The sequence below is a fragment of the Rattus norvegicus genome, chromosome 1 (genome assembly GCF_036323735.1).
Source record: "Rattus norvegicus strain BN/NHsdMcwi chromosome 1, GRCr8, whole genome shotgun sequence".
In the NCBI taxonomy this organism is placed as follows: Eukaryota; Metazoa; Chordata; class Mammalia; order Rodentia; family Muridae; genus Rattus; species Rattus norvegicus.
This window is the reverse complement of record NC_086019.1, coordinates 269,299,848-269,371,936: the sequence shown is the minus strand read 5'-3', so window position 1 is coordinate 269,371,936 and position 72,089 is coordinate 269,299,848. Positions and strand designations below refer to the sequence as shown.

The 72,089-nt window shown below is 40.0% G+C and overlaps 1 protein-coding gene across 1 annotated transcript; it reads left to right on the top strand.

Moving 5' to 3' along the window:
* The first annotated feature begins 19,164 nt into the window (after window positions 1-19,164).
* Fam204a (family with sequence similarity 204, member A) lies at window positions 19,165-48,464 on the top strand. The gene is made up of 8 exons (NM_001107448.3): window positions 19,165-19,308; window positions 24,356-24,612; window positions 25,098-25,185; window positions 25,299-25,329; window positions 25,513-25,612; window positions 33,920-34,009; window positions 46,578-46,684; window positions 47,166-48,464. The coding sequence occupies exons 2-8, from the start codon at window positions 24,364-24,366 to the stop codon at window positions 47,215-47,217; spliced, it is 717 nt and encodes a 238-aa protein (NP_001100918.1). The 5' UTR covers window positions 19,165-19,308; window positions 24,356-24,363; the 3' UTR covers window positions 47,218-48,464.
* Window positions 48,465-72,089: the final 23,625 nt, after the last annotated feature.

The window sequence follows — 72,089 nt, the reverse complement described above, 5'->3', positions numbered from 1 at the left end:
CAGGTGACTTTCCTCTTTCTGCTGAAGGCATGGTTCTTATTAGACGAAAGCCTTTCAGTCTACACAATTAGTGTTTCATAGCACACTAGGGAACATTTATTAATTTCCATCTTACTTGTCTTTTGAAGGTTATAGGGTTATGGGTTCTGAGTTGGAGTTATTGAAACTTTAAAAGGTGTAAATAGGTAAATATGGCTCTCGCAAAAGTGAGACATTTTCCCCTTTAAGTGTGTGATTAATATTACTAATAAAAATGTCATCAGCCTTCCCCACTGTGGTGACGCAGCTAGGAACACATTTTGCGTGTGTGTGTGTGTGTGTGTGTGTGTGTGTGTGTGTGTGGCTTTCTTTCTATCTCTAATGAACCCTTTTGAGAGGCTGTTTAATAAAAGAAAACCACCTTTTCTAAGAAGTTCTTGGTGCCTTGTTGATCTTCTACAATGATTCTTCATGAAAACCAGAATCATATTCCTAGGTAGTTGGTAAAGACTTGTCTTGCATTTTAAAATTTGTCATTTGTTTGGTTGTTTAGATGAGAGTTTGAGATGCGGGTTTTTGTTTCTTTTGTTTCATCCCATTGAACAAAAAATGCCGCTTCTGTTAAAGGTTTAATTTGGGGAACATAGAAAAGCATATTTTGTGAACAAATCACATTTTCTATCTTAATTTAATTTGTTTATACACTAGTATGTAACTTAAGTAGCTATATCCTTACAATATTAGTCATAGTACATGGGATTGGACATATAGTAAGATATTTAACTTTGATCATAGAAGGCAGTCGCTTTTAAACACCTTTGTTGAGATAATATAGTTTATCCGTTTAGAGTACAGGACTCAGTGCAATCAGCCTGGCAACCTAATTTGAAAATATTTCCATTACCCTGAAGACATTTTGTGTTCATAAGCAGTCACTCTCAAATCTCTTCCTACTACACCAGCCCTGGACCTCACTAATCTGCTTTTTACGCAGTGTTTAAATTTTTTCATTTACTTATTTTTGGTGTTCTGAGATAGGTCTTAGTACGTAGCTTAGGCTGGCTGAGAGCTCAGCTGCCTTGCTTTAGCTAAGTGCTTAGATTACAGGCTTGTGTCAGCATGCATGGCATTTTAATACAAATTTCAATTGTTTTAAAGTTTGGGTGATTGTAGCCCTTGTTAGAATGTGTACATTCAATACCATAGTCAGGTTATAGCCGTTTTTCAAAATCTTGTCAGGATTTTTACCTTTAAACGAAGCATCTCGTTGAAAACACCCCAAGTCATTGATCAACTGGCAGGACTGTTCTTGTCTGTCCAGTTCCTCTACTTGCCTATTTATACAGATAAAGCTCAGCAGTTACAGTAGCAAGAGGCCAAGGGTTTGAACATTCAGTATGAAACACACTCAAAACCAAAGAGCAGAGTATCTCAGGCAACTGGATCACTCCTTCTTATCCAGACTTTCTCACCTCTCTCTCTCTCTCTCTCTCTCTCTCTCTCTCTGTGTGTGTGTGTGTGTGTGTGTGTGTGTGTGTGTGTGTGTGTGTGTGTGTGAGAGAGAGAGGGGGGGTGAGAAAGAGACAAAGACAGAAAGACACACAGAGAGAGGCAGAGACAGATACCAACATCATCATACTGTGAGCTTACATAAGTGGTGCATGTTCACTATAAGTATATTCTTCTGTATACAGTAAACCTACTATGTGTTTGTATTCCATGCACATTGGATTCTTTTCCTACAAAACACCGAGAGTCACAAGACATTTTCCGGAGAGTCTAGAGGTTAGACTCTAAACATGGAAAGCAGAAGTCTATAGACTAGTGTTCTAGGTAAATGTTTAATTGTACTACTTTTATTTAAAAAAAAGCTAGGGATCATTTATTCATCCAGTCATTCATTCAGTAAATGTTATTGATTAATGACAGCATAAAGGTCTAGTTCAAAGCCCAAGGAAAAACTCAGAGCTTTATTATAGCTGCCTTGGAAAGTGTTTCCCGACTCCAGTACATGAAAGAGTAGGCTGTCTTCTTACAAGAAAGGAGCTTAAAGAGTCGTGAATCTTTTTCTTAAATGCAGACTACATTTTGCAGAAAAATTCAACATAATTGGAATATACCTATCTTTTTTTTTCTTTTTAGATGAATTAGGCCTTAACTGACAGGTAGCCCATTTTGTTCTAAAATTCAACAAACACTCAGAAAATCTTATTCCACACAATCTTCTGACTATGTCACTTGCCATTTATAGTTGATGGCCTTAAGCAAGAAAAAAAATGGAAGGTTAGAAAAAATATTAATGCAAGTCGCTAACAAAGCGGAATTCTGTAAATCTATAGCAGCTTATAGCAATCACAAAAGCATGCAAGTCTTTCATCTATTCAAAAATATGCAGTGCACAGAATGTCTGCTAAGGTGCATGACAAGTCAGAGTTAAATATATATTAATAAATGAATTAGCTTCATAAATAATAGCCATAATGACATTTTAGGAGACAATAAGTCTGAGGATTGTCAGAAAACGGTTGATGTATGAGCTTCACGTCTCAGTGATTCTTCAAAATGAATAGGCTTTGCAAGATAGTTCAGACCCGCGACCAGCCTATTTCCTTGAATAATTTACTTGTTGTCAATTTGTACAGCCACATTACACATGCAAATTGTGCTGCCTGTGCAAACACCACTTGGAGATGATAAAAACAAATTTACGAAGGCTATAGAAGGAGGATTTATTTCACTTTCTCACCCCGGTCAAGCAATACATGTATCTGACGATTGTGTGTACCCAATTTTGTTGTAATTATATCAGCAAATTATTCCTTATAATCTTATTATTTTTAGCAGTCTCCTTGTGCTTGGGATAATTAGCTTTCTTCACTCAGTGTAAAAACAATTCAACTTGCCAGCCGGGTAGGGCATAGCTCCATTATCTGTTTTGGGTTTAAATTTATTCCCTATATTCTTGGACACTTTGTGTAAATTAAAAATTTCATAGTCCCTAATACTGTACACGCTGTTCATTCAGTGATGAATTAAGGCCCCTAAACCTCTCCGTTTGCTATTAGATATCTCATCCACTTTATATGTTAATCTGTGCTAATGAATTCCACAACCCCTAGCCACAGCAAGATGACTAAAATTATTACCACTTACAGAGATATGCCTTTTTCATTTAAAGTTCAATTCAAATTGCTCCCATAAACAGTCTGCCACACAAAGATACCTCCTATAAAAGAGAGTTACTTACCTATAAGTAGAGTTCTCTGAAGGTAGTATTATCTTCTGATGCACACTCCCGGGTCACGTGCCCTCAGGTCTGTGGCATGGTGGGGAAGAGGATTCAGAGCGATGGGTAGGTCTTTCTTTCCTTGGGGCTCTTCATTAGCACTGTGGCCTGTATTCCTGAGGGTTACTGGTGCCACACCCCTTCACCCAGCCAATCCTGTTCTGAGCATGACAGGCCCTGTGTTGATGACTAAAAAAAAAAAAAAGAAAGAAAGAAAGAAAAAAAGAGTTGAAGGACTAGTTGTCTTGAGTAATTGCATAGGAGCAAGAGACACACTTACAACCTTAAAGAAGTTACCTACAAAATTCTGTGCCTCATCACTAAAAAACTAGGCCCAGGGGCTTTTAACATGCAAAATGACATTTAACCTCTAATATTACCTCTACACGAATAACATCTCATTGTGAAAGTAATGCATTCCCCTCGTGGAAGAATTAGAATATATCAACATAAAATAGATTTTAAAAAAATACACACTCACTCCCACAGTACAGTGACAGCCATAACTGCTGTCTGGTATCTTTTTTTTTAATGGACTTTTCTGCTTAACTTTCTTTAGATGACAAGAGACTGTCATTGTGATTTATACCAGTAATTCCAGCATTTGGGAGGCTGAGGCAGGAGGATCACTGAGAACTCAAGACCACCCTAGGCTTAAGCTGATATATATATATATATATATATATATATATATATATATATATATATGTGTGTGTGTGTGTGTGTGTGTGTGTGTGTGTGTGTGTGTGTACGTGTATATGTGTGTATATGTGTATATGAATATGTGTATGATGTTTATGTATATGATATGTATGTATGTATGTGATGTATATGTATGTGTATGTGTATGTATATGGCAAGTCAATAATCTTGTCACATCCTTCTTTCACTCTCTCTAAGGAAGGCACACCGGGAGTCTGTCCCATTTGCTCCTAACCCTGTGACTTTGCCCACTTCCAAAATGGCAGCCGCACCTTGGCTTCCTTCGCTCTTCTTTCCTCAACAGAACATCCAGGACCATTTTCTGTTAAGTTGACCTCAGCGTTCTCTCTGTGACTACCACCTTCCCAAACAAGCTTTCCTAAATGAGGCAGCAAGGCACCAACCACGAGGTACAATGTGACACAAAAGTCTTTGTTCCAGGCTGGGTCAGATCTTATGTAGGCAGAGGGGCTGTTGGTATAGAGGGCATGTCATGTATGCCGTTGGTTTTTCTGTGGTTCTTAGACTGTGCGCTGTCATTATGGCTTTGCAGATGAGAAAGTCGAGGGTCAAGGGGATGATGTAATGTGCCCAAAGGAAAGAATTATGTGCATGGGGATTTGCAAGTGCTGATGGGAACACTTACTTTAATTCTTGCCCTTAATTGCCACTGAGACTTTGTCAGGGGCCGGGGGTGGGTGATATTTAGTGTGTTTTCAGTATTTCCCAAGCTAAATCGTTGGAAACCTTTTTTAGTTAGAAATCCAAAGCTTCTTACATTGTTTTATTTAGAAAACCTTTAATTATTTATTAGCCTGAAAAGGTGATTTACATAAAGCAAATATTTTACTGCAGGAGAGTTTATAATAGTCTACCTTTTATAGTATCCTCCTCTTAGAAGTCAAAACAACTTGTTGGGAATGAGTTTCTCTTATTTTAAATTTCTGTTCATGGCTAAGAATATGACCCTCCAGGTTAACTTCAGTAATGATTACACCTGTGAGAAGCACGACCAGAACCACCCCAGAATCGTCTCCTCGTGCCTCAGGGTCACTCATGATGTTACATACCCACATAGCTAAGGCAGAAACACACATGACAGGTTACAGCCTGAGAGCAACTTCCAATTAGAGGAACAGTTTCATACGTCATCTCCAACTATGAAACCGTCATGCAGGTGATAGATGGAGCAGCTGCAATTAACCTGAGTTAATGTTTGGCAAAGCCAGATGGACAACTCTTAACGCATAATCTCCCTTACAGTGCCGTGTGCTTTTAAGGGGTGATTAGATGTACTTCACTGTATCGCCGTAGCATCCTCTCCGGAACACGGTGTGTCTGTCTCATTGTTATTTCTGCTTATGAATCCAAAGTGCTTGATTCTCTTTCACAAAACTAAGCTCAGAAGAATGTCAAGTCGGCATGACAGGTTTCCCAAACATTAGTTGTCCTCAGGTCTGTCTCCTCGTCTCTCTTTCCAGCCAACCCTGCCTGTTCTTAAGTGCCCTGTAGTCTGTGTCCCTCCATTATTTCACAGAACCACTTCCCTGAAACACGTTGGCCATTCAAACACATTGTCATACAGTTGGCTAATAAATCTTACTGTACTTTAATTCTCAGCAGTATTTTTATTTTGACAGGGATTAAATCCTAGAGCCAATGTTTGTGAGCCAGGAAAAAGTATTTAAGTAACTATCAAATGGCGTGACTTAGCTCAGAGTTCCCAAGCAATAGGGACATTGTAGAACTGTTGAATGGCATGAGGAAGGCTGGGTTGCTTTCTTGGTCTATGTTGTAACTTATATATCTGCCTGGTCTAGTCATATAGAAAGTGGGGATAAACAGAAAGCTTGCTTGTATGGTTGCTATGGGGATTAAATCTCCTCTCTCTCTCTCTCTCTCTCTCTCTCTCTCTCTCTCTCTCTGTGTGTGTGTGTGTGTGTGTGTGTGTGTGTGTGTGTATGTAAACCCACTTAGAATAGTACTGACATTTCAGGAACTCATTTCATTTTGTACTTTTGTTCCTCTGTAGTTCCTCCTCATTCCTTGAAGGAGACGGTATGGTATGGAGAAACTTGCATGGGCTTAGGAATCAGGTATTCTGGGCACAGATCTGGACCACATGATGGTGAGCTCATAATCTTTCTGAACTTTAATTTCCTCTAGGGTAAGAAAGAGATGGTTGGAATATGTCCTGTTTTTATCGTGAAAATTAAGAAGATTGTGTCTACTTAGTAATGTGCTATGTACCCAGTGGGCACATATTAATGAATTATGGTTATCAATTCCAGTAAAGGCAAAATACAGATATTTAGGTTCAAAGGTACAATTTTCTAAATATAAAATTGTCTCTGGCAGTTACATAATCAAATATAGGTGTCAGCTTGTTGACATTTAAATAGTTAAGTTTCTAAATTTTTGAGGTAGAATGTTGATTTTTTTTATCAATACTTTCATGTGATCCAAGGCAAATAGATAAATAAAAACTACTATAGTATTATTTGGAAAAGTATTTTAGTAATGTTCTAAGAAAATTCTAGTGAACAGGCTATCACAATAAAGAAATATTGAGTACTTAAAAATACAATGTCTGTGCTGAAAGACTCTAGTAAAAAAAAAGTAAAAAGAAAGTATACAAATTCTATGATCAAGCAAAATTATATAATTTCATCTTTCTCTCAGCAACTTTAAATTCTCACTACTCCTTAAAGGTTCTTTATGATATAAACTGTACGTTAGATGGTTGCTTTTCTATCAGGAATAATGAACCCTAGAGGAAAGTAATCCTATAGTACTGGAAGGACAATCTAATCATCGTTACAGTGTTACTTTTGGAGAATAGGCGGTCTGTTTCCTTTACTGGTTCTTCCTCTCACCACTATAACCATGTTTCACTTCCTTCCCTTCTCCCTTGAACGGTTTTAATTCCTTTACATTCATGGTTTTAAAACTGTTTCCCAAGCCTGTGGCTGAAACACAAAACAGGGGTTTTTTGCTTTGGAATTCAGTGCTAAATCATCATTGTCACTAATTAACAGATTGCCTTAACTTCAGTCCACATGCTTCTATTAATGTCTGTTTCAAGGGTTTCCACAATTGGATGTCTAATCATATTTCCCATTTTTTGATGATAAAACACAGGTTCAGGAAATTTTAGAGAGTTAAACATAATGTAGTTGGCTTGGTAGTTCTAATTTTAAAGTCTTTGTAAACAGAGCCTATTAAGTCCCCAAATCTCCCTAAATAAATTTGCCTATCATTCACATCTGTTTTGTTCTTCCTATCCTCAAGATCAGATATTTCCTATTTTTATCAAGAAGCTCTCCTGGAAACTCAATCTCATTCCTTTGTCCCCTACTAAATATGATAATGACACTGTTCTAGTGTTTATACAGTGCTTGGTATAACCTGCTTCACATTAAGGTAATTTATCTCTTCCACTAGATTTTGGATTCTTGGGCAGCTTATCTGTCTTAGCTTAACCATCTCCCCTTTGTGCCCAAAACAATGTGCTCAGTGCTTTGTATCTAATCAATCAATATTAATCAATATTAAAGTCAATATTGCATAAATGAATAAAAAGTTGGGGGGAGGGTGGTAATGGGGGGAGGATGGGGAGGGGAAACCCATATAGAAGGGGAGGGGGAGGGGCTAGGGGGATGTTAGCCCAGAAACTGGGAAGGGGAATAACAATCGAAATGTAAATAAGAAATACTCAAGTTTATAAAGATAAAAAAAAGTGACTGATAACCTGAAAAGTTTGCACATAAAACAATTTTTCTCCACAAGAATATATTCTGTAGATATAAGGAAAGCATATGCTAATGTTACAGCTGAGGGGGAAGGTTTCCACAGTAGAAGTCTTACAGCTCTGAAAGGGAAGGTATTGTGGCAGCCAGGAGCCATGTAATACCACACACCTCACAACAAATGTCAGATTTCTCAGGAGAGACACAAGAGGGTTGTTGCCTCTGCTTGGGTGAGAAGCAGCAAAGAATTGTGCTGGAGGCAGTTTTTTCATGTAGGGTTTTCTTTGGGGGTGGGGTGGGGTAGAGCTTTCTGGGGTTACAGGCTCAGTGATTGGTGGGACTTTGTGATCTTGGGCTTTTTTTCCCTGTAGGGTGAGCCCTGGCAACTTTTCCACCTTGAGAGGCCTACACTAGATTTAACCACTATTCATCACTCAGACTTTCTCGAGCTCCCAGTGTCTAGCTCTATGGTCAGTGCACAAGGTTATACCTAATGTAGAATCCACCTGTTCTCGATTTTAATAGTTGATGCAAGTACCAGTGGTAGTGTGGTAGAGTACTAAGCCTTAAGTGGGACTTATGTGAGGCTGAGGGAGCATCCCAGAAGAGGGAACAGCAAGAAAATGAGAGCTGGAGAATGAGGTGGTATGCCACAGAAAGGTGTGTCCTCAGTGTGGTGTGGATCGTGCAGTCATGAACTCAATGCAGCTTTGGTTATGTGCACAAGATCTGCACGAGACAAGGCCCTTTTAAGTTCCGTCATGGAGAAGAGAAGGCACATAAGGCCTCATGTCTCCCTGAGGTATATGATTGACAGTTGATGGTTACTAGGGGAAAGGGTGCCCTTTTTGTCAGTGGTGGACACACTGAAAGTTAGCCCATGCTCTAACTTCCCACATCTGCTCATGCAGTCAAACCTAACTAGCGACACACACGTGATGTGAAAGTTGTAATGAAGCCTCTTGTGAGGAAAGGTTTCAGAGGAAGAGGGAATGGGATAAAGCACATAATGAAAATTAGTAAGATTCATTACATACACAAACAAAACTGTCAAATAATATACATGTATGTGGTGTACCTTAGTAATTCACTATATATCTTAGTAATGTATTATTTTATTATATTATTAAGCATTTCATTAGTAATTCATTTAATATTAATATTATGTATTAATAGTAATAGTAAGTGGTAAATATCTTGTAAAATATATATGCAGGCAAAACACTTATACATATAAACACACATACATGTAAATATTTATATATAAAAATATATATAATATACATATTATATATAATATATAAAGAGTTCCCATGAGAGGGTGCTAGGAAGATGGCTCAGTCAGTAGAGTGCTTGTCAACCAAGCATGAGGACATGAGTTTGGGTACTTAGTAACTGTATAAAAATGGGATATGGCACCGTATGCACTTATAATTCCAGTAATGGGTAGTCAGAGCCAGAAGGATCCCTGGGGCTTACTGAATAGCCAATCTAGGTGAATTGATGCACTCCAGACTCAATGATAAACTGTCTCAGGAAATAAAGTGGAGAGGAATTAAAGAAGACTCATGTTGACCTCTGACACCTACATGCACATGCGCACACATGCACATAGGATTCCATGAGAACTGCAAGAATTGCATCTGTTTGCCTTGGATAACATTTCTACTCCAGTCATAGTCAAATAAGTTGCTTTCTGACCAACATCTGCTCACTCTGGAAGAAGAAAAATAACTATGTGGCAACAAAAAGTATTAGGGGGAAATAAAACTGTAGATAATGGAGAGATAGGACACTTTGATGGAGGAGGACTGTAAGGTGTGAGTTCAGTACTATTTCTGGGTTTTATTCTGAAGGTACGATAAAGTCAGCATGCTAAAGAGGAGTTAGACAGTGAAGTCTGGGCTTACTTGGGAGAGAACTGGCCCAATAGCTATTGCTAGAGTGCACAGGAGAGTTTTGAAAAGAAGAGAATGTGATTGCAAATTTTCTTATAAGTAATGGCCTAGTCTCTGGATTAACCATGTACCAAGCAAGTGAAAGGCAGACTCTCAAGGAATCCAGCTAGGAAAAAAACCCAGCAAAACTTTACAGCTAGGTCTAAAAAACAATACCAAACTCAAAGTCAAACAAAAGAAGAACTTAACTCTGCAACGCCTCCTGTTTCTGAAGGCATAGAACTGGTACATTTGCTTCAGCCAAATTAACTTCCTGGTTGGGATAGCCAACCAAAGTTCTTTGGAGGAACATACTGTAATTCAGAGTCTCTACCACACATCACTCACAATTTCCAAGAGAGAAGTCAAATCATTTGTGGTAATAAATTGCATAGAAAGGCACTCTGGAGATTATTAAAGTGCACCTCTGTGCGTATCTGTGAGGGTGTTTCCAGAGAGGAGCAGCTAAATAAAGAAGGGTGGTGACTGCTGTGGTGCTCTGAGCGAGGAATGTCTCTGTAAATGCATATATTTGAATTCCACCAGTTAGTGATGCTTTGGGGGAAGTTAGGGAATCTTTAAAAGATGCAGTCTTGCTGAAGGGAGCACACAGGGTGGGAGCTTTGAGGACTTATAGCGTCATTCTACTTTCTGTTCTGTCTCTGTCTTCTCTGTCTTCTCTGTCTCTCTGTCTCTCTGTCTGTATCTCCCTTCTCCCCCCCCCCTCCCTCCCTCCTTCCTCCCTCCCTCCTTCCTCCCTCCCTCCCTCCTCCCTCCCTCTTTTTCTCCCTCCCTCCCTCCCTCTTGGATGGGTGAAAATGTAACCAGTCAGCTTCCTGCTTCTGCTGGTATGCCATGCCTTGTTCACCATTATGAGCATCTCTGAAACCATAAACCAAAATAAACTTCCCTCCTAAAGTTGCTCTGGTCATAGTATTTTCTTGCAGCAGTACAAAAGGAAACTCTAACACCTGCCCTGAATACAGGTAATATCATATCATCACTGGGCTGCCCGTAGAAAGAAATAGAAAACTTGTAACAAGGGAGTCTTTCCTGTCGCTGCTTCCTGGCAACTATGGTCTGACCTGCCAGTCACTCCTCACCGTGGTGAACTGAAACATGCTCTGAGATCATAAGCAAAATAAAAATCCTCATTTTAGGGTGTATCTATCTTGTATTGACAGAAAAACTTGATGGTAAGTACCTTTACCTGTTGAGCCATTTTGCTGAAACAAACCCTTTTCAGTATAAAACTCAATGGCTAGTAATTCTGAGACTATCACGATGTTTGAATAAAGTGAGTAATTATTTTTTTTAGGGTGGAAAGGAATGTAAGACAGTGAAAAGATAAGAAACCTCACTTGAGAGAGAAATAATACAAAGGAACTAAATAGGAAGTACCAGTCTCAATGATGTTGCTATCAATTCTCCTCAGACTCATTTACAGACTTGATGTACCAAAATCTCCACAGTTGCTTTGTAGAACTCAAGTTCTCAAATGTGCATAAAAAGAAAACAAAGACGATCAAAACTATTTCGAAACAACAAAAATGGTGGTAAGGCTCACACGACCTTGTCTCAATGTATTATAAAACACCACTGTAATTAAGATTGGTATGGTATTGGAGGAGAAACAGATCAGTAAAAGCGAATTCAAGGTCTAGAATATATATTTACATTTATATCATCAATTTGATTTTCAATAAAGGTACAAAGCCACCTGAATAGGGACATTTAAATAAATTTTCTGGGACAATTGGACATGGGGATGCCAGAAAATGAGCCTTGAGTTCTACTGTATAGAATTATATGTATAGAACTGATCCAAATGGATCACAGACCTAAAAACCAACAGTATAAAAATTTACAAATGAAGCAGAAAAAATTCTTTATAACCTTGAATAAGGGAAAAACATTTTTACACACACACACACACACACACACACACACACACACACACACAGAGAGAGAGAGAGAGAGAGAGAGAGAGAGAGAGAGAGAGAGAGAGTGTGAGAGAGAGAGAGAGAGACCCTAATCCCAGAAAAGAAAAATATCAGGAAATTGAAATTTGTAAATGGACAGTACACTCTTTGAAACCCAGTGTAAAGAAAATCAAAATCCAAGGCCATAGACATCATAAAGCACTAGTGATATTAAAATTAGTGTCATACTTAGATATACCTACATATAAACAGGTTAGACTGTTCTGTCGCTAAACCGTAAAGCAACAGGAGTTCTTCATAAGAAGACATTGCTGATTGCTGACGGAGATGCACAGTGGAATGTCCACTTAGCAAACAGCTTGACCATTCCTTAAATAATTAGGCTTATCATACAATCCCCAAACCACCTATGCAGGGGTATTACCCGTGAGGAATTGAAACCTTTATTCACACCACACAATCTATATAGAGTGTTTCTTAGCATTTTTTCACTGTTATTGCTAAAACCTCAAAATGGTCCAAGTAGCCATCAACTGGTGAATAGATAAATCATATGACCCCCTACTCAGGAATGCAACTTAGCAACAAAATACATACGGAAACTTTGGTGATCCTTGCCCATGTTAAGCTAAATAGAATAAAATAAGCCAGAACAAATAATCTACTACTATTTGCTTTGATTTGTATGAATCTATTCAGGAAATGTCAAAACTAACGTATTTCGTCTGTTTATAGGAGCTGGGAGGTAGGAAGTTTTTCACTAGAGAGGAGCCTTGAGAGAATCACTACCAATGTACTCACTGTGGTAGTGTTTATGTGACTACATACGTTACTTTAAAACTTGGTTTACAATATAAGATGTGTGTGTGTGTGTATGTGTGTGTAAGTGTGTATGTGTGTGTATGTGTGATGTGTGTGTATATGTGTGTATGTGTGTATGTGTGTAAATGTGTGTATATGTGTGTATGTGTGTGTATGTGTGTGCATGTGTGTATGTGTGTATGTGTGTATGTGTGTGTATGTGTGTATGTATGATTATATCCTAGAAAAATGAGGTGAAATCAAGACATTTTCAAATAATAGAAAAATCGAGAAACTCTGGTGCCCACGGACTTGCTCTATATGACAAGTGAAAGAAATGCTTTAGAATAGAGGTAAATTAAAGCAGATGTAGCCATTTGTCTATGGAATGAGTATTGATGATTGCAAATATTATGTGTGTATATATTTGCATATATTTAATATATGTATATGAGCATAAATGAGCATAGATATGCACAAATGGATATAATTTATATTTTTGGAGAGGTAGGCAAAATTTTTCCTTAGATCATATTTTATAGCAGTATTTTCTTATGACAAGAAACTAACACATAAAATAATTTGAAAAGCTTTCTGAGACAGAGTACAGCAAGAGTGAGGTCATATGAGGCAGATCACTCAGGATGCCCTCAATTTAGCAAATATGGTTGCTTCAATAGAGTCAGTGTTCTCGCTGACCTGATTCTCCACCCTTAGAAGACAATACCACATCACAATGCAAACAAAACAATTAACAACCATAAATAAGACATGATTTCCCTTCCCCTGATAACTTTGAATAGTGCAGACTTTGAAAAAGGTTCTGAAGGGGTCTTCTGGTCACACAGATGATTCTTTTCTTTTTTTTCATTTTAAATTTACAGCCTTTTAAAAAGGTATGTTCTCTCACCCCCATGCTTGTAAGATTGTTAGGATTCCATGTAGTGATGTTTTATGAATCACAATAAAGATGATGGAGAACAAGCTATCCAATAGTTCTCAATAGACAGGTTTCCAGATGGTGTGCCTTTACCTAGCTGATCCCTTAATCTGAGGAAGCAATTGGCAGACAATCAGTGTAGACTATGAAGATACAAGGACACTCAGAGAGTACTTCATAGATTTTTTTTTAGTAGCACAAGGAAAATATAATGGCTCAGTCCCCAAGAGTCCTAGCAGGAGACCACTTGCATGGCCATTAGTCATCTCACACAGCTTTATTGTGCTTTAGAACTAACTAGGGAGATGGTACTGCAGGGAGCTGGGGAAGCAATAAGGGAACATGTAACAGTGGCTGAAGCCCTGTGTTGTTTGGCATGGGCATAGCCATGTCAAGAAACAAAGTCTCAGACCCTAGGAAATTAGCAAATTCATACGGGGGTCCCAGTACAAGTATCTATGGAGGGTCTTCCAGTGTGTGCAAGTGCAACGTGTTTACGATTCAATAATGTGTGCAAATCTAGCACCTGTAATTTCCTCCTCTTGCATGTTTACTCCCTGAGACTGTTGCCTACAGAGACTCCCGGGCAAAACTAGCTAAGTCCTCCCTTCTGGGCTTAAGAAATAAGCATGCTGAAGTTGGGTTACTGCAATAATTAGTACCATTTCATGACAGTGCACACAGACCACCTGACCACAGCTTCTCTGTGTCCCTATGTCTGTCACTTCTTAGGTGTCTGCCTTTCCCCTCATCCCCTCATTACCCCTAGTCAGATCAAGACACCGAGCTGTGGAGATCACCAAGTGGTACAGAAGATAGAAGGCAGCTCTGATCTGGTAAACAGCTGCGCTGGTGGAGGGTGTCTGGGTGTCACATTTAGTTAGCGACGTTTTATAGTTTACACAAATAGAAAATGGAAGTGCACAGTTACAACGAAATGCAAAGGAAATAAAAAATGAAGAGAAAATGTTTAAATTGGTGTTCAAAATTCCCCTTAGCCTGTTTTCATGGACTTGTCTAAATGCTAGCCATTCTTCTGGAATGGTCTTTCAGCTATGTGTATAACTCCAAGTCTACCTTTCAAACACAGAAAGCTATTAAACATTCACCAGAATCCTATAAATCCTTCCACTGCATCCACTAGAGCTTGAGCTTTGAGTCTTTGGAAAAGCTCCAAGTCTAACCCCAGAATTTTTTTGAGATAGGGTCTCCACTATTCATTCCAAGTAATCGTGGACGTGCAATATTTCTTCTTCCACCTTCCAGGTTCTAAGGTTGCAGGTGTGAGTCACCATGCCCAGTTCTAAGCTGATTTCTTAGGTTTTCGCTAAATTATGCTATCCCTGGTGCTCACTACTCATTCACTGGATGTTCCTAAGTCATAGTCTCTGTTTCACTTTATTTAATACACTTTCATTTCACCCCTGCCAAGCTTTTAACAAGCCTGCTCATGTACTTCTGTAGCCTCAAACCTTAGATAGAGAGGACATTGGACACACAGTAAAGACCAGAAAGGTGCTAACAGTGTTATGCAAACATCTGTCAACATTCATGAAATCCTTGGGTTTTATGTTATCAGAAAACTACTTATTGACAATGTCTCATGTACTGGGCTTTGGATTACACTTGATATGCATTGCTTCATATAGAGAGATGAAATAGGTAGTAGAGTGGTTTTTTTTTAAGTGAAAGTGTTAAGAAGAAAAGGGAGAGACTAACAGATTTCAATCCATCAAACCAGGGATGACTGGAGGCTGCTGATAGGTTGTGATCACTCACCACTGTATGGTAATAGGAAGGAGATAGAAACTTCTCTTTTTCATGAGATCTCACTGGATATGCCATTACACTGATCATTTCAGATGTCTACACTTTGTTGTTCTGTGCTGGGATTTCTAAGGAACCTCTTCTTATGAGGCAGTATATAACAGTCGGGGAAAGCAGAAACTCAGTGTCCAGCGAGTCCGCTGTGTCATTGGTTAACTTTGTACGCCTTATCTTGGTTCTGCACATCACTGGATTTATGGCTTAGACAGTTTACCTCAACTCTTATCTATAAAAAGGATGCACATAAATCTACATCATAAGGCTGTGTAAGATACTAAAGGCAAAATATACTCGAATACTCTTTAAACTTTCCTCTTCTGTTGTCTTTCCCCATTAGACCTGAAGAATTTAAAGGATTAGACGTGAACAATAAGGAAAAAGTCCTCCTTGGTATAAGGTATTCATTGATACCCTATATTACAGAACATTTCTTTCCTTAGATGTCAGTTCTTGCCAATATCATAGTGTTGATTGTTAACTGTATTCTTGGAAGACTTAATATTTTTTATAAATATTTTTCTCTGAAAATGTAAAAAAAAATCAGATACATTATCATTTCTCGATCATGGTGGATAGAAACATAATTATGAGATTTAGAACTCCCTGGTTTCAATTTCTCTACATAAGTCAGGAGACCATATTTTTGCAATTTTGAAAAAGTACTTTGTATAGAAGGAAGCTAATTATTCTTTCTCAGTTTCAGCAAGAAGTACATTTATTACATGTTCAACAAAGTTGTATTCATTTTATCCAAATGAGAAATAGTTGAGGGACTTCATTATATTTGGAGAACATTTCCATCAATCAGAGATTTAGCAGCTACCAAAAATAATTCCACAATTCATCTTTTATATCATGGGTGTGACTTATAATCTCTGTACTAAAAATATTAAATATGAAGGAAAACTGGTCATAAGCCTTTATGTTCTTTGGCAAAGAAAAACTGCTTTGTGTTTTTGAAGATATGAGAAATTTAAATGAAACTTACATGCTTGAAATTAGTGCCAGATGCAATACAATTCCAGCACAATTCACTAGCTACATGTCATATTTCACTATGATTTACTAAAAAGTATTCAACAAATCTATGTTTCACTGAAATCTCAAAAAACAAGTATTTCATTCACAAAACACATGGCTTGGCAGGTTTCCAGAGCAGACATTTTCTGGAGGGAAGATAAATTTATTGATTAAAATAAATCAAATAGCTGACATTTTTCTTAGAAAACTTGCAAAACACAATATGCAGAAGTTGACAGCCTCACAGCTCAAACCAGAACAAAGATCCGAGATACCACTTTGTGTTTATTATCAAACTTTATTAGGGTCATAAGTGGGTATTTAAGACATTTCATATTAACATTTGGAAAAATATAGTGTAATTATATACATATATAAACGTATATATGCTAAGGCTGTAAATCTTTGGCATTTTTATTCCAGTTCTACCCAATGCACAGTCACATGCAGTGAGTAGTGAGTGCTCATGGGACATGTGTAGCCATAACAGGGGACTAATCATGCTGACATTATTTCTTTCTGCTCCACATTATAGCTTCTTCCCTGCCCTCTCACTATTCCTGCCATGCCTCTGTCTCTAGTACTTGTTAGGGAATAGATGTATTCTTTCCTCCAAATTCAAGCCTTAATTCACCACACAGGTACATCTGGAGATGGGCTCTGTAAGGGAATAAGTTAAGTAAAATCAAGAGGATAGGTCTCTGACCTGGTCCCATTGGTGTCCATATGAGGACTCCAGAGAACCCTCCTAAACTGTGTTCCAACGAGGTCATGTGAGCACACTGAGCTAGTAGCTGCTTACAAGCCAAGAGAGAAGACCATGCTATCAGACTTTACAGTATCCAGAGCTGGAGAAATGCATTGATTATTTAAGATACCCAGTCTGTGGTAATTTTTATAGCAGCTCACAGCAAACCGACACAGAAGTTAGCTGCTCAATGCTGATAGCTTTGCTTTTCTCTAGAATCAAGGAATGCTTGAAAGGGATCCTCTGCCGAGCAAATTTATCAAATTAGGATTCTAGAACGCTACATCATAAACTTGGCCTATCTTCCTGAAGATATTGGGCCATGCATGGGTACAATGTGTGTTTAAATAGTAGTATTAAATATACAATAATGCTTAATCTGTTCACATCGAATATGAGCAAAAATTTTGTATGTCAGAATATTTAAAAGGTTCTTGTCATAATGTTAAGTGAAAATTACTGAAAGTTAAGCAATGTATGCATTAAGTTTGGCCTACAACTAACTCCTTGCTTTGAATAATTAAATAGCTTGAGCTGCAGCCTAACTTAAGAGTATGTTAGTATTCTTACAACATATGACTGAGTCAACAACATGTTGCATGAGTAGTCAGTCATAGTAGTTGGCTTTTAGCCAGTCAGTATGACAGTTGATCAGACCATGCTGATCAACTGATCATCAAGGTAAACACCCAGATATGACCAACCACACTATTATATCAGTTTCTTTTCCCTTTTTTAATCTGCAAAAATAGCTTGCTCATTGATGGAACACTCTGATTGGGTCAGGGTACTCCTCTATTCATGAAACAGCAGTTTATTCAAATGAATTCTGCAAAGTTTAATTTGTCCTTAGCTTTTTCTTTTTTAACTTGTTCAAGGCTTTGTATTTCGTGTGTGCACGTGCCACATCTGTGTTCTAATGCATGTGTATAGAGTTCAGAAGACAACTCCCAAGTATAGTTCCTTAGGGGATGTCCACTTGTCTTTTGTGGTCACTGGCCTGGAGCTTGCCAAGTAGGCTAGTCTGCCTGTCTGCCTCCTCAGTGCTGGCTGCCACCCCTAGCTTTTAAAATAAGGATTCTAAGGATAGAATGAACTCAGCTTCTCCCACTTGCTCAGCGAGGTTTTCACTGTGCTATCTCTCAGCCCTGTAGTGTCTTATATAACCATCACAAGAAACTAGGAACATAATCTGATTACAGAACAGTACTTCAGAAAATGGAAGCATTTCTGAAGTGGTCCTACTTCATCCTCGTATCATCGCCTGGCTTTACTGTCTTCACATAGTGAAAATTTTCTGGTCTTTTCTTCATTTACATGCCTGTAAAACCCTCATCAGGACCTGTAAACTATGCCAGCCTGGTAAACAAACTTCTGAGTAGTGGGTGCTCAGCTGGATTCGATTCGGTCAACCAGACTGATAAGTCCCTGGAGAACAGGAATCAGGTTAAGAATTGCATGAGGCCTGGAACGCAGTGGACACTCAAATATACGCAAAAAGAAAGAAAAGGGGGCTGGGAGTGGGGCGAAGCGAGGAAGCGAAGGAAGCAAAGCACTCTTTTAAGAGATCATCTACATTCTTCATTGAAGGAACTCAGGTGGGCATCGAAAGTCAGCACTTTCCTCAGACAGGCGCACCAGCATTGGCAAGAAGAAAGGAAAGAACAAAGCTTTTTAAAAAAAGAAATCGCTCGGTCAAAGTGAGGGAAGGGAGAAAGAAAAACAAACAAACCAACCAACAAACCAACAAACAAGCAAACAAAAGCTCAACTCCTGCGAGCAGAGGGGACTAAAGCAAGTCCGGCCGTTCCCTAGGCGACCACAGAGCCAGAACGGCCCCAGCCGATTGGCTGAGCTGCCGAAGCCAATCAGAAGGCATGATGTTGGCGGGGTTCTAAGATGGCCGCCGAGCCGCTGTTTCCTACCCTGTAAGTTCGGCTTTGCGCAGCGCTACTGGGCAGCAAGATTTGCGGCAGCCTGTCCGGTTGGGTTCCGAGGCAGTGAGAGCGACGCAGGAGGCCGGGCGGCTCGTTCTCGCAGATATTCCGTGCAGACGCCGGAGTGGGCTAGGAAAACTCTGGGTTCGGGTGGGCCCGCTGGGCTCCGACGGCATCGTGAGATAGCCGTCCTGTCCCCGGCGAGCGCGGAAGCGGGTTCCTGGTGCACTCGCCGTGTCAGGACAGCGACTTCGGCTAACCAGAGCGAGGCTTGCCGCTCGCCGCCCTCCCGGCGTCCCGGTGCGGATTCTGACAGGGCTCGAGAGCTGAAGGTGGCGCGGCCTCCCACCCGGCGAGTGCGGCAGAGTTCCAGGTTGCCGGCCCGGGTCGAGCGGGAAGGGGTGTGCCTTTTAAAGCCATCCTCTCAGTCTTGAACTTTGTAAGTATTTGTACAGTGGCATGGATTGCATAGTTTAAATCTTTCCATACAAGGTAGAGAGGGTCTCGGGGGAAAAAGTGGTTTCCAGGTCTTAGCTGTTTTAATTCATACTCACCCACCCTTGAAAATAAAAAACAAAAAAAATTCCGCTTAAGTAAATAGTTTATGTGGAATAAATCTGAACTCAGGCCCGAGATTCCCTCGTGTTTTCTGTGTAGCTTGGGAGAAAAAGAAACACATTTTGTAACAATAAATAAGACATTTACATTAGTGTTGATACCTTAAGCCTAAAAGTCCGTCAGTTAACTAACTCCAAAGTTTGGAAACTAAATTATTATACTGTTATAGGTTAGAGGATGGCGGTTATAACTATTTTACAAGTACGATTAAATTTAGATGTTTGAGATTATTTAAAATCGAATACATAAGACAGTCACTTGATGGAAAATGCAGTTTAAATTCTGTCATAGAAGAGACAGAAAATCTGTTGGATGTGCAGATTTTATCCTTTGGGTATTGCATGTAAGCAGTTCAGTGGTCTAGAAATACATTTCTCAAATTTCTAAATGTGACTCTCAGTGTGTTACTTAGTATAATATCTTCCCTGGTTTTTCATATGCAAAAAGTACAGAAAAATTATTAATAAATTTCACCAACATATTATTACATCCTAGAACCACTGTTTTACCCCGTCGCTTAAATCTTTGTCTCCAAGAATTCATCACCAACTTTAGTTCATCACCTCTAAAAGTTCATAATTTAAAGCCATCAGGCATACGTGAATCACAGTGATTTGGCCAGTTGTAAAAAGGGTTGCTGTTAATCTCTAATGAGTGTTGTGGTGAAGATTAATGCCTGCCTTTTGGCTTGTATGCCATGTGTGACACGTCTGCTTTGTTTTTCTCTCACTGCTTTTCTGTCTTTTGTTTTAACTTGGTTTCCTGCCCCCTTCCAGTGGCCCGGGTGCAGAGCCTCTGAAAATTGGTCATCTTGTGAGGTAGAGGAGAGAAGCAGCTTTAATTGGCGTACGTGATAGAGAGTAGGCTATTGATCAAAGAGTATGGCAGCTCTGGGCATTTAGGACATTATGATCATACACATTTTAAAGGTGTGTGAGACATCTCACTGGTGTCTGATCACACCTTCCTTCATTTTAGAGTTTAACAAGAATGGGGACCCACTGCCATGCTCAGGATGGAAGGCATCTAACTTTCAAGACCATTTTTACCCCTGTAACCAGTCATCTCCAGACCTGACACAAACTAGAACTTTTATAATTGGTACTTTTTTTTAATCTGTATTTTTTCTGTATCTCGAGAGAAAGGTTTTTATTAAACCCTTTTAAAAATTTTTATAAACAATGAGGTACGTAGTAACATTTCTGGTAACAGGTGAAGAATACTGCTTTACTGGATCTAGGTTTTCTCACTAAAGGTAAATGATACTGTGCTGTCAGGGGGAAAGGGAAATAATTGGATTTAAAAAAAATAGTGATAATTAGCATAGTGACTTCCAGTACTTTCATTATAAAACTCTGTAAGAAAACATAGATTACCAGGTGATGAACCACTTTGTTTTAAATGCATTGTTTTCTGCCAAAGTGTGCTCAATAGTGAAAGAAAACCCTCAGACTTAGAATAGTATGTAAACACATTCAGTTCATAGCAAATGATATCTGCCTAGAACTAGAAGATATGTCCCATCTTGTACACAAAATAGTTTGTAGCTGGAATAAATCCTAACTGCAGTGGTGATGAGTGTAAGAAATGAAGAAGTGATATTTTAAACTTTAGAAAAAAGGGGGACTGTGGCTCATTTACATCTTCCTTGAGGATATGATTAAATTAAATACTGGGTTACAGGCTAACAACTGAACGCTTACAAGTTAATTCATTTTCTGTGCTATGGGCCTGGCTATAATCTACACAGAAGAATTGAATTTCTGTTTGTCTGTATTCCACATCTTTTTAGAATGACTGAGTGAATATTCTCAGAGACTAATCAAGGATTTCTGCCTTAAAATAAAGACATACATACCCTGGAAGGAATGAAGGAGACACTTCAAAGAAATAATCACTTTTCAGAGAATCCCAAACAGGAGTAGCAGCAGGCCAGATATGACGCCGATTGGAAAATGTAGGAATGACATGTATATGCCAGGAATAGAAGACAGAATCTTCCAACAGGGGTCCAAGGCATAAATTACTAGTCAGCTTCTCCATAATGGCTAGTTTACAGCTGAACTGCTTCTTAAGTGGACAGCTCCGTTTTGCAGCCTCATTACCAGCAGTTACTGTGTTTATCAGCAGAAACCCTAATCTACCTTACATCTGTTTTTGTTTTCTTCTTGTGTTGTGCCACCCCTCCCCCAGTATCCCAGGAAACTGATGGGTGACTAAAGATTTTAAGGGACAGAGTTTTTGTTTTTTGTTTTTTTTTAAATACCTTATTTGAGTTTTGTAGTATGTATTAGAAGGTTCTTTTAACTTTTCTTCTTTCTTCAGGTCCATTTAAGAAACTATCAAGCCAGGAAAACACCATTATTAAAGATAATTTTGGTTGCCATATTTGCAGTAAAAGTAATTTTGAGACAATTCAGAAAGCTTTGAAAACTGGGTAGCTGTCTGAAAACTGATGAGGGAAAGATACCTTCCGAGACTGCTCTTGTTGGGGAATCACATTTGAATGCCCGGGATATAGATTGTGAAATTCCAGATGTGCTCAGAGGTCTGCCATGCTATCTGAGATCCAGGCAGAGTGACATTTGCATGCCATGTGTAGATACTGTTGTGTTAAGCTCTTGGTTCTCTCCTCTTTTGTGTGCTTTTGGTTCCTAAACTCTTGGAGAATATCTAGTGTGTAGTGAAAATTGCCATGGGCAGTACTTCTATAGTAGGTTCCAGGCATACTTAAAAAAATGTCTGAAGGTGAGGGAATGGGGGCTTATGGACAGGAGACCGGGAAGGGGAATAACCTTTGAAATGTAAGTAAAGAAATATATAATAAAAAATTTTTTAAAAAAATGTCTGAAATTTGTTACAAGTATCCTCAACTAGATGTTGCAGATGCTTTAGTATTTTGTTCTCATTGCTGGCATATTTTTCAACATATCTCAAGACTTCCTTTATCTCACCTTTTAAAACCTTCAGACCAAGTTTAGGGGTAGATGCAGTTTTAATAAGTCAAGAAACATATAATTTTGGGTCTCTACTTTGAGCTGAACATAAATTCTGGATAGAAAATGACACATAGTGATGTAGAGAAACCTTTATAGATGAGAAACATTAATATTTGAGTTCCATTAATTGTCTGATTGTCTGTCTCCTGTTTCATTGCTCTATTCAGAAGGCCAAGAGCCAGGCTTGTTTAGAGAAAGCTTCATGTTAGACTGGAGGTCAGGGGGGAGCATGGTTCATTTCAGTTGATAAATGAAACACCACAAATATTAGAAACTTTAAAGGTGTCTTCTGGGCTCTTCCTTATCAGGAGTGATAAAAATTCATTTCATGGCTACAGAAATAATAGCAAGAACCACTGAACATTTGTTGGGTTTTTTTCAATGCACAGTTCAAGTTTTTGTTTTTTGTTTTTAAATTTAACAGCAAACGTTAATTGAGCCCCTAGAACCTCCCGAGTGCTGTTGAGTGTTGGATCTCACTTACTCTTCAGACTAGCCGGTGTAGCTATCCTGTGCTAAAGATGAAGAAACCGAGGCTCAGGGTTATTAAGTGATTTCCTTCTTCCTCTAGTGGAACTGGAACCAGGAGTCTAGTTGAGTCTTTTTTAAAAGTAAGAGAATGTTTCAGAAAATCGAAGACTGATAAACCTGTGCTAAAACACAGAAACACTGCTTCTTTAAATCTGGGGAAGTCCTTACAAGAAATATGTGATTCAGGGTCATGCGGAAGTTCTGATATCTGTGACCTGCAGAGAACGAGGACATCCAGCAAGGTAGCTTTCTGTTCTCCTTCAGACTGATGATGAATCATGAGAAGTGTACCGGGCCTGGGCTCAGCTGTATGAAAAAATAGGCTATACTATGGATATCAAATGAAACTTTGATAATCATTGCACTTGATTACATGAATTCTAAAAGTCATTTTCATGAAACTTAATGATTATACCATTGGTCAATACAGATAATGCCAAATACTATGCTGAACTTGTTTCCAAAATACATAGGATTGTTACTCAAGAAAGCTGTATACCTGCTGAATTTTAGATTTATATTTCATTTGTTTTTTTACCAAACAGTATAAGATTTAAAACTAGAATATCTTTTTTGCCTCCACACTTTTAATTTATTTATTATATTTTTTTACATTTTGTATTATATATGTATGGGTGTGGGTGTCCATGCCATAGCACACAGATAGAGGTTGGAGGACATCTTGAAGGAGTTGTTTTTCATCATATTGTGTGAGGGGAACTCAGGTCGTCAGGGTTGCTGGCAAGTGCCTTTACTTGCTAAGCCATCTTATTGGCACACACTACTACACCCCTTAAAACATAGATATACAACTTAGTTTTTTCTTTGTTTCCTTGCTTCTTAGACAATGCGCCTTATGAGAGTTATATATGACACATCCACCTTTATTTTGTCCTTTTATGGGTACAGTGAGAAGCATGGTGTTTTAAGCTTTAAATTAGCTGTGATGCTGTGTGTGCATAATTGCAGCTTTTAGGAGGCTGAAGCAGGAAGGTCTTCAGGAATTCTTGGCCAACCTGGCCTCTAGAGGAAGGCCCTGTGTCAGTAAAAGAACAACAAAACAAAATAAAAATTTAAAAAATACATGTTTTTAGTTCTTACTGACATTCTTGGGCCATGTGTGCTTTTGAGTTTTGTTTAGGCAGAATAAACTATACTCTAGAAAACCAAGGTTCTGTTTTATCCATTTTCAATTTAAAACCCATTTTAGATTGTAAAATTTAAATTGGCTGTCCTTAGATCATTGGCAGACATATTGGTCTCCTGTGGTGTCTATTAGTGGTTTTAAAATATGGCTACTGTTTGAGTTTGAATTCATCCTTCCCTTTCTCCTATTAGAAGAAAAGATGTGGAGTGGGCTGTTACCTCCTGGACTAAATGAGAGCGATGTTGAGTCAGATTCTGAAGATGAAATCACACTGGAGAACCCAGAGCCTTCAGAACATAATTCACAGGAAGATGGAGAGGCTGGCAGCAATAAGGGACCAGCAGTGTCAGACTGCCCAGCAGGCCAGCCAGAGATGGGGACACAGACTGGTGCAGATGCAGATGCATATGAGAAGTGTCCTTCTGGGATTCCCCTGAACATGTGGAATGTAGGTTTCCAACCTCCGTGTCGTTAGCAAAGTATGCATGTGTACATGTGTTCTCTGCTGTGAGCAAAATATGTTGGGATAAAACAGATAGCAGAGGGGCCTTAGAATGCTTTTACTATTGGGTACTTTGAGTCGTTTTATTTTACATAAGTAGAAGTAGTAAAACCTTCATAGGATTATCTACTTCATAGGATTATCTACCTAACATGATAAATGAGTTTATTTCTTTATTTTTTCCTTTAATTATATGAGTTATTGGGCTTCATTCTCCATTATCAAACAGCTTATATCAAAACCAGTGAATGTCCCAATTCAGCTGAGAGTTGTGAGGACTGAAGTATCCTCAAGAACAGAATTCCTTAGTTGGTGTCTTTAGAAATGGCAGAGCATAGGATTTTATTTAACAGCACCTGTTCATTTTTAAACTGTATGATTATCTCAGTGCACATACACACGCACACACATTTTTTTCTCTTTTTACATAGAAATTTCAAGAATTGCATAAAAAAAATTCTGAACAGAAAAATTCAACGCCAAGATTCAGACAGAAAAAAAGAAAACGCTCCAAAAAAGGTGTTTATTTTTAAATTAAGGTTGTTAGTTGTGCTAACCTAGGCTGATTAATTGAGTTAACATCTTAAATAATAGCTGCATAATTAAGTATTGACACTCTGAATTCCTTTTAGGCAAATCGAAGAGTGAAAAGGAGTCTTCCAGGTAGGTAGATTTTAAAGTAGTTACTGTTCAGCAGTGTTGTGGAATTTTCTAGATTGCTGTACTACTTACCTTTGGTAATGATCAAACATGAGAAGTAGTCATTGAAGTGTAGTTATTGCAACCAATTAAAAATAGACAAAAAGAGCCCTAATTTATGTACACACTTGATTTATCTCCTTGCAGCGAGCAGTCCTCAAGTGAGACCCAGTGGAAAGAGCTTACTCAGTATTTTGGAGCCAATGATAGATTTGAACCCCCAGTTAAACAGAAAAAAGTGGAAAAGGTAAGAACCTTTCGTATTTATTGTATTATTCTACCTTAGCTAACAGGACATATTTTTGATTAGCTGTGCCTAAAACACTAGTTCAATGATTCATATATTTAGAAACTTAAAATTTCCTGCTGTGTACTAAAAAGATGCTAGATAAACAAGTGACTATCTAGTTTAAAACTGTTCAAAAGACCAAGTTGTAAAAATATTATTGTAAAAGCCTCACTCCCTTTGCCTTGGGTAGTAAAAGAAAGCTATTGTAAGAGGCCATCTCACTGAGACTTGGAGGATGGTGGAAACCTTTATGTGATGACCATCCTGAGGTACTGAAACATTGGTGAGGACTCTAGAGGAAGGGTTAATGTGAGACCTGTTTGTTTTTTAGTGGGAAGGTTAGATTGGCTGGACTGAAGTCAGGAGGAGGATAGCTCAAAGACTCAAGATAATCCCGGAGAATTGCCCAACATGGATGGGACCTCAGAGACTTAGGAAGTGGGCTTTATTTGCAGTGCACTTGGCCTTTAAGAGAGTGACATGATCTAACTTAAGCTTAAAGATGCCCTGAGTGTTGTGGAGAGTAGGTAGGTAGTGATGCAGTGGCAGTGAATGATGACAGCAGACTCAGCACAAGATCGTGGTCCTCAGTGAGAATGATGCGGATGAGGATGAGAAAAGTTGAGCACTTTGCAGTTTTAATGGGAAAGTAGAATGGAAGTATTTACCTTTGCACTAGTGGGTCTTTTCAGGTGATCACACACACACACACACACACACACACACACACACACACACACACACACAGTATTCTAGTTAGAAAGTTGAGAAAAGTTAGGAGGAATGGAGATGTAGATGTAGAGTAGAACCTATTCAGAACTCATGGGACAGGAGTGTTAACACAGGAACAGAGTGATTGACGACTGTCATGAGGTGGAGGTTCAGAGAGTGTGTGAGCTTATGGTGTGTGTTTGTAGTTGTTAATCTCTGGAAATGAGGACAGGCCTTGAAGCAACAAACCATGTATTCAAGGTAGGGAGGCAGTATTGGCAGAGTCTAAGAGCATGAGAATCTAGAGCTCCTAGGGCTAGAGGACTAAGGGGCTATGTTACCGTATGTATGTTTATAATCTCAGTCCTGACTAGATACGACGAGCTCTTACTCATGTAGAATTTAGACTTTGTATGGAGTTACGAGGACTCTTCATCCTGTCATTTGAAGAACGCCATCTTAGCACCTAGCACTTAGTTTCACATGCATTCTAAAAAAGTCAAAACAGCAGTTAAAAGTGTGAACTCGCTTTAGCAGAAATTGCTGTGAGTCTGTCTGATTGTAGTCACAGGTGCATCCACTGTTTAAGTTTGGACTCTTCCTGCAGATTTCTCTGCATAGATGACACCCGGGAGGAAAGTTATAGGTCTTCTGACCAGGGAAACTGGTATTGGCCAGGCTTATATCTAGCTAGCACTTAATATTCTACAAGTATGCAGGCATGAAAGGAAAGGAAGGATTTAGTGCAGCTGAATGATTTCAGCAGTCTCTTGGGGGTTGAGTGTAATTGCATGCCAGCAGTCTGCACTCACTCTTTAGGTTGGGGTCATGGTTTTTACATGATGCTTCTTTTTGGTATCCTGCCGAGTTTTCTCTTTGTTGAGACCAGCAAAGTAAATAAACTTTAATAAAAGTAAAAGCAAATTGTCCATACTGGAGACACCATGATAAAAGCTATGAATACATGTAAGTCCAACACATAGTTAGGAATCTGATGGGGACTATGCAGACACGTGGTGTAGTGTAAACAAATACGGATTTCCAGCCTAGCATTATATTCTCAGGAGCAGAGGCTGATCTGTTACCATAGAGTCTTTTTATTTTGTTTTCACTCAACCCTCAAGAACAGTAAAGCAAAACAAAACTTCTTAATCTCATGTCTATCATACCCTTCCTTGGCGTCCTGCCAAGCCAAACTGATGCTCAGCCCAGAATGTGTACTGTAACACTGCTGTCACCTGCTTGCCAGACAATGTAGAGACGTTTGTAAGTTTTTTAAATATAGTCTTCCTAATATTTAATGCTGTATTAAAGTGTTCTTTGTATTAAATACAGATGTAATATGTATCAATAATTCTGTAAACAAAGCATAATTATTTCAGATCTACAGGGGAGTTTATGAAGAGTAAATTTTACTCATTCATTTCACTATAAATGTCTCAAGTATTCCATAGTTGACTCAGTTTTATTAGTTAGTATCATTGTTGAAGTAGTCTTGGGTATATCAAATGAAAACTATAGGTACTTTTATCAACTTTGTTTTAGAATTACTGTCTTTGATGTTTAATGTTACTCATGAGAGGAAAGTGCTGTTGTATAGATTAGCTTTATCAAGCTTTTTATTTGTGGCAAATACTTTTTCCATTTAGACCTTTATATGGAACTCTAGTACACAGACGAGATCAAAACCTAACTGTCTTGAATGCATGGGGAGGCAGCTACAGGGGTTTGGGAAAACTTAGTGGAGTAGTTGCAGTGTTTTTCTTGGTCCTGTGATGATTTCTGTAGGAGGGCCAATTTTAACCTCTTAAGATAGTTGAAGAAACAGAAGGTAGCATTACGTGACTTAAAACCAACAGCAGGTAAGATGTAAGACTTAAACTTAACTCATTTGCCCCAATCTGAATTTTTCTAAAGTGATAGATAAGTTTAGTTTTTAACTTAGTTTTATGTGACTTATATATAAAATAGCAAAATCATCACATGTAACTAACTTCTAAATATATAACTTAGATTTATATGTATATCTCACTCCTTCCTCTTCTTTATGGAAAAATTACATCGTTTTGCTCCTAGATATTTAAATTCAGTCATAATTAAACAAATTTCAGTAGATAATTTATTTGTATTATGCTTTAGAGATTGAATATATTGTCCAAATAAATATTTAAGTTAGATTTATATAAAAATACAGTGTGATGTAGTTGGGCTTAAAGAGCTTTAGTCACATATTGAAAGGAATCCCTCATGTGCACATGTGGAGTGAGTCCCTAAGCCTGATGCTTGGGAAATCCTACACACACATACATTTACTGTTGTGCATTCTGGACATTTGTAGGACAGCTTTATTGATTAGAGGTCAGCTGTTGTCTTATGCGAACCTTTTACGTAGTGTCTTTAGGTAAAATTTCTACTTGTAGCCAAATTGCCATTCCTAAACATACCTGATCTCTGATGTTTTATCCTTAATTCTCATTCAAGTAAAAACTGTGGCGAGTACAGCAAGGCACTGCAGCTATAGTAATAGCCTGCAGCTCGAGCTTCTCTTCTGGTGTGGTAGACTTGTGTAAGTCAGGACTTCTTTGAGGGTCTTTCTGAAAGTCCAAAAAGTTTGGAATCTTAAATCATGTTTGATTACAACTTACTAACCTAGAGTTGAATTCTTGAGTCTAGGATCTAAGCCCCTGGAGTTGTAACCTCACTGAAAAGTCATCTTGATATCAGAGATAAGAGCAACATTTAATATTTAATGGATGGTTGCTATATTTGAACAAGGGGCGAAATAGTTTAGAGCTCATGGCTTTATATTTACAGGATTTCAGTGAGAGAACTAGAGCCATAGACTTTTAGAGACATACCCCAGATTGCTCAGTTCTTGATTGGAAGATTTACTTCGTTTGACTTTCTCAGCAGCATTCTAGGCAAAGTGCTATGAACTTATGGTCTTTTAATGGTGATGGGCATGTATAATAAAGGAATTTTGAATGTATTTGAAATGTTTATTCTTAATAGATACACAATAGAATAAAAAATTTTCAGAGCCCAAAGAAGCAATTCTATTTACTTTTAGTAAATTATAAGAACAAGCCAGGCATCATACATACATTATCCCTATAAACTCAGCACTCTGAGATGTGAGTAGGGCAATAACTTTCCAGCCAACCTGTGTTGCAGGATATTTGATGACACTGTGAACCCTGAGATTGTGTTATTCACTGAAAAAAGAAAACAAACAACTGTTTCTGGTATGTTGTGCTTCAGTCCTTAGTACACACCTTTAATCTCTTTGGCTGGAATATAGACACGCCCTTAGTACACGCCTTTACTTCCAAACAAGGAAGGTTTGAAAGTTTGAAAGTGATGTCTAATTGAGTAGCAGACAGAGTGACAAACTAGAGAAGGAGTTGACAGAATGGGATATGCCCAACTCTAAGGAGAAGCGAGGAAAGAGAAGCTACTTGAGCAGTGCAGAGAGGAAGAAGAGGCAGTTTTATGGGGATGGTTGTAGAGAGAAGAGAGAACAAGCTAGAGACAAGTGAGAACAGAAGAAGCCAGAATATGAGAAGGAGCATAGAAGATGAGACCATATTGCCACAGTTAGTTTGAGACCTAGCGGAGCGAAAGCCAGAGGCCAAGAGAGAAGCCAGTTTGAATCAACCAATGTGGAGAGGAGTTTGAGCCAAAACAACTGAGTTGACCAGCCAGCCAGAGCTCAGAGAGAGCTAGAAACGGGTGAGCTTACCCAGTAATAAGTCTCAGAGGCTGAAAACATTGTAGGCTTAAGTAAAATTGTACAGAGGCTAGGAGGTTCCAGGGCTAGGCCTAAGTTAGCAGATGGAGGCAGTATGCCTCCAAGATGATAATTACTACAGGAGAATAAGAGATACTTTTACTTTTACAAACCTGGGGTACAGTGTAAGACCCTGTCTTAAAACAAAACTGGGGGCCGGGGGGGCGGGGCAGAGATAGAGATAGATTGAGATTGTATGAAAGAAGAAAAAATTCAAGAATCAGTTATATATATATATATATATATATATATATATATATATATATACACATATATATACACACACACACACATACATACATATATATGTGTGTGTATTATATCTATATCTATATATCTTTTAAAAGAACTGTTATTGGAGACAAAGTTGACATTGTAGTAGAAACTTAGGATTTTATTTCTAGAAATAAGTTTTGTTCATCCAAGCCAATAATCTTACTGTCTTTGGGAAGCTGAGGGTTAAGAGTAAGCACATAGAACTGTGACCACATTTCTTCTGAATGCTTAGGGGAATGGGGATTGGTTGAGTAGTGGTAAGGTAGACTGGTAATGTTAACTGATTCCTTTATTTGGCTTTGAGACAAGTCCAGATTGACCTCATACTTTATTATGGAGTCAAGGAGGACCTTAAACAACTTTTTTTGTTTATTTGTTGTTTGTTTTAGGCAAGGTCTTACTACTAGCCCTCTGGGTCTCCAGGAACTCATTGGAGACCAGGCCGGCCTTGAACTCTGCCTTCTTTTGCTGGGATTAAAGGACTGTACCTTCAGGGACCTTGAGCTTCTCCTCCTATATCCACCCCTTGGATTCAAGTGTGTGTCACTGTTATGCTAGATTACACGCAGTGCTAGGGATCAAATCCAGGGTTTGATTTATTTTAGGCATTACTACCAAGAGATGTTCTCCAGCCTGATTTTATTCTCAAGTGAAACTTTATTTAAGCTCAGCAATTTATAAGATTTTCTATAATAAAGGAGTTTTCTCTTCCCTGTTTGGCATTCAGTGCTAAGCTATAGCTCTATGTACCAGAGGGACATTAACAAGTTGATTCAATAGAATGGTTAAATATGTCTTGGGATCTGTTGGTTACTTGGGATCTGTTGGTTACTTTGGGCACTATATGCAGTAAGGTAAGAAGCCTAGATAATCTGAAGGGAGCACAGGTACTGTGCATAGCACATGTGGCAGTCTTAAGGGAGGATTAGTGAACAGGTTACAAAGGTGGGAGAGTGGAACTAGTCTGGGTGATCGCTTGGGTAAACAATGAATTAAGGAATTCAGCTACCTCAGACTTTGAGATACAAGAAAATTAAATTTGATATTAACATATACATTATCTGTCTCAGAGGCATTTGAGGAAATCTTTATACTGCAAAGGGAGTAAAATGCTATTGTATTTCCGTTTTATAAATAAATAACTTCATTTCCATTATAGATTAAATATGATATTCTAAATGGGGACTGTAAACCTCTAATTGTACTATACTGAGAGCTCAGGATAAAGATACCCTTGAACCCTGAAGAGATACAGAGGTCAGAAAAAGTGTCAGATCCTCTGGAACTTGAATTCCAGGCAGTTGTGAGCCCTGACTTTGGTGTTGGGATCTGAACTTGGGTTCACTGGAAGTTTAGCAAGTATTCTTAACTGCTGAGCCATGGGTCCAGTCCTAAGAAATACAGTTTTTATTTGTTGCAGATAAATTTGTATTGATAAGCATGACAGTATATTATTCCTTTTTGATTGTAAGAGCATTATTACGTCAATGTTACTCTCATGGAATTCTTTTCAGGGCTTCAGTATAGGTTGGTTCCTTCTGTTCTTACTGCAGACATGGATTACTGCACTGCAACTTGAGTGCCCTAGTACTGGCTGAGTGAAAGCCTCCTGTGTGGAAGGAACTGGGTGTGATTTGGGGGTACTCCAAGCTAGTTACTGTACATAGAGTTTGCCTTTATTAAACAGAACCCAAGAAAGGAGAAAGATAGTATGTCAGAGGAACAAGTTTAAAAGTACAGATACAAAGCTTAGTGATGCAGGCTTGGTGTCGGACATGAGGAAAGGTGACAAAGTTCAGTCTGTAAGGCAGCATACTGGGTAATGTCTGATATGAGTCTGAAAAAATTGGAAGGCTTTTTTTTTAAGGAAAGTATGTCAGAGGTACTGGTAACATTAATAAGACGGCAGATGTGGCCAGAGATTAGGAGGTATAGCGTTGTTATAGATGAGGCTGAGAGAGAGATAAACCTGTTAGCCAGGTAGTTGATCTATATTCTGGTACAAGATCCTTAGCTTAGCTTTTCATGAACCCAAATAAACAGTTTGTAGATTTGCACGATTGGCAGGTGAGAGCTGGTGCACAGACCTCAGTGGGAGTGGCACAGTCAGAGCCTCCTGAGAATGAAATGTATTTGGAAAGAGTCCGCCATAGTATTTGCACCAGCCTGAGAAGAATTCTGCAGACAAACAAGACAAGGAAATTTCTGGAGATTGTACAGGAGTACAGGCATTAGAATCATGTGGCTTGAGTCAGAGATAACAAAAGGCAGTTAGTTTAATGGAAGTCTCCAGCTACTGTGGGAAGCTAGTTGACTACTTAAGTCTTTGGGTGAGTTGTGATAAGAAATCTTATCCAGATGTCAGGTAAAGGACTCACTAGCTTCTGCTGCTAGTCTTCCTAGGTAGGTGACGTTGCAGTTACTAAAATCATCATCTCAGCAGCAATACAACAATGCAAAATCACCCTCTCTTGACTGCTGTGATCAAGTATTTACTGCAGGAAGAGCTTTTCTCAGCATTTTTGCTGTTATATTAGGAGGAAGTTTGTATGAGGTCCAAGATTTACTGTGTTGAAATGAAAGAATAGGTGGCAACTGTTAAGATTGTCTTCCAAGAAGCACATATTAGATCACGTAAAACTTCTGTGTTCTGTAGTAACTGTTCACAGCTAGACCTTGTTTACATCCAAGTGTCTTTTGGTAAGTGTGTAATGAGCCCTACCTAGTTTGGTAATTCCGTGACATTTAAATTTTTGATTTCTTGAAGTATTTTTAGTAAATTAAAATATTTCCATAGAAAAATAAAATAATTATTTGTTGCTTTCTTCTCTGTATAGTAGTCAGCTTAGCAGACCTAGTTGAAGATGGTGAAAGGCTATAGAGTGAAGTGTTGAGCTGCAGGAATGGGCTGTGGTTGAGAATTCAGAGTGCAGACCTGGATGTGGGTGGCTTTACACCTTACAGACTGATGTCAGCCAAGTCGAGTAATTTATGTCTATTTCCACCTCTTACAAACAGGCTAACATTTCATGGAGATGTCAGAGTGCAAGTGACAGCATTTATAGAATAAACCCAGAATAATCCGGATGAACACTCCATAATTTTGATCCCTGGCTGTCATTAACATTACTGTTATTAGTCTCTGGTTCCACCTCCCCCAACCCCCAAATCTGAATTTTTTTTTTCAGAGCTGGGGACCGAACCCAGGCCTTGTGCTTGCTAGGCAAGCGCTCTACCACTGAGCTAAATCCCCAACCCCCCAAATCTGAATTTGCATTTCCTTTTTACTGTTAGCTTGAGAAATCTGGGGACCCTGAGTAGCCACGGAATGTTTCAGAAACATCCATGAATGGGAGTTGATGCAGACCTGCATAGGGGTATTGAGGGGGTGAATGGAAGAGGCATTTGCTGTAGTCCTGTGCAGTCTCAGTTAGCAAGTGATTAACTGTCTTTTCTTCTCGTAACTTGTCTTTGGTTTTCCTTTGTAGTCAGGCCTTGAGAAGAGCATTGACCAGGCTGTGGAGGAGTGGGATGTTGAGAAGGCTGAGGAGCTCAGCAACCAGCTAGCTACTCGAGAGGTAAGTCAGACTCCGTCCAGCTCTCTTTTTGCCCTCATACTTCTCTCCCATTCGACTGTTTGCTTTGAAATCTAGATTTTATGTTGACTTTATTGCTTTAAATTTATTCTGGTCTAAAACTTAGGATGAAAATTATACATAATTGATATTTGATCCTAGTTTTATTTGGCCTACAGCAGTTTTTTTGCTTTATCTGTTTTTGAGGTTGGTGTTGTTTTTCAGGGATGATTCGAAGGGTGCCTTTATTTTTCCCGTAGGGTCTAGCTCAGTTTATCCCTGCTGGGTACAGCTATGTGTTCTGCAGTCACACCCTGCAGCCTTAGTCCTTGCTTACTGTCTCTTCCTGTAGATTCTGTACATACTGGTCAGTTTTGTGGGGTTTCAGCTAATTCTCCCATAGTCTGTAGTAGTGTAAAACTAAATATAGTTTAATATATTTCCAGCTGTAGAAGGTCACAAGATGCTTCTGACTCATGTTCTTGGAGATAGACCTGTCACTCACACTTAATGTATTTCCCTGTTCTATAGTTTCTTTTGCTTTATACACTGAAAAAAGTGAAAAATCTACTTCCTAGTTTGTATTCTTAGTACTTGACTCCCTGTCTACATAGCACACAGCACTCCTTGGTGTTCAGTCACATAAAAAACATCTTATCTCATCTATGCAAATTGCTGGCCATTTCTTAGTGTTCTAACTCACAGACTTTTTGTTTTATTTTGTTTTTTGGTTTTTGGTTTTTTTTTCTGTTTTCTAATCAGAAATTAGAAAGTTCTATTTCATAGATTATTCTATGGAAATATGGTTGCATTTATCCATCATCAGTTGTCTAAAAACCCACCATTTATAGCCATCATGATTGTGTGTGTGTGTGTGTGTGTGTGTGTGTGTGTGTGTGTGTGTGTGAATTTTTGCCTGTTTTTACATGCAGCCCTTAAAAACGTTGTGGATTTTTATGTGTGGATTAGACAAATTCCAAAGAAAGGCTGAAGGATTTTAAGTTTGTCTTAAATCTTTAAGAATAATTGGTCACAATAATATTTCTGTATATACGTGTGTAACTGAGTATAATTTAGTATAGCTGTGTAACTGAGTAGCATCGAACACACTCACACCACTGTGCAGATTCTCCCACTACTTGTCTCTAGAAGTCTCCATCTTGGAAAACGGAAGCTCCACACCTAAACTGCTACTCTGCAGTCTGCTCTCCACTCTTTGTTGACAGCAGGCCATTTGCCTGTGCATTCAGGTTCTGTAGGTGCCTCATGTAAGTCATGTGCTTATGATTTGTGTCCAGAGTATTTCTTTAGCATAACATCCTTAGAGATCATTGCGCTGGAGTGTACGTTGGAATGCTTGTCCATTTCAAGACTGGTTACCGCTGTGCCATATTTGGGGTATTATGCCACCGTTTGTGCATTAAATTACTAGTAGACACTGCTTCCACTGTTTAACTACAGTGAACCATGCACCTGTAAATATGAGTATACTAACATCTGTTTGAATGTCCTTTATATCCAGAAACAAAATTGCTGCATTATTTAAGAAAGAAAAATGCACGTCAGGCATGTGGAATGTTTTTAATTTGTGGGGATACTGTGACTCAGCATAGCCATCAAAGTTCTGACAGATTTCTTGTAGCTGAACATCAACGAAATATTCTTTGTATTTGCTATTTTTATATAAGATATTTACTCTTCCCATCTTCTAATGCTCTTTCTGCTTAGTTTGATAATCTCTTTTATTTTTAAAAATGCTGTATTCTGATTCAGTGGGTGTGGCTCTTGCTGGATATAGTAGTATTTCATCACTATTTTGAAAGGGAAAGATAAAAGCTCATTTATTAAAATGAACTTGAGGATGTGTTAAATTGTGCTACAAGTTCAGTAAGACTCCCTACTATTGATTATCTGGGGCTTCTTCAGTGTAAGATCCCTGCATGTCAATCTGTGCTTTATTTCTTATCCCTATAAGTTAATCTTTGCTTTCACTCAACAAACATGGTATGTGTTGTTGGTGTGGTACTTAGATCTCATCCAGAAGTGAGCTGTTAGAAGTAATGACTTGGTTTCTTAAAAGTATAGTTAACTCCTGAGATAACAAGATTATATCAATTAGCGAATGTCATGTGCAGCATTTGACAGGGTGGCCCTGGACACATGAGGGAATGGTAGGGAGGAGCAGTGCTTATGGGCTTAGACAGGACTTCAGGTGTTAGATTTCTACCATGGCTCTAAAGATTCAGACTGGGGAGGACATCAGGATGGGACTAGGGAAGAGTGGGATCCAATGAGGTTGAAATCTCATAGGGCACTCATAGCCAATCATCAGGTTGTGTCTTTACCAAGTTGTTGGTTTAGAAGCTGGTGGCAGCTTTATATGGATTGGGAATGAAGCCTTTGAGGGAGCTGGTGCTTAACTGCATCTCTGCTGAGGAAGTATCTCACCCTGTGCCTCTTGTTGAACAGGTGTCTCTTGAGTGGTTTGAAAGGTTCCAGGACTGTGTGATGTTGGTTTTGGGTGCTGGTCTGGGCTTGCTGGATTGTTCTAGTAAAGCCCAAGACACAACCTAAGAAGACAGGAGGACTCTGGTGTGTGGTTGGTAGATGGTTTTAGAAGTGCTGTGTGCTTGTCTTCAGTTGCACTCTTCAGGGTTACAGGACGCAAGCTAGTACTCTCTTATTTTCGTTCATTGTTCTTTTGGAGACCCAAGAGTACATAGCAGACTCCTTCCCTCAGTCAGTTATCTTGGACTTTTTGTCTTGGTTGAGGAAGAAAAGATGAGGCAAAGCATAGTTTATTAGTCCTTCTACCTAAAACCAGGAAAGTTTTCAGAGAAGAATCTGTTTCATTGCAGGTTCTGAGTTCCATTTAGCAGAGTTTTATTTAATATTAAGGACATCGTGCAATTTGAGGCCAGGGAGGTTACTCAGTGGGAAAGCTGCTTACTGTACAAGCGAGCAGCCTGAGCTTGATCACAGGAATTCATGTGAAGGTGGGAGGAGAGAACTTACAGAGTTGTCTTCCGGTCTTCATACACAGTAAATGCCCCCCAAACGCACACCATATGCACCCATATAAAAATGTTAATCAGAAAAGGTGCCAACAAGTTGGTTCAGTCGAAGACCTGGCATGGTAGAAGGGAAGAACTGACCTAGATGTGTATATACTTACACACACACACACACACACACACACACACACACACACACACACACACAAATGAATTTTTTTAAAGAAGAAAGTTATAAAATTTGAAGAAAAGTTTTTCTTTAATCCATATACTTTAGATTTGCATTTATTCTAATAATTTGCATACTAACAAAGTCATATCCTGTTTTCTAACATTGTACTCTGTTGCTGTGTTCCTTTAGTTTAAAATAGCTTCTTGTCCTTATTTTTAAGTTCGTGTTTTTCAGGAAAGGCTAGTTAATACACACCCTGCAGTTTTGTTTTGTCTAGTATTTCCTCATAGTGAGTCACAGCAGTAACCATGAGCCCTTCTCAGACTATCCAGAGACACATCTCTGTGCCACTTTCTGTTGGTTTGACTTTGATGAGGGTGATAGCTCTGAGTTTTTCCCCTTTGTGATGACTAAGTACCGTATGGATAGACAGTTTGAGGCTACAGCACTCCCTTGTTACATCTAGTTCAGCATCTGTTGCTGGTTCTTTTATTGTGTTTTTTTATTGTAAGTTATTATTGTGATTGCCAAATAACTTTAGATCTTTAAAGCAATGTTTACTTCTAATCATCTCTGTGTGTGTTTGTGTGTGTGTGTGTGTGTGTGTGTGTGTGTTTGTGTGTGTGTTCATTTGCTCAAGAAAACTTAAGTGAGTGTAGGTGTCGTATCTCCTGGAACTGGGGAGTTGTAAGCTACCTGGTGTAGGTGCTGGGACTTGAGTTCTAGACCTCTCTATGAGTAACAAGTGCTCTTAACTTTGAACCGTCTCTCCAGCCCCTCTTGACAGTACTTTTATTACTTGGCAATGAAGATTAATAGTTAGCTTAAATGTGAGGTATTATATGTGAGGTATTTGTTTTCTGAATCCATATCAAATCTCATGAGTATGAGCAGTTTTCTAAATGGTGTGCTAGTGTGGGAAGGAGTTGCATGGATTATGGTGTACCAACCTTGTGTTAATAATTTCACCTTGGCCCTGGTGAGTTTCCTTGCTACATATGTGTTCAACTACCTGAAAAAACATTCAGAGCTGTCCCTCTGGGGTCTTAGAAATGGGGATTTTCTTGGAGGACACCGGGATTGTAGTTTGGTGTCTTCTCATTTGTCATTTTAGAAGTTGAAGTTTTATAATGCTGACTAGGCATTTTATTTCAAGGTCTTACCTTCCCTGTCATACTGTATGACAAATGAGATTGCTTTAGAAAAGATAACATTTTCCTCAATTGTTTTTATGCTTTGATACATATGTAAAGCTGTGTTCTGGTATTGTGTTTAATGAATTCTGGTCAAAAGAAAAACCAGCAGTTTATATCCTGGATAATTGAAAGGACAGATGGGTCATGATTGCAATTGTGACACAGAGTTAGAAAGATGCCAGTGCTGTGCCCACTCATGGAGCGCCCTTCAGGGATGTCCAGTCAAGAAAAGCTTTGGCAAGAAATGTTGCCATCTTTATATTCTCATATATCATCCCTTAGTCCAGTCACTGTGATGATGAGATGGGATTTTACAGAAGTGTGAGTTTGGGGCAGAAACCTTCTATGAATAGAGTGTATGTATGCATGGTAGGTGTCCTTTTGAAATTCAGGTAGATTGGTTTTTAATAACAGCAGCGTTTGCTTTTCTCAAGAAGCAGTGACTGGGACCTGCTGATAAAGCCTTTGCTCAGAGGCACAGACCCCAGAGTTCTTAAAGCCCTTTCCAGCCATAGGTGAAGCTCATTTTGATGTTTAACATTTAAAAGCCTGTGAAGTGAGTAGGGCAGCATCAATTTTGTGAAAAATGAAGTTAAAAGTAGAACCATGTCTGTGAATAGACCTTGAAAACATCCCTCAAGAGAGTATGTCAAAATTAGGCTGTTGGTGCGATCTCATTGTGACACAGTAAAGCATGTAATTTCCCAGAAGCATGTCCCTTACATTTGTGATGACTGAGTTTAGTTGGAATCTGGTTTGGGGGAAGAGGGTAACTTAAGTGTCTTGTGTCTAAGTGTAAGCTGGGCTGTCTTTTCAGTGTTTGCCGTGTAGCTGCAGACTGCTGAGAATGCTCTTCCTGCCCCTCTGACCATTCCATAATTGTGTTACACTGATGAAGCTGTTCCAATTTCAAAAAACCAGTTTCTTTCTTTAAACTCTTGTTTGGGGCATGTCTGGCTGAACTGACCCCTGACTTGGCAGGACATTCTCTGTTGATTGACTGTGGACTGTGATCTTTGAAAATAACATCTTCTACCTATTATCCTCAGCTGTCTTTTCTGATGTTGTCCTTATCATAAGGCACAGTGCAGTCATAGAGACCTGTAGAAACAAGTACTTTTAAATTCAGTTGGAGTATTATATATGGTAAAAAGGACCTTTTTCTAAACATCTTTTAGCTTGTGGAGATAAAAACCAACTTCACTTGGTAGCAAAGCAATGTTCCCACCTTCAAATGAGTCACTGCACATTTAACTAAATATATTCCTTAGATATACTTCAGTCTATCTGTCCAGTGTCAAAATGGACAAAATGGGCCTGTTCTATTTTCATAAATACTCTTTTGGGAAGAAATATCTTGAAACCAAGTGTCTGAGTTAAAACTGTTTGTTGATACACAGTACCATATACAGAACAATATACTCCAATTAGCCATTATAAAAATTTATTGCTAGAACATTCAGCCCTGCTGAAGAAGGTCAGATCCCTCCTTTAGTTGTAAGTATTGTGATTTCTGGCGTCTGAAGAGTGGGTAAAAGCAGTAAAAATACAATATGGATTTTATGAGTGTGTGCACACACGCACGCGCGCGCACACACAAGCACACGTAATGCATCTTTATTCCAACCAATATTTTATATTTCTGGAAAGGAGATATTGTAGTTAGCTGGAGGTATGTTTAACAAATGCTGTCAACCATGAGTTTTCTCTAAAAGAAGGTGGTAGGCTTTACTTAATCATTTTGTGTGGATATCTGCAGACTCTGGCAAAATATATTTGTCCTGCCTTCCAGTTCTGACCTTTTCTTGATCGACTTCTCTTTCTAGTAGTAAGAACAGTTTAGCAACATTTTCCTTTTGGTATATTTCACTGGCACATTGGCAGTAGGAAAGAGGATAGGGCACTGGTGAGAAAAAGCCCTCTCAGGGAATGGGCTGCCAGTCAGCTCTACCAGCTCCTAGTGGAGGTGAGAGCTCTGTCCTTGGGGCAGTATGTGTCTGCTGAGGATCATCCAGAACCGAATACGACGGTCATCTCTCAGTATTTTTTAATTCAAACATATCTCTGTCTTATCCTCCTGTCTGCACATAGTCTTAGTGGCCTTAAAATGGTAGCTTTAATTTTTTTAAAGCCTTATTCTCCTTAACTCTAACAAATAAATCAGTTGTTACATGTAGAGGAACTTAGCACAGTGCATGGATTAAGCATTGTCTGACCCCGTGAGGGAAGGACTGGGTGAATTCCTTTACATCTAGTTTAAAGACGTTTTCTTTCCTATAAAAATCCTGCAGCTTTGAAGACAGAGCTTGTTGGCCTCAGGAAAGTAGGATGGGTATTTAGCGAAGGGCATCCCTGTGTTTTTCAGGTGTGCTTATTCACATCTCATTGCATTGTGGATGCTTTCTTAACCTCTGGGGTCTGGCTGGGTGTTCACCTTGAATGGCATTCCTTATGTGCTGTCTTAATTATGTTTATCTGTGCTTTTAACTAACCTTAAAAAAGATTTCAGATGTTACAAGTCTAATTAAAGAGACAGACAAAGCACAGTTTATACTGTAGATTTTTTTTCTGCAGTTCAATTAATCAGCATGTTTTCTCTTTTAATTAAAACCATTTTAGTAAATTAAAGCCCACAGCAAAACACATATATAATTTGTTTGTAATTAGCTCTTAATTGGTGGTAGTTGAAGCTTAGCACCCTTGGTTTCTTTCTTCATGATTGCCATTTTATTAGCAGCCAGTCATTAATTAATCTTTTTCTAATTAGCTTATAAAACTGTTGATGGCACATTATTGTAAATGTGATTTTAAGTTCAAAGCTTGTTAATAGGCTTTCTTACTTAGAAGAACAGAGATAAAGAAATTGCTGAAAACAGTACTACAGTTCTTTCAAAAAACTGTCTTTCTTATGGGGGCTGTGTAAAGCATCTAACAGCTTATGGTTAATTTTTTTAATGCCTTTTTCCCCTTTATGAATGGAATAAGTTGCTTGAATATGAATGTCAATATCCAGGAGTAGTTTCAATAGTGTAATATTTTTTCCTTTTGTTTAGAATCCTGTAGTCTACATATAATTTGAAGTTATTAAAACAGGTATTATATAAACTATTTTATTATTAAATCAGTGTTGAGTAATGGGCCATATCATATGCATATATATGTGTATCTATTTTCTTAGTATGTTTTAAATTGGGATTTGATGGTTATGATTGAAATAAACTGGCAGGAAATTATAGGTATCAAAGTAATAAATAAGTATATATTTAGTTATACATCCAGACACTTATGTGATGTACAAACATAGGCAAACATGTCAGCCTGTGTGTGCATACACACTTCAAGATGACAATGAAACAAGATATGATAATTCAAAGAGAAGAACTTGGTCGAAAAGTCAGTTGAGTGACGAGGTGGGCCATAGCTTGGGCTGCAGTCAGAACTCTGGCATCCCAGGTGTGGCCATGGTGAGAAAGACCAATGTGACATAAGCATCTGAAGTTTACTGTGGCAGAGACACCTCAGGTGGGTTTGCATGATCCATTAGCCTTGTTATGTTCTTTGTTAAAATACACTGGCATCCTAAGCTGTTTTTAAAAATCAATTATTGCAAAGTTTTGAAACTTAATTTTAAAACACAGCAGAACCGGCCATTAGAAGTGCTTATTCTTTCCTCTTGAACTTTTGTGTTTTTCAACTTTGACTGTTTCTTTGCTTGTTTTTCAGAAGGCATTTTATGATGGCATGCGAGAGACACTAGAAAGGGATAGCTGACAAGGAAAAAATTAAAAATTGGATAAAAAGTAAATGAATAATGTCATATTACTAAAAAGATGAGAGGCTAATTTGTGCCGACTTTTTGCTAATTTTGTTCAAGCTTCAAAATGAGGAGCTGTCACCCGTTCTGTGTAGCGCTGATGACAGTGCCAATGATCCATGAAATAAGCTGCCGCTGGCTTTGTTCTGATAAGAATGAACAAATCTGCACAGTGTTCGGCTCCCAGAATCTCATTTTCATACTTGCATGCAGGCAAAAAGAAATAAGCTGTTTGCAGGCTTGATTAATCAGACATTGGAGGGTTTTTTGTCTCTTTGATCTCTTTCGTCTCCTAGGTAACTTGCTTGACATTAATGTTGAGCTTGAGTAAAGACAATCAGGAATTGTCGACCAAACTGATATAAAAATTAAAGACCTTAACACTTTAAGTACTCCAGTAATGGTTCCGCTTTACTTCAGAAAACATCTGTTTTCATTTAATTAAAGAACAAAAGGGAACGGCATAAATATTTTTCATAGAGACCTATTATTCTATAAAAAGTTAAAGTATGATAATTGGTATTTTAAAATAAGTGCCTTGAAAGTGTTCAAAAGGGAGAAAAACTTCATGACTCTGTTACAAGCTAGTAATTTTGAGATGACTAAAATATTTTATAAAATGGATAAGCAGTTTATGGTTGTGTTAAATTAGGCTGTCGGAATCAGATGTTTCAAATGATTATCAGGAAACTTTATGGCAACATTTGCAAGAGGTACTAACTTTATTTTGAAGTTTTTTTAGATCTCCACTGTGTTTATAAGGATGTGCCATTATATCTATTTTATGACCCAATATGATTTACACACACTGAACCTGTAAAATTGAAAGGAATTAAAAAAATGTCGCGGTGCATTTGCTCGAGGTTGTGCAGACGCCTTCACAAATCTTCCAAGTGGCTGTAAAGATGAATGCCTCAAGGGTCCAGCCAGGGCCCTGCTTTTCCAACCAGCTAAAGCCCTTATCTTAAATCCAAGCAAAGTACCATTAATCTTTTTGAAAGACCTTTTATGGCTTTTAATATATCCCAAATTAGAACATTTTACACCCTTGGTTCCTGAAATATGGTGATAAAAAGCCTTTAGAGCTTAATTTTCCTTACCGCATGCTCTGACCAATTTGCAGTTCTTTGTGATAATGTTTAGACACCTTAATTAAAATGCAGCAAAATATTGGATGTTCTATATGGAAAATGCTGATACTTTGGCTACACATTCAAGAAATTCTGTATGCATTTTTTTTTCATTAAAAAAGTCTCCTCACATTGTGTTACTATAGTTATCTGATGACCCCAAACTGTTTTATTATTATTTTTTTATTTAATATATAAACCATTGAGCAAGCTTTTGGGGTGTTTACATTGGCCAGGAAGATGAATTTTTTTCTTTTAGAGAAGTAAAAGAGTAATTCTAGTCTGCCTATTTTATTTGTTTGTCATAGAGATGTACAGCACAATATTCTTTTATATTCTGAAATTCAGGTTTGTCATCTTGACTAAAAAATATGTTTCTTCTTGATGGGCTCTTCATTAACGGTCTTATTATCCTTTTGTATTTCTAGATATCCTTGTTCCATTTCATTCTCCACAGAGATGAGTAAAACACATTCATTTAAGAATGCAAAAGTCAAAACTACTATAGATTTTCACTATCCATAGAAACCAAAAGCTTTTTTTCTGTAAACACACACACACACACACACACACACACACACACCCCAACCATAGAACAGCCTTGTTGTAGTGTTTATTGGTTGAGTGAAGAACATTCCATTTAACCTGGTCCTTAGTCTAAAGTGGGTAGAAAACGCACCCTTTAGGAGCATTGTGTGAAATTGCTTCTAGGAATGTGGTATGGAGCCCACTGTGCAGTATAAAGAATTCTTAAAGATTATGCTGTGCCTTGATCGTGGTCTTTGCAACTTTACCTCAGTGCTGGTGATTCTGTGCTTGGCTTTGATGTAGCTTTGTAGGAATACTGGAAGCATTTCCATCTGGTCGGGTGGAGAGTCCGTTCATTTGAGCGTCTTGACTTGTCTGTACCATATCTGGGCAACTCAGACTAGGAACTTCAGTATTAATAATACAGAGCTGTAGCTTGGTTTTTACAACAGTTTGGGAAAGAACTTTCACTCATGGTAATGGTGTATAGCAGATACGGTTTCCATGAATTTAAATATAATACCAAGTAGCTGAGAGGTAAATAGGACTTTGACCTGGGGGAGTTAGTAAACCATATCACCCATCACTGTTTCATTTGGTTTGTTGTAAAAGTACCAGATATTAACCAATTACACCACTAGGGCATCTTACTTGGTTTGTAATGCAAAGGCATGGAATTAACAGGGAAATAGAGATGTTCAGGGAATGAATGTTGCAGGATGGAGATTAAGCCATCCGCATGAATGCTGTGCATCTTAAACACAGGTCACAGCTGCTCTTGGTGACAGAAGACAACTTCTTAGGTTCACTTAGTACCCTTCAGGTATCCAGTTTTATTCCCATACCTCTTAGTCCCCTTGTGTTTAGCTGCAGTTATGTGATTAACACTGATCAGAAACATATCTGTGTAATTTTATGAGCCAATAGGAGATCCTCTGCTTCTGCCACATTCTGATACCACAAGATGTATGAGGGCCCTGCTGCCTTCAGGGACTTCAGTGAAACAAATAAAAGTTAAGCCATTGCTATTTGTAGATTCTTTTGACACTATAGTAGCCACTGCATTAACCTGAGCAGAGGGTGCTAACTTAAGTTTTTTTCATGTATGACAAGTACATAGGGTTTCAGTAAAAGGAATTTTATCTTAGTGAATAATGATGCCACAGCGCCTTTCTTGAGTTTCCTTTTCTCCTGAGATATAGTAATGCTCAGCCCCTTGATTAACCTTTAACATTTTTAAAATCTGAGTGTGTGTGTGTGTGTGTGTGTGTGTGTGTGTGTGTGTGTGTGTGTACACCTATGTTCTATGGTTCAGGTGTAGAAAGGGAATAGCCTTGAATATCAGTTCAGACTTTACATCTTGTTTGAGGCAGGATCTCTGTGTCATGGTCCCCTATCCCATCCTACCTTGCAAGCTGTGTGTTTTGCCCTAATCAGAGAGGAAGAATCTGTCTGAGTTTTAGAGATCTGACAAGATCAGCTGAAAGATGTGTCAAGCATTGCAGATTTCACCTTGCTAAGTTGATATCTTGTACTTGAGCTCTTTAGTTCCATCCATACCTTCTTAAACTGCCGAGCAGATCTCTAAAACTCAGATTTTGATAGGATAATTTCACTGGCTGCGTGTGTGTCCTTGTTCTACCAGTCTGCCTGTCTTCTAACATCTGTTTAGTTGAATGAAAGAATAGAAAATCCAAGAAACATCAGAAAGATTGAAAGCCTGTGTTGGTATAAATCTTTCTTTGTTTTGAGACAGAGTCTAGCTATGTATCCCTGAGTGGCCTGGTGCTCACTATGCTATGCATACAGCTTTACCTCACTGGATAGGATCCTTTTACTGGGATTCCAGGTGTGTCCCACCATGCCAACCTGGATTCATCCTAGTTCTTAGTGGATTTGAGTCACACATACATGGACAGTTTACATTAAACTTATGTACTGGTATTGCTGCCTAGGGATGCTCCTAGGAAATGCTTTGCAAGCTGGTGAGTGCTAGAGAAATGCAGAAGCAGAGACTTACAGGCTGAGCTAGAGAAGACATCTGGGTTTGGGTTCATGTTAGATGAATCTTGTAAGGCAGCAGTTAGAAGTCAGGAAAGCCTGAGCACAGGAGCAGCTGGATCCTGGAGTCCAGCTTCTCTACTTCCTGATTCCCCCTATATTCTTTTCTCTCTCAGAGACTTAAAAGCTGTTGCCCATCATGCAGAGTGTATTTATGAAGTAGTAATTAGCTTCCCCATGTTTCATTAATCCCATCTGTGACTGCCAATCAGAGCCTCTGATCAGCATGCGATAACTGGTGTGACCATACTGAGCCACTGTAATTCTAGCCCAGAGCAAAGAAAGTTGACGTCTCTGTCAGTCTGTTTTCAGCCTTATCAGGACAAATTCCCACTCAGCCTACAGAGTAGCTGAGGGAGCTTGCAGGGCCTCATGACTGCTGTAGTGGACCTCAAAGGGTCTGAGTTTGGGAAGGATTTCCATCCAGGAGATGGGGCAAGTAGGACAGTGGATATTTGGGTAGTGAAGAGAAATCAAAACCATATCTATAGATTTGTTATGCCTCATTCAAGGGGCCTGAACATAGGATTTCTTAGTTTTAAACATGGCTTCTGAACAATGTACTCCCAATGTTTTGTACTATTATAATTCTTGCAGTACTAGCTAGAATATTTCTTTTCACATTTTCTTTCCTTTTTTCCTCCCATAATTCTTAGCTTGGTGTAAAAATTGCCAAAGCAATTGCCTGCCACAAGTTTGTTAAAGCCAAAAAGGAGGCTGAAAATTCACAGGCTGCTCGAAAGAAGAAGAAACTGGCGTGGGGGTAAGTTCACTTAAGACTTGTGTCCTGAGATAGAAGAGTTGACTCAGCATTTAAGAGCACCAGGGTTCAGTTCCAAGCACATACTTGCCTACGACCGGGCAGTTCCAGGGGATTTGATGCCCTCTTCTGGGTGTGGGGACCAGGCATGCATATTGTAAACAGACACATGCAGGCAAAATAACCAGGCACACAAACTAAAAATAATTTTTTAAACTTAAAGAAAAAAAAAAGAAATCATGATTCTGTTGAGTTGGTAGGAATTGTGGAAAAGTCTGCTCATCCGTGGAATCCAGTTTGTAGGCCACTTCCCCAGGGTCTTATGTCTCAGTGAAAGTAGTTGTGAGGTGGTAAACATGGAGGCCTTACCTCAGCCAGTGCTGTTTGTAAAAGTGTCAGTGCTTTGGGTGCTTACAAAATATGTTACTTTAGTATAGTATTTTATTTTAGAAATAAGTTAAGATTTTTATGCTCTTCATTTTAGGTTTGAAGCAAAGAAGAGATGGGAAACCAAAAGCAACATGGGCTATATGTGACCTTGCAGAGTTCTTCAAGACATTTATTTATAGCTGTCATGCTTCATTTGCTGAAAAGATTTTCTGGGTTGGGTTAAATATGTCAGGAAATTGATAAAGTTAGAAAAAGATAAGCATAAAACTTCAGAGCTGATCATAAACCCTTCAATCTGTTTTCTCAGAAGTTTTTGATGGAAAAGAACATTTTTATATTTTTGTAAGAAAGTTAAGCATATGTACAAGAAAAAAAGATAGGTATTTATTTGTTTGTATAAACATACAGTTTAAGATCAATTTTGTGTTTGATCTGTTTGGTCTAGCATAGCCTGTGAGGTCCTTCGACTTCCTTATCTGTTCTTAGCATGACTGTACTTTTTCTAGGATTGTGTTTTTAAGATTGGCTTTGTTTATAATGGATTAGTCATAAATAGTTTTTCAAGTTACTGATTTTACAAATGACTTTAGTTACTTTAATGCATTAAATATAATTATTGCTTCTTTTTGGAGGTAAAAGTAATATTACTTAGTCACATAGTAAGAGCAGTTGATTAATTTTTTTGTGCAGTGTTAGTGCAAATAATTAGAGTAAAAGGTGAACATACTATATTATTTGGATAATGATTTAAATTCAGATTTGCCTAGAAAATACCTTTCTCAATATCTCTCAACAATGTGTTTCTTTATGTTATGATTGTTTATGAAAAGGAAATGGTCTGGTTGTGCTAGACAGACAGTTGTAACTCAAGATAACATAACTTTGGATTGTCTAAGTGATTGTTTGTTTTAACCCCTTCTCCTGGAAACTCTTTGAAAGATGGAATGAATTAATGAGACAAAAGAGAGAACTGATACCTGGGAAGTCACTGTCCTTAGGTGTGTGTTTATAGTCCTAAGGGGAAGAGGTTTTAGAAGTCATTTGATAACTAGCAAGACCATATGTGGATATGTGAGAAGTGAGTCATGAACATGATTGTATCATTTTAGACTTAAAATAGTCACTGTTTTATTAACATATGGTGTTATGAAAATTTTCTCTATATGAAGAGTAAGTGGGTAATTAAGAGCCCAAAAATCGGGGGTTGGAGAGAGCTAGCTCAGCTGTTAAGAGCACTGAATGTTCATCTAGAGATCCTGAATTCAGTTCCCAGCAACCACACGGTGGCTCACAACCATTTGTAATGAGATCTGATGTCTTCTTCTAGTGTGTCTGAAGACAGCTCCAATGTACTCATATAAATAAAATAAGACCTAGGGAGCCAATGAGTGTTTAAAAAAAAAAAGTCCAAATATCAAATCTTACCTTCATTTAGTTGAGAAGAAGCAAAGAGCAAAAAGCAAGATCTAGGAGAATGGATATCCACTGACTCATCTTAATGAAAAGGTATCTTCATAGATGTTCCTGAGTACTCACTTACAGCAACCTACTTTGGACTCCTAATGGGTGAATATGTGTTTAATGATACAGGAATATTTTTTCCACCCACTGTACACCTAATTCCTAGTATGGATCGTTTTGTATTTAAGGCCCTAGAACATGAGTTCTCCTTGGGGCTCTGCCTTAATTTTGTATTTCCTTAAATTTACTTCCATAGGTCTAGTGACTTTTAACAATGTATTTTTCATGTGGGTCAGACTTAGGAGCCTGTGACTTAGAGTCTAGTTTCCCAAGCCCTTTCACCCACACCAGTGCTAGCAGTTTGCCTCTAAATGCCCATTTTAGGTTTTGTTTTGTTTCTTAAGATATATTTATTTACATCTTATGTGTATGGATGTTTTGCCTGCATGTATGCATGTGTACCATGTACATGCCTAGTATCTATGGAGGCCAAAAAAAGAGGTGTTCTATTCCTGGAACTGGAGCTTTGAATGGTGGTGAGATACCACATGGCTCCCCAGATCCTTTGGAAGAATAGCCAGTGCCCTTAACTTCTGGACCTTAGCTATGCCAGTCCCACATTCTGGGACTGCCTGTGTCTATGGGGCATTTTAACAGAGTGGAGAGTAGTCAGGTCAGAAGGGGACTCAGTTGGCGGGAAGTCACATCTCCTAACTTTCTACTTTGTGGGCATGGAATGTAAAAGGTTTTAAAATACACTGCTGTGGTCAGAAAGTAAGAAGGAAGGATTGGGTGAGGAAGGGGCATGGTGCCTTTTGTTTATCTGCTGGTCTCTTATTTGGTATTAGTTTTATTTTAGATGAACTTTAGTATAACTTAGATACTTTATTCTTTAGAACAATAAGTTGGCAGCATTATTCCTAGAATAGCAGTGTTACCTACAGGGTGTAGTCATTTGTCCTTCCTATTCTGGCCACATGAAAGTAAGGTTCTTAGTGGATCAGTAATAACCTTGGTCCCTGAAGCTTCAACATCTGCATTTACTACCTCAGAACACTTGAATTAGATTAGTAATGTGATTGTCAGTTACTGTTGAGTGAGATTAATATGTTTTAGGCCATTGGTATGGCATTAATGTAACATGATTTATTGTCTGAGTACTTGAGGCCAGAACAGTGTACTGAAGAACAGTAATTTTGAGCTTTACTGCTTGGTTTTGAGAAGTAAAATTGGTAGTGCATTCTTGTTTAGGAGCCCTCAGGGTGTTTCTGATTCCAGCAGAACATTCTCTTTCTTTCACCAAAAGGAGAGTTTGAATATGTAATCTCAAGCTTGCTATAATTAGTTCTGATGACAGTTAAGTACCTCAGCCAAGACTGTAAATCAGCAGTTAAATTCTGACTTCTGCCATTGATAATAAATCTCAAGCACTTACTTGGGGATAGGCAGATGAAGGAAGGGCAGGTCCCTGACAGAAATAAAATGCTGTTTGAATGTTAGGTAACAACTGTAAACCTCACACTTAAAATGTGATGCCACTTACACCTTTTGTCTAAACTGTCTTTGAAGTACTTTAGTAACTTAGGTTATTGACAGCTGAGGAAAACTTAGAATTCTTGTTTGTATGTGTGTGGTGTTTGTTGCTGCATGCCTGGGCATTCTTCTCTAGTCTTCTCTACCTCATTTGAGATGGGGTCTCTCACTGAACCTGGAGTGAGCCTAGAGCCTGTCAGGCAGGACTGCACATGGCCATGCCTGGCTTTTACATGAGTTTTGGGATCCAGGCTCAGGGCCTCCTCCCTGTGCAGCAAATGCTGTTACCCATCACCCCAGCCCAAGAAATTAAAATTCTTAAAATATGAGTGTATTACTTTCAAAATGTCTGCATTCGTTTTGTTAGGGAAAAATTAATGGCTATGCTTTTGAAAATACATATCTTAATAACTAAATATGTTATACAAGGCAATTTATGTTTTATCAGGTTCCATTTTTGAAACGTGGACATCAAATTCAAAACCAACTGATATAATTCAAGTTTTTCATGTTGGCAGAATTTGCCTACTTTTAGTTTCTGGCAGGGGTGAGAACACTTTGCATGTCAACTTAATATTTTTTTAAAGCCAACAGTTTATTTATTGGCTTAAAATTTACACTCTACTAAAGTCTTAGCTCTGACTTTGATGAAATAAATAGCAATACTTGGACAAAATGTGCAAAATCTTTTTCCAGAAGCAAGTGCAGATTGGTATTTGTGGCATCAGTGCCTTCTAGCCTGGTAACAAGCCTAAAGTGCTCTGTAAAGCTGGGGGCTTTACAGACTCCAGGCAGCAGTCAGGTTTTATGTGCTTTTCCTCACTCACTATGTATATGTGTGTTGTGCATTGTGTGTATGACTATATTCAGTTCATCTAGTCAGCATGACTGAGGATCCTGTCTCTACCCACTGAGTGCTAGGACTAGAAGGCCACCATGGTTGCCCAACTTTTATGCCTATCCCAGGGATCTGAATTCCAGGCCTCTAACTCACAGCACTGCAATATCTTCTCAGCCCACTTGATTTACTTTTATTATGTATTAATTAGAACATGTCTGTATTTTTCAAAGTTAATGTTATATAGCGTATTAAGGCATTTTATTAATGTATATGTGTACTTTTAAAATTTCTTAGTGGTTTAAAGACTATTTTTGCTCTTTGACAGTTTCATGTATGTACACACACACACACACACACACACACACACACACACTGTGTATCTCGATCATATCCACTCCCATTCCCTAACATGTCCCCTTCACTTTCATCTACATAAAAATAACAGTGAGGATGAGGATGATGATGATGATGATGATGATGATGATGATGATGATGATGATGATGATGATAACCACCTACTGGGTCTTATTAGTGCTGCCTACGTAAATAGGTGTGTGAATCCTTCCACCAGAGCTTTGGTAATCTACAGTGGTCACTATCCCCAAAATCATCTCATCCAGCAGCCATCACCAGCCAAGAGCTCTTCAGCTAGGATCGGGGCCCCCTGAGCTTCTTCCTGAGTATGTTGGAATGTTGACTGGCTTAATCTTGTGCTGGCCTCCTGTGCACTGTCCTCAGCTATAGCAGGTAGCATAAGACAGCATCCTCCCCATCCCCTGGTTCTTTCTTTGCTTCAGTTCTCTCGTCTACAATGTTCACTGAGCTTTGAGCACCCGTTCTTGATCTTTATAAGATACTAAAGCAAACAACCATTTTCCACGCTGGAGACTGAGAGCTGCATTCTTTAGTTTGTCTTATTCCTATCCTTACTCTCCATCTTGAAAGGAAAAAATTCCTCACATGCATGTTGGTGGTATGGCTGTAACCAGCAGACTGACTGTGGAAGAAGCCCTTGAACTCAGGGAGCAGTGGCAAATTGTGGTGGCCATGAAGCAGCTTTGAGTCTGGGGTTGGAATGAAATATGGTGCCTCTTTGCCATCTCTCTCTCCTGCTCATTGGCGAGTGTCCTGCGGGTGGATGTGGCTGTCCCCAGAGGGTCTTCATGGCAGTAATGCCCTCAGAGTAGCTTCTTGCCTGCTGACTGTGGGGAATCCGATCTCTGGAACCCAGCTACAGGCTCTGGTGGGACAGTTTATGAAATGACACAAAGTACATTATGTTTTCAGATCTGCTCGTAAAATTAAAAAGTAACCGAGACATAATTGCATTTTATTGGTATTAGTAATCCCCTTTTTAACTCAAGAAGAAAACAATAAAATTTCTAAGTAAGATTTTTAAGCATGGGGTGTTTAGTATCTGTCGTCCACATTCAGATCAGACTTCTTAGGGTGGTAATATGCAGGAATGAAAAGGGGGAGGGCTGTGCTTCCACTCCCAAATGCTCCTGTGCCAGGTTTCTCCCTGCATCTGTCTGGTACCCCTTGAGCAATTGCTACCTGCCACCTCCTGAGTTTGTGGCCACCTCTTGTTAAGTTGCTCAGTTCCAGGAGTGAGAATGGAGTGAGGTAATCCTTTCCCACCTCTCATTTCTGAAGGGTGTGTCTGTCCAGTTATTACTTGTTCATTGAACCCGGAGCTTAAGAAACCAACTCCAGTACAAGCTGTAATTATTGATGTCTGTTTTATTTTCATCTGTAAGCTCTGGCATTTGATCAAGAAGTTAATATATCACTTCGTCTCCAGGCTAAATGTCTCAGCTCTCGAGGTTTTATTATTTGATGGATAGCATACAATTATGACTACCCAGAAAGAAAAGTGTATTTATTTGTAAAGTGGATGATACTAGAAGTAATTATGAATGTCATAGGGAGTGGTAAAACTGAAGCTTTGAGTTCCTTTGAATTCCTACCCCAGTAATATCAGAAACATTTGTTGAAATCCTCCTCTCTGTTAGCTCTGAAGTGATTCTGGTGCATGCAGAGATGAGTAAATGCAATCTATTAGGAAATACTGTAGACTAAGTCTTAGACAGCTTAGCATTTACATAGTTATTAACGACTCAGTTGTTTTCTGAACACAGAAATGACCCACATGTGTTAACTGAAGTAGCCCAGGCCTACACACTGAAGTTACTGGTCATTTGTCACATGTCCCGGTTCCTAGCTGGCTATAGTTGCTGTCTAGCTTAATGACTGATACTCTAGTGCTCATGGGAATGGGCATGTTGATGCCCTCACTTTCCCAGCTTCCACTGGTGGTATATGACTGAAGAATGAATGTACTGCTTTGTACATCCCTTTGTAATTTTAAGCTAGGAGTTTGTCCTCAATGGTATTAGCATGTCCCTACATTAGAAAGGCTGTCTCAGTGCCTGTCCATATCATCAATTGTCAGGAAATTGTCATGAATGTGTCTTCTAAAATGTAATAACTCAAGCACAGTAGGAGTTGCTTTTTTGTTCATCTGAGGAGCAAAGATTGATTCTACAACCAGGAGCCTCTGCTTCATGCAATCATTGAAAGATCCAGGCTGCCAGCAACTTTCTACCGTCGCTTAGGAAACCTTAAGTGTCACCACCTTAATCATCTAGAGGTTACAACAAGGGAGACTGGGGAATACAGATTGCTGTTTTCAGGAAGAAGAGGAAATCGATGTAATGAGTAGCTAGAAGCATCTGTTGCATTGTCTCTATCACACATGACCATGCTATGGTGAGATAAGCTTTGCTGATATGAAACACAGACTAATCTTTGTAATTTGGGACAGTCACTTTCACTCAGATGTGTTGCCAAAGCCTTGCTAAAATAGCTTATTTTGACAACGTAGTGTGTGGTGGCAGGGTAGAGTAAGTGCCGAATGGACATCGTTGTGCTCAGGGAGTGAGGCAGAGGCACTGAGAGGGCCAAGTCTCATGAAGGACTGTCAGACTGTACCAGGAAGACTTTGAAGAAAAAGCATCCCAGGCAGAAGGAGCAGGAGACGCACTTGAGGAACAGCAAGCACAAAGGAGGAGGATCAAGAAGGTTCTGAAGCTTCAGAGTTGGCCTGACCCAGATTGCTGCTCTGTAGATGATGCAGGGAGTCTGGATCCAGGGAGTTGGTTGGAATAGGGTATTTCTGGGGATCCTGATGCATGCCATGACAAAGGAAGATAGCAGGCTTCTTATTCTAAGTAATATCAAAGGAATGCCAGGCATAATTTAGACTTGCTACATCATGGGTCTTAGGGAATGTGCTAGAAATGTCAAATGGACAGCTCCAGAGATGGGGGGGGGGTGCAGAAAAGGTTGCTGCAGAAGACAGGTTGAGGAGAGGTTTTTAAAGGGTGCCATGCCATCAACAGAAGCTACTGAGCTGTCCAGCAAGAGGACAGTGAAGAGGTGGCCGTTGTTTACAGGGAGTCGAGTTATGTCACAAGAAACCTTAAGCTGCCTTGGAAGTGCACGGTGCCTTAGGTGGGTTTCCTTGAAATGGTACCTCAAGTCTGTTCTGAAAGTGATGTGGACACTTACATACTTGAAAAAAAGAGAATGATGCAGAGCTGACAAAATTGAAATGACTTAACAGAGCAACACTGGCACCCAGGGGCAGACAGAGTGCCACACAAATCCTGCCCATGTCACTTTACAGGGCCTAGGGAAAGGCAGCATCTGCTGGGGAAGTCCTCCTCAGTGAAGGGCAGCTTTCTAGAATAGGGGTGAACTTAGCAAACAGGACAGCATTGGGGAATGTACCCACTGAGGCAGTTCTCTGGTGTGTACTGAAGATAGCTACGTGAAGAGCTTCCCTCTTCACATGCTCATGTGTGCAACAAGCACCCGGACAAGACATCCTGGATGTGTTCAGTGGGTGAGCATCTGTCCCAGGAGATTGTGTAGACAAAGCAATATGCAGTGATGAACTTGAAACCAAAATGGTTTAGTCTACACTGGACAGAAAACCCAAAGTCCACATGTATAAAAATTTCGTTCCCAGTGGCGAACAGCCCTCAGATGTGTCTGTGTATCAGAAGTGGCTGCAACTATTTTTGCAGTTGGAGCCTTGTAAATTATTTGGGTCCATTAGAAGTGATTTTCCTGCTTCCACCTGCAAGATCCTTGTCCAGTCCCTTTACCTCTCCAGCTTTGAAGCAGGGAGGACTACCCAAGGGTCTTAACTGTCAGGGTGCCAGTGGAGGATATTTCAAGGTTAAGGTCAGATAACAAACTCTGGAAGAATACCCTTATCCACATTCTTTAGTAAATTTGTGATGGAAATCATGCTGAACTTAACAATCACAGGCTTTGTAGAGTTTCTGTTCTAGTAGGGAAGACAGGTAAACTCTGCTGGACCATAGTGGTATCCAGGCAATCCTGGCCAGCAATACCAGCACCACCTAATGTAGGATCTAAATTAGACACCACTGAAACAAGATTTGGTGGGATTCTGATGTACACACAGGATGAGACTATAACAGTGACCAATAGACAAAAAGAGGGCCGCGTTGCTGACATACAAATGGCAGAATAGTGAAGCAGTGCTGGACTGCAGGGCAACAAGATTCAGATCCCAGCTCTGCAACTTAAGGATGTATAACCTGACATGGGTGATCTTTCTCTGTGTTAGGTTCTTCTGAAAAAGATGGGGGTGGGAGGAGCACCCAAACGAGGTAGCACTGAAGGTGGAAGACTAATATAGAAGTGCTTCACAGCAGCCACAATGCCTGTGTGAAGAATTGCACCTTACACGTTGTACCCTTCGTTCTGTCTGTACAGGGATGGGCAACCCGGGAGATAGGTGGTCTAGAACAATGAGTAGCCAGCCATGTAGACTCCCCTTTCGTTTATTCCCTAAACTCAAAAGTTGCTGTCCTTTAATGAAACTACACAGTTTACGGATACCACGCCCCCTCCTGTATCACACTGTATCCATCAGAATGGCCTATACTATCAATACCACTGCTGTCATAAACTTCCTTGTTGGTTCTCTCTTACCTGGGAGTCTAGTGTCCTTTGGCACCTGAGAACAGAATAACTCGCTGATTTAATAAGTGGGATCAGACTCAAGATCCTTCCTGATTCTGACACAATTGTGTTCAAATGTTTTGTAGCATGATTGTTTTTTTTACTGCATGCTGCAGATTTTCTGGAAGAAACAGTAGTGAGCTCTATTTTCAAAGAATTCCTAGATGAGCCAAAGATAAATGTCACAAAGAGGTTGGGGATGTAGCTCAATTGGCAGAGTGTTTGCCTAGCAGGTATAGAGCCCCAGTTCAATCCCTGGCACCACATGACCTAGGCATGGTGGAGTATAGATAGAATCCTAGTATTCATGAGGTGGAGGCAAAGGGATTTGAAAAATCAAATTTATTTTCTGCTGTGTAATGGGTTCAAAATTAGTTGCCCAGGATACATGTGACCCTGTCTTTAAAATACGGGCAAATGAAGACACAGAGATAGAGAAGCTCAGGCTTTGGGACAGAATGAATTTGACTTCAGACCCTGGACACTCATTAGCTGCAGACACTCATGGCCTTTGTGAACTGTCATCGAGCTTACACTGTAGAGTTGTTGGAACCAGCATGCAGAGTTTAGACCCTGTGTGCATAAGCACTCAACAGTATAGATTCTCCATTCCTTTTTCTTTAAGACATGGCCAGAGCATTTTCTTCTTCCTGGATCTTCAGGAGAGTAAGACCCTCCTGGTTCTTATATTCCACGCAGAGTTTGCTTTCTTTGGAACTTAGAATTTGCCACAATCCAGTTTGAGTGTTCTCCGTCCTCTGCTGTGCCCTGCTTCTCACTACAGCTTGTCCCAAAGCAGCTTGGTCAACAGCAGGTAACATGCTGTTCTCAGTATATCCCACACCTCAGATTTTGCCACGAAGAACTCCACAGTTGTAAGTGCCTATGATGAACTAATGAAAGGACCTCTTTTGGAGTTAACTCTTGTTTATAGATATTTTGAGATGTAGTATCTTTGAGGTTGTGTAAAATAAATTTATATGGCTTATAGAGATTTTATAAATGTACACAAATACAGCATGCAATATGCTCAGTACAAGTCCTTGCCCAAGGCTGTGGTCCATGACCGAACAGGTCTTTTACTTTCTATGCTGCACCACAGACCTTCCTCAGTGTCTCATGTATATGGCAAAGTGTTCAGTAAATTATCAACTGATAGAATTAATGAACTCAGGAACAAATTTTTTAAAATTTTACCCTTCCTGAGATATTTCTTCGCTAAATTGTTCTTAGTATGTCATTTTGAAAGCAGAGATCTTTTACAATGTTGTTTTCTCATCTTCTGTGTTACTGACTTTTAAGCTGCTTGAAGGCTATAAAACTTCTCTGTAGATGTGCATATGGACATAAATACTTATTTGTATACATTATTAGTCCACCCACGCCTTCTAAGTTTCTTAGATCTGTGCAAACACTTGTTTAAGTACTCCTGGGTTGCCTAGCTAAACAGTAGCTGGCAATTTGACTCCTATGTACTTTGCCCTGCTCAGCAAGCCGTCATGGGCAACCACTCTTGTAATTATGTTCTAGTTGAGGCCATATAAGACCCACTTCCAGTCACATTAGGACTGAAGGACAGCAAAGTAAACATACTTCTGGCACTTTTAGGCTCCTTATTATGATCGTCAGGACAAACTATTATTTAGAAGAAATGCATTTTCTTTCTTATTGTCTATGTTTAAAGTCCCGACAGTTCTCAGTGTATTTTCCATTTTTTTTCTTCATCTTCTAGTTGTGAGAAAATACAGCTATCAGAGACTTATGATTTTCCTTTACCCTCAAAGAACTGAGCATTCAAGACCTTCCTGGAAGCAGGAGGGAAGATTAAGGCAAACAGCCTTATCAAGTATCTTGCTTGGCCTTCAAAAATACCAGGATCAGTCCATAGGAAGGGGAAACCATAAGGGAGGAAGAATGCAAATCCTTAAGTAGTGCCACCCAAAGGAAGATCTGCAAAGTTCAGCTGGAGTTCTGGAAAGATACTAGCATTAGAATATTCAGGAATTAAGCAGTGAGTTTTCTCCATTTGGAGTTGAAAAAGAAAGCATCCACAAGACAAAGAATGGAATTATTTGGGCCTAGAGGGAATTGTCATGCCTTGTACGCTGTCCAGGGGGCTGCAGAAGGATTACAGCCACCATTGTGGCTTCGGTGGAGTGAAGCAGCATACAATGTCTAGTGGTTGCTAAGCAACCATTAGCCCATTGCTGCCCTTTTCCATTAAACATTATCTGCCTTCTTAGATTGTTTTAATTTACTTTTAAACAAGAAAGGTAATGCAGCAGAATTGCCAGTGATACTAACAATGAAAAGGTGAAGATTTTGTAAAGGTTATATCACTCTTGGGTGGGATAGTTAGTGACAGATAGTGACAGTTGGCTGAAATCTTAAAACATTTTATCACCTGTCCTCTCATATTTCATGATACACACACACACACACACACACACACACACACACACACACACAGGAGAAATGATGAAAGTCTCTGATATTGTAGAACTCAAGCCCGAGGTCCAGGTTGAATATTTTACATCCTCTGCTATGCACCTCACTACAGCTTGCCTCAAGGCAGTGTCTCCTTCAGTACAGCTTGGTCAACAGCACGTAACATGCTATTCCAGCTTGCTCACTCTGTAGACACCTGAAGATGTAGCATGCGTAGATATGAGAAGGATGTGGAAATAACACCTGACTGCACAAGGAATGCTTCAGGCTCATAAAGAGAAACATGCCTGTTAGGAAAAGAAGCGTTGTTATTTAGGAACCTATTTGTATTCCAGTTTAGACATTAGCCACCTGTATAAGAGAAAACTGGGATGACCAGCAAAATTAAATGTACAACCAGAATTACAAAAGATTTCCTTCCAGCTTGTCATGCACCTTGTTCATAGCCTATGTGTTTAAGTATCAGTGGGCTCACCATTTTGTTATAGGACCTTTCTTAGAAGGGGTTCTGGGCAAGTCAGTGGTTGATTCCATGGACTGGGCACTAAAAAAACGTATTGCCATACACAGGAAGTTAATTCCTTGATTGTTACAACACACACCAAATGACTATGTTGCTTGAGAAGGGTATATGGACAGCTGTGTTCTGATTCTGGTTTTCTTGTTCTTCATATAAGTGAGAATAATAACTATTTTGTCAGGGTTTTCCTGAGAATTTTGCAATAGACACTATTTGCAAGTGATCACTATTAATAATAATTATTGCATGGTTGTTGCTGGTTCCATGCCTGATTAGTATTCAGGTTGACCTTTGTTTCCTCCCAAAATGCCATCTGAATAGGAAGAGTGGTATACATGTCATTTTGAAAGGGTTCTTTAACAGAAGGGGACACTGCTCTGTGGAGTAACTGATGTCCTTCAGACAGTGGCAGGCCAGTATGTTAATGCTTGCAAGGGTGCAAGGCCTTGGCAGAATAGGTGACAGCAATGTGCATCAGGTTCTCACATGTGCTGAGACAGCCGCTGCCACCACTATTATTATTATTATTAATATTAATTATTTCTTCCTTTTTTCCTCCTTTTAATATATTAGCTCAGTGGAAAGCACTTCATATTATCTTCTTTAATCTTAAAATTCTGTGAAGTAGTGGGGTAGCTATAATTATACTCTCTTTACATATAAACAAACTTATATGCAAGAACATTGTAGAACTTTCCAAGACTAAACTCATGTAAATGGCAGAGCAAGGCTGTATTATCATATCTCTACCCTTGGCCAACAAGGCCTTCTAGGGATAAGGGGAAAGGCCTGTGCAAATCACCCATTTGCATAAAATTTAAGGACCCAGTCATCTCCTGGTGTGCCAATGAGTCATAAAACTAGAAGACCACCCAGGAATAACAATGGCAAGTGACAGCAGGATCACCATCATTTCCCATGCAACCCGTTCATGTTACTTTTTCAGCAGTGTGTCCTCTGTAGAAAGATCTACAGGAATGTGCATCTGAAGCTCTGCAGGTGACTGGAGGCGGAGGATGAGTGGTTGGTTGATGTGGAATAGTCAGAAACAGAGGATTTTAGTGTCTTGATGCAGCAAAATCAGAAGAAATATTTAATGATCTGTTCATTCAACACACCCTTAATTCCACATGGCAGTTTTCTAGGAGCCAATCTGTTACAGGACAGAGTACAGTCTTACAGTCATTCTTTTTAGCTTACGCTGTAGTTGAGAAGATTGATTTCACCAAAGGATCACTCATCAACCACAAAGATTAAAAAGTATCCCTGGGGTAACTGTTATCAAGGCATTTGTGTTTCCAGAATGTTATTACAATGGAGATGCAACCCAACTGAGAAGGGACTGGGAAAATTCACTGAGAAAGTAAGACTGGAATTTGACTGTAGGAAGTGAGGAGGAGTGAGCCAAAAGAAGAGGATTCTATACAGAGGCTAAGGACTTGTGAGAGAGGAGGGACCTATGCTGAGTTCCACTCCCAACCCTTCTATATTACATCTCTAAAGGCTGCATGGCATTGAGGCTCAGAGATCCTAAAATTGCTGATGCATGTGCTGGATCTCTGTGGTGGTCAGTTTTGCCTGGACATCAGCCTCTGTAGACACTGCCTGTGGCATTATTGCCTGGTGCCTCTCTATATGTCTGTCATTCACTCTTGGCAATGTGGATGAGTCACAGCCTCTGTTTCCTTCTATCAGGAAAACTAGAAAACTTGGAACTTTTCTACCTGTTGGGACAGTGCATCTGGAAAGATCTGAGCAGTAAGGGAAACTATGCTGCAGGACCCCAAAAGGGCCTCCTTTTCCTCTCAGAATGCAGACTCACCAGCCTTTTCTAAAACTTCTGCCCTTCCACCTTCAGTGCCCTCTGGGTGTCCTTTGGGGGTAATGAGTATAAGCTGAGTGGGAAGTTACCTATCTAATCATCATCGTCATTCATATATATTTATAACTATCATTTACTTAAAAGGACAGACGATAGACAATCTCCTGGTCTATGTACCTCCGGTTGTGATAGTGAGCTAAAACAGCTCAGAATTTTTGTCTCATTTGTAGTTCTTGAGCTTTATGTAATATATGCATGGTGGTTATCATTCTGGATTTCTTTAAATTAGTGGTTCTCAACTGACTAGTTACAACCCCTTTAGGTGTTGCTTATCAGATACCTGCATATCAGATATTTGCATTACAATTCATAATAGCAAAATTGCAGTTATGAAGTAGCAATGAAATAAGAGCAAGGGAAGAAGAAAAAGATCTGAATATACTCTTCAAGGATGTGGCTGTAATCACCTATTTCTTCTGAGTAGATTTTGTGCCCTGAAATTTCTGTCTCCTCCTGATGGCACTGTTCTATGAAACTCAAGCCTTTAGCACATGGCCTTTGGGGACATAAAAGATTTCAGATCACAACAAGCTGTTATGAAGCTGTTATAGACCTGTTCATTAGTTTTCAGTCAAACTATTTCAATAGCCTTTCCCAAGTCTGGGTGTCTCCAGCTTAATTCCGTACCAATACAACCTTTACAGCAATTCCAGAACTTTCTTCCAAAGATAAACCTCTGAGTTTACTGTCCTTTCAGTGGTGTCTTATAGTTTGTAATGTCAAAATTCCTATTGTCAAAAACATGCACAATTTTCTACACTCTTATAACAAACTATAACCCTGCTCTTGTCTGATTGCTATCTACCTTTTTTCCATCCTGTTATTCCAGAAAGGCCTTCTTCTATCATCGTACAACAAATGCTGTGGTGTTGAAGAAAAGTCATTTCTTGCTTGAACTTCATGTGTTCATGTGTCACTCTTATTTCCATATTTTCTTTATGCTGTGGTAGACTTGGTGCTTTGCAAAGAGGTGGCCCTCTTTCTACTTCCAAATTAGCATTGTGGGTGCATTCATGATTCTGTGTGTGGCACATAGAAGAATGCATTTTAGGCTGTGCCTCTGAGGTGGGACATAGAACATTGAACAGTTTAGGGCACTTAAGTGTATTAGCATTTAAAATAACATTAAGCTATGTATATAGACATACTTCTAGAATGAGCTACTAATGCCTTGTGCTTTCATAACCGGGATGAAATGGACATAAATGTCAGGATAGTCACTATAATCATCATTTGTAGGTTTTTACTGTAGCCATTGGCTGTCCAAAGGGTAGTTATGGGTACAGAGAGTTTCTCCTTTTTTCTGTATAGTCCTTATCAACCCCCCAGCTGCTCTGTTGGACTTTGTTTCAGTTCTTCATTATGCTGTAAGTTTCTACTGCAGCAGATGCTGTCTATTTCATAAATTGTAAAGTCATAGTCAGCAGAGTAGAGACAATGCTCTTTGTGCAACTACACAGTTGAATTAGATTCTTCAAGGTGGAGGTCATGTCATTTTTCATGCAGTTATAGGCACACTGAAGAAATGCTTAGTTCTGTAGGTTAAATCCCAGACAGAGAGAAATCACAAAGAGAAGCCTTTGAATGCTGGTTGGGAGCATTAGACAGGGAAACCAGAACCTAAGTCCCTAGCTCTGACGAACTGACCTTCCCTCACTGGTTACTTTCTGGAGTAAGAATATGGAATTTAATTTGAATGTGTCCATACTCATAGCTCAGTGTTTTAATATGCATATAATTGTGGCTCTCCTCATGATAATGTTCTTGAGACAGTGACATTGAGAAGTGTACCGGAAGTTGGCAAAGGAAGGAATGAACAACCCTTTTTCTGTCTGTATTTCTATTGTAGTCAGCTACTAAAACTGTCAGAGAGTGGACTCAGCCCAGAGCTCACATCTTTTCAGCTCTGGGCACATTTTCAGGTCACATTTTATTTGGCAATAACAGTACCAATAAGACCTAGATTTGTAAATAACTGTTCCCTGTGTGTAGACCCTGCTGGGTGGCAGAACCAGTGTCACAGTGACAGGGTGTTAGGTCAACATGATGTTATTTCTTGTTTTTCTACCACAGATCTGAGTTTATTGCCAAGAAAACTTAAAATATAGAATGTCCCAGCCTATGACTATTGGATACTATCATATAATATGGAAATAGTCCATATTGGATATATGGACTGTTGAGGCAAATCAAGCTCCCTGAAGTTGACACAGCATTGGTTCCATGTTTCTGAGCTTTTAGAAATGAAAGGCACTTGTTTTAAAGTTTTAAAAGATGAGGTGTGTAGTAGTAGGGGGAGGCCACTACCAGAAGCCTTTCTCTATGGGCTCTGTTTACAATGCAGTCATTATACTGTCTTCATGGTGTACCCAAGTCTATAATCCTTCATTAGGTGGAGTTCTCAAGCAATGACTTGAGTTTGCCCTCTTGAGCAGATTAGATGCTACATTGGACAGCTGATCAGAGGGGTAAGAGATCTGCTGTTTCCTTTCTCAGTGAAGCAGTCTCAGTCGGACAAAGGTCAATACTTTAGACAAGGACTGTGGATAAGGATGCTCAGGCTCCATGGTACAGACCTATCATTGCACTGGGGGTCAGGTCAGGTCAAAACAGCGCAAGTTGAAGCAGAGTCAAAGAGTAAGCTTGGGAGTCAGATTTCCTAAACAGTGTTAATGCATAATGCAGAGGCAGCGTCCCAACACGCACACACACATGCGCGCATGTGTGTGTGCGTGTGTGTGTAGGAGCAGTGTATGGGAAGGCATGTGTGTGTGGGTTCTATATATGACATACCTGCTGTATTGTTTTTTTTTTTTTGTTGTTGTTGTTTTTTTTAAGACAGGATATCTCACTTGTCTGGAACGTCTCAAATAGGCTAATCTTGCTGGAGGGATCTGCCTGTCTTTGCCTTCTCCCACTTGGGATTTAATTGTTTGTTATTCATTCATTTATTTTTTCTGTCTTGGTGTGGGTGTGAGTTTGTGGGTATTTGGGTGCCACAGCACATGTGTAGAGGTCAGAGGGCAACTTATGGGGGTCAGGGTTATTGAAGCAGGGTCTGTGTTTTGGAGATCAAGCTCAGATCTTCATGCTTGCAAATGAAGAACTTTACTGTCTGAGCCATCTCCCTTCAGCCTAAAGCCTAACTTTAAAAATGTAATTGCCAGAGTATGATTGGAACCTCAACTGTGCTTGTGGAAAATATAATTCTATTAAGGGCACTCCTATTTTGATCACGGACTGATTTTTTTGCAGTGGATTTCTTAGAGTTTTGATACATTTTCAAGAATTAGTTTAGTAAAGCACGTCTACTCTCTTTCCATGCCAGGCCAGGTTTTCCCATCTGCTCTCACCTCAGTTCTGTCTCCTGAGACTAGACTCACCCCAAGCAACAGAAGGGAGTGACTTTGGCTGTTTTCACCCAAGTATGGCTGACAGAATTTCCTTTTCAGCTAAGCTCTCTGCACATCCACAGGGCTCGTCTGCCCAGCTCTGAGGCATGAACTCTACAAACGGAAGCTTCTGGTCAAGAAGCAAGAAAAAGGTTTTTCAAGTGGGTAGGCACCTGGAAACTAATCAGATCTGACCTGGCTCTGTGCCTGCCCGGGAACAGGCTTCCTCTACTGAGGCTTCCTGGGCTAATAAACATGTTTGGATCACAGCATTGCAAGACCCACAGTGTCACTGAGTCTTGATACCATGGAAAATCAGCATTGAGTGCCAGCTGGTTGTCCTTATCCTTGAGTATCTCGAGTGTAGAGTCTTTAGGCTTGGGAGCTTGTCTCTGACTGTCTATGTGAGCCTCTGACAATGGCTCTGTCCACTAATCCAAGCTCTTGATCTCTTGGGGTTGCTGGTAGGAAGAGAGTACTTGGTCATATCTCTTGATGTATTATCATTCTCTAGAAGAACAGAACTGGTAGAATCTATAGGTTAGGGTTAGGGCATGGAAAGGAGTTTATTAGATAAGGAGTGTTGTCTTAGGGTTTCATTGCTGTGAAAAGACCCCATGACCATAGCAACTCTTACAAGGGAAAACATTTAACTGGGGCTGGCTTGCACTTTCAGAGATTTAGTCCATTAACATCATGGGAGGGAGCATGGCAACATGCAGGAAGACATGGTGCTGGAGAAGGACCTGAAAGTTCTACATCTCCATCAGCAGGCAACAAGGGATAGACTGTCCCACTGGGCATGGCTTGAGCATATATGAGACCTCAAAGCCTGCCTCCACAATGACACACTTCCTCCAACAAGAACACAGCTACTCCCAACATGGTTATATCTCCTAGTGCCAATCCCTATGGGCCAAGCATTCAAACATATGAGTCTATGGGAGGGGTCATACCTATTCAAACTACCACAGGTACAATAGCTAGCTGTTCACTGGAAAGGCTGAGAAAATTGTAATTGTTCAGTTTATTAGGATCTTCTGTAGTCCCCAGTCTGGTGCTGAAGGCCACATTGGAACAGCAAAAGCTAGGCTCTGACACCAACTAATGCTGGCAGCAGCAATGGTAACAACAGGACAAGCATACACTCAGCAAGAAATGAAGGTAGGCATGCCAGGAAGTACTGCTTTTTCCTTAGGCCTTTTATATCTGTGTTGCCACTAGAAGGTGTCATCCCATTCTAGGAGAGGATCCTCCTCTCTCAACCCCTCTTCGAAATGACTTCACAGACCTATTCAGAGGGATACATCTTAGTTGATTCTAGATAAAACAAGCTGACACTTATTATTAACTATCTTAGCCTGGGTTAGCATATGTAGACCTTCCAAGTCATGATCCTTCCTATGAATTCCTAAGAGAGGAAGCCTGGCTGCAAGAAACAGGCTAAAGCCTATGCAGGTTTGGAGGCCAAGGATGAACTTCCCCAGGGAGCTCTCCCTTGTCCCCCTACTCTGGGTTTTGATGCCTGGATCACTGTCATCAGCTCGGACCTCATTTCTCCTGCTCAGGCCATCAGCCCATTGCCTACTGCACACCCTTACTTTGCTCTCCTCTTATCCAGAGATTCAGGATGGTGTGAATGTGTGTGTCTAAGTCTCGTATATCCTGAGTAGAAGCTCCTCCTTCCAGGTGCCCTCTCTGCCCCTATAACCTAGCTCAGTGGCCTCTCTCATGTACCCACATAATCCAATACCTCCTCTCAAAAACCTTGACCCATTTTGTGGTAATTAATTCCTTGCTCTATGCCCATTTACCTTGGTAGACCTCAAACTCCAGAAGGGCCAGCTTATTCCTTTCCCCACCCCCTGCTGCCCTCAGTCCCAAGCTCAGGGCGGGGCACCTAAGCAGTACTTTGTGGGTGTGTGCACAGTATTGCACATGAAAGTTCCTGGTGCTGGCTTCAAAAGTACATCTAAAAACTGTCAAAATTTCTCAAGGGAATTATGCCTTTGGCTGGGACTGTGGGTTGTTTTATTCTTTCTGTTTTTTTGTTTTTAATGTTTTAATACATTAATTTAAAACCAAACTAAATGGTGCTGTTGAAAACCCTGCACAGGTGACAAGGAAACCTCAGAGTCTTGTTTTCCTCTCCTGCAGTTTTAGCCTCAAGTTTTTTCTATGGCTGTTCTTAGATGTCAGGCTCCATTAACCCCCCTTGACCTAGTGGTCAAGCAGTCATCCCTGTTTAATATAGAAGGCATTGTGACAGGGAATAAGAGTCTTGAGGGCCATTCTCGAGGCTGACTCTTTCACTCGAGGTATGAGGTACTTGTCTAATGGAAGAGTTTTCCAACAAACAACAGTTACTGACATTCTGACATTTTTCTATATTTGCTACATTATAGGGACTACTGAATGTGCATGAGTCTGTCCACTCAAGCTTTCCAGCCACTCTGTGAGGTGGCTACTGCTGTCCCCATTTTATAGATGAGAAAACAAGAGGCTAAACATGTCTTTCAATTGGTGGGATGAAACTCATCGGTGAAATTCTCCTAGAGTATCTTTAGAAGACCGTACTGTTCTGCCTTTAAGTCATAATAAATTCTGCTCCCATGACTGTTGTGCAATTGTTCGTGGGAGTCAGAAAGGAAATATCAAAGATAAAAGGGAGGCAGTGTAGTAGAGACAGTCTATTTGCCGCTCAGAATAGTGCGTTCCAGAGTCTGGAAGCCCCTGCTGTGCTAGAGATCACAAGGAGCATGGAGCTTGTAGTTCGCTTCTCTGGTGGCAGGCTTCCTGCTTCCCACTGTTGCCGGGAACCCCCTCAAGATGGCTTCCAACCATCTCATAGATGCCACCACTGAGCTTTCTCGGGGGTTTTTTTTTTCACACTTTCTGGAGAAGAATACGATTCTCCTTTCCCTTTACATAAACTAATGTGTCTACCGGTCCTTGTTCTCTGCCACTAGGGAGTACAGACAGGCACGACCTTCGCTGCGTGTTAGCAGGAGATTATAAGTGGAAATACAACCTGCGTAGGAGGACGCTACCCATGTGTTTGAGTCCAGAGGAACTTAGGCGGCTCCAGAAGAAAGCAATCGGATTTCCAAGTTGTGCTTACTTCCGTGGCCCCTGAAGTAGAGCTGGGCTGGGGTGGACCAGCTACAGATGGACACGGTTGCGGTTCCGCATGTGGCCACCTGCAGGGTCAGTCCTCCTCCTTCTGGGCCCTTTGTTGATTCAGAAGAGGCAGCATGCCAACCTTCAAGGACCAGGGTTTGTCACAGAGAAATATGAAGCATGCCTCAGAGCAGGATGCGGGTGTGGGGAGAAGAGCCCAGGAGAGTGGGTAGTGGGCAAGCTGCCATTTTTGCTGCTCTGGCTTCCCAACCCTTTTTTCTTTCTTTGTTTTCTTGGCTCAGGAAATGATTGAACATGTGGCTCACAGCTGACTTTTGCAGGCCCTTAGATAGACGATGAGCAGACAGGTGACACCTGGACACCTTTTTCCAATTCTGTGTGGATAGGGAATGGGCCAGATGGCCTTACTCCTCCACCCCATTCCCTTGCTTTCCAATGAGAAGAGAAAGGGGGGAGAGAGGAAGAACACTGGGGTTGTATGTTCAGAGACAGGAAGCAGTGTGTCTAAGCAAGTGTGTTCTGGTAAGCAAATGCTGATGGCCGTGGATACTGACTAGTCTTCTCTTGATTCCCAAAGTCTTCTGGCTATGGTCTGATCAAGGACTCCTTGAAGGCCAGATCCAGGTCACATAGAATTGCATAGGGTTAGCTTGGTTTATCCTAAGAATACCCCTCAGCATTCTCTTGAAATAAGTATGTATTAGTCCCACCTTATGGACAGGAAACTGATGCACTGAGAGGCCAGTGTCTCTGCATCTATCCAGATGTGTAAGCATATGTCCAGGGGTGCAGATCTGGAGCCACGTCTGGAACCAGCACTCTCCACTGCTGTTCAGAGAAGTAGAATCCCTCTGGTCTTCCAACCCAGTGTTTCTCCCAATGTCCCTCCTGAGTCACCTTCATAATTTTAACCTTTTCTTTTCAGCCATTGACTGTACTCAAGTCTATTTATTTTCAAAGGAATCGTGATATGAAAATAAACAATATTTATTACAAATAGCAAGCAAGCCTAAAAAAATAATTCATTAAATAACAGTGTTATTGGGCTGGAGAGATGGCTCAGTGGTTAAGAGCACTGACTGCTCTTCCAGAGGTCCTGAGTTCAAATCCCAGCAACCACATGGTGGCTCACAACCATCTGTAATGGGGTCTGATGCCCTCTTCTGATGTATCTGAAGACAGCTACAGTGTACCCACATGCATAAAATAAATCTAAAAAAACAAAACAAAAGAGTGTTACTACATTTTTGCTGGGTGCTGCTGCCCGTTTGAGTCTCAGAGCCCCAAGCAACTCAAGTTGAGCACAGACTGGGAGTTCCTCTCTGCTGTTTTGCGTTTTTTAGCTCCTCAGTTTTGATTGCTTCCTGTAATCTGAGAAAGTTAGTTTAACAAGACCTGTCTTCTTACTACAGAGGAAATGGGCTTAGAGAGGGGGACTGCTGGGCCCAAGAATGTGATGGTAGCCCCTCCGTGTCAAGCACCCATGGTCCCAAATCCCCAAGCATCACAGCCCACCTCCATTTCTAGGCACATTTTCACACACTGCAATTACTTGACAGGCTCTTGGGACTTAAGTCTCACCTGGCCTACCCTTGGGTCTTGCTCATGGCCAGCATATTTCTGTGATTCCTCCAAGCTCCTGCTACCTAGCTGGTATTGTATGTAACGAACAGAGCCTTTGACCATCTGTGATGGGCAGTGAGCTAAAGATCAGGATTCCTAGACCTACTGGGGTTTCTTTTCCTCTAAACTGTCTCTGGAGACTGGGGGCTGGTGTAGTCTCTGTGAAGTTTAGGTGGGGGGTCACTGTTATAAGCCACGTGTGGTAGTAGATTTGAAAATGCTCTGGTGGAAATGTCTGGCTTAACATGCAAGCTTGTCATTTTTGCTCCCACTTCTCTGGCATCCATGAGAATGATGAGGTGGAAGTTGGGCACCATTGGAGTCAAGAAAACTCACCAGGTTGCCTCATTCCTTGATGGGACATTGACTCACCTAAGGTGTTGTGTGAGGTATTAACTGGACATGAAGGAAAACAGCTATGATACTGCATGGCCTCCAACACAAAGGGGTTCGTGTGTAAAAGACAAAGAAAGTACTTTACAGCCATGTGCTCTCACCAGTTCACATCCCCAGATCATCAATTCTCACTCACAGTTCATACACTCCCTGGCCATCAGTTCTCTCACAGTGCAAACCTCCTCTAGACCATCAGTTCTCTCACACAGTTCACACCTCTCAGAGTATCAGTTCTCTCTCTCAGTGCACACTTCCCTAGGCCATCGGTTCTCGCTCACAGTTTGTACCCCTAGGCCATCAGTTCCTTCGCACAGTTCACACCCTCCTCCAGACCATCAGTTCTCTCACAGTGCATACCTCCCCTAGACCATCAGTTCTTTCTCACAGTTCACACTCCCAGACCATCAGTTCTCTCACACAGTTCACACCCCCAAACCATCAGTTCTCTCTCACAGTTCACACCCTCTCCCAGACCATCAGTCCATCAGTTCTACTCATATCCAAACCCAACATGTCCTCTATCTGTGTTTCCTCAATTTAATATCTTTATAACAAGCAGATGAGAGAGAGAGAGAGAGAGAGAGAGAGAGAGAGAGAGAGAGAGAGAGAGCGAGCCACTATTATTTGGGGCAGAACAAAGCTCCCCGATGAGGAAGGCACACTCACTCAGAGAAAAGAGGTGAGAGGATCTTGAGTCAGGAATGTGTGCAAGGGACACCAGGAGCCATGGTGGCGCAGCACGAAATGTATACCAGAACTTAAAAAGCTTTACTGATACTGAAGTAATGAAGAACTGATTTTCACAGGGAGTTCCTGATTAGAAGGCTCTGCACTCACTGCTGTTTGCCTCCTGCAACTCCTCACCAACTTCTAGCCTCTGTCTAACTATCTAACTCTCAGGAAGGTCTACCTTGCCCACCTATTCTCAAGCACATCCTGGTCTGGCTCTAGAATAGGACTCCTGGTCCCCTGACATTCCATGTATGTATGTATGAATGTACACATGTATCTATGTATACATCCATACTTTCTGTCACCATTCAATTTCCTATGAACTTTCTTTAAGTCTCAAACACTCTCTCATTAGTGCAATAGTTTTCTTTTTTAGTGATCAGCTAGTTAACACTCAATAAATATCTATTATTGACTCCCTACTCTGAGTTTTCAAGGAAAAATCAAGTCATAGTCATTATCCTTGAAACTAGAATGCTTAATGGTACTTCCAGTCCTTTTTTAAAAAATCTATTTATTCACTTTACATCCCAATATCAGTCCCTTCTCCTCCCAGTACCCTATCATGCAGATCTTCCCCCATGCCTCATCCCCCTTCTCTTCTGAGAAGGGGGCACCCATCACTTTACTGCAGGACTAGGTGTATTCTCTCTCACCTAGGCCAGACAAGGTAGCCCAGTTAGGAGTACAGAATCCACAGGCAGGCAACAGGTTTAGGGACATCCCCTGCCCCAGTTGTTGGGGGACCTCCACATCTGCAGAAGAGCCTAGGTCCGGCCCGTGCTCACTGTTTGGTTAGTGGTTCCATCTCTGGGAGCCCCCAAGGGTCCAGGCTAGTTGATTCTGTTGGTCTTCCTGTGGAGTCCCTGTCCTCTTTGGGCCCCTCAACCCTTTTCTCAGCTCGTCCTTAAGACTCCCCAAGCTCCATCTAATGTTTACTGTGGGTCTCTGTATCTCTTTCCACTGGCTGTTGGGTGGAGCCTCTCAGAGGACAGTTATGCTAGGCTCCTCCTGTCTGCAAACATAATAGAGTTACACTAATCGTGTTAGGGATTGGTTCCTGCCCGTGGGATGGGTCTCAATTTGGGGCAGTCATTGGTTGGCCATTCCCTCTGCTTTTGCCCTATCTTTGAACCTAAACATCCTTTACTTTTGGGTCAAAGGTTTTGTCGGAGGGTTGCTGTCCTTATCCTTCCAGTGGAAGCACTGCCTGGCTACAGGAAATGGCTACTTCAGGATCCATATCCTCTTCTGCTAGAAGTCCTACCAGAGTTGCCCCCATAGACAGCCCAGATCCCCAGATCCCAGGTCTCTGTCAGGTCCTAGAGATTCCCCACCCCCTGCACCAATCTTCCAGCCTTATCATCTGTCACATTGTGTCTGTTTACAGCACCCAGAAACAATCATCTCTTCTGCAACATGCCAGGGTTGGCACCTAGAGGCCTTGCTACCTAAGGCTATTCTCACAGACCCCTAGACAGCCAAAGTAGCTTCTAGAGGAAAGCAGACTTGAGAGCTAGGGAGATGGTTTAGTGGGCAGAGTGTTTGCTGTTCAAGTGAATTCTGGAGGTACAGCTACTGCTAGAATTTGTGTCCCCAGCACCCACTTAGCAGCCCGCTTATAATCCCAGTGCTCAGGAGCCAGACTTTGGAGCAAGCTGACTAGCTGGACAAGTCAAATTGAGTGAGAAATCAAGGAAGACTCCTGCCACCAACACACATTCATGTATACATGTATTCCTGCATGTATGTGCCCCACCATGTAAATATGCATACACACATGCACACATATATAATTACAAACAAACAAACAAGGTTAAACTTTATATAGATATAGATATGGCAATCACTTTGGACAGTTTTCAGATCTCTTAGTGGATACTTACTGAAGTCGTTTGTAGGGTAATTAGTCCAGGTATACTGACATAAACAAGCAGAAAATTCAGCATGTCCTGCAACTTACTCATCCATATACAACCACTTAG

What these genes read in the sequence shown, in the direction of transcription:
- Fam204a (NM_001107448.3), top strand. Translation starts at nt 24,364, where the DNA reads ATGTGGAGTGGGCTGTTACCTCCTGGACTAAATGAGAGCGATGTTGAG. An exon ending in AGTGAAAAGGAGTCTTCCAG is followed by an intron (nt 25,330 to 25,512) that starts GTAGGTAGATTT and finishes ATCTCCTTGCAG; the next exon opens with CGAGCAGTCCTCAAGTGAGA. An exon ending in ACCAGCTAGCTACTCGAGAG is followed by an intron (nt 34,010 to 46,577) that starts GTAAGTCAGACT and finishes CATAATTCTTAG; the next exon opens with CTTGGTGTAAAAATTGCCAA.